This window comes from Papaver somniferum, chromosome 7 (assembly GCF_003573695.1).
Source record: "Papaver somniferum cultivar HN1 chromosome 7, ASM357369v1, whole genome shotgun sequence".
NCBI classification, from domain to species: Eukaryota; Viridiplantae; Streptophyta; class Magnoliopsida; order Ranunculales; family Papaveraceae; genus Papaver; species Papaver somniferum.
In genome coordinates this window covers 229246451-229318539 of record NC_039364.1, presented here as the reverse complement: position 1 = coordinate 229318539, position 72089 = coordinate 229246451, and the positions used below count along the sequence as shown (strand labels likewise).

The window sequence follows — 72089 nt, the reverse complement described above, 5'->3', positions numbered from 1 at the left end:
AAACTTCACATTGTTGTTGATGTTGTTATTTAGTATTACAGTTGCAATCGCAGAGTCTTCTTGCCTCTTGGAATGGTTCATTTAGAAATTTATGTGCAGTTGCAAACAACTTCTGAAACTGAAAGAAATTTGTGCTTATTTTCAATAAATCATTTCTTTTATCAGAAAAAAATAAAAATTCTAAGTTTACTTGTAAACTACACCATGCCTACGACAACTCCCGCGTTGGGAAATCTGAAAAATCCCAGAATTTAGAAGTATAAGTAGAAACCACAAAGCTAAGAAATGAATCATTCATGAATGTGGGCAATCTGAAACATTCCATTATGGTTTGAAGAAACTCACGTTTAATGACCTCTGCCAATAAGATTATTATGGAAGCTAATAGTAGTATTTGGATATTTGGGACAACATATCTAAGCCCGTGCAAAGCACGGGCACAACAACTAGTAGTTATGGGTTCCATATATAGAGAATCTTAATTATGGGTTTTGGAAACAGAAAAATAAACAAATGGGATGCATATATTTACGTATGTTGGAACTCATGGTCAGTATTTGGGTCAGATATTGACAGTATACTAGATTATAAAGAATAAGTAATGCACGAAAATCAATTTATAAGACTTGATGAGATCAATTTCTCCCATTTTTGGAGAATACCGTTTCTACTTGGAGATGTTTGTTTTGAAAGTCGGTCCAGTAAATTTGTAAGAAACTTCACATTGTTGTTGATGTTGTTATTTAGTATTACAGTTGCAATCGCAGAGTCTTCTTGCCTCTTGGAATGGTTCATTTAGAAATTTATGTGCAGTTGCAAACAACTTCTGAAACTGAAAGAAATTTGTGCTTATCTTCAATAAATCATTTCTTTTATCAGAAAAAAAAATAAAAATTTAAGTTTACTTGTAAACTACACCATGCCTACGACAACTCCCGCGTTGGGAAATCTGAAAAATCCCAGAATTTAGAAGTATAAGTAGAAACCACAAAGCTAAGAAATGAATCATCATGAATGTGGGCAATCTGAAACATTCCATTATGGTTTGAAGAAACTTAGACCCGTTTAATGACCTGCCAATAAGATTATTATGGAAGCTAATAGTAGTATTTGGATATTTGGGACAACATATCTAATCCCGTGCAAAGCACCGGCGCAACAACTAGTAGTTATGGGTTCCATATATAGAGAATCTTAATTATGGGTTTTGGAAACAGAAAAATAAACAAATGGGCTGCATATATTTACGTATGTTGGAACTCATGGTCAGTATTTGGGTCATATTGAACAGTATACTAGATTATAAAGAATAAGTAATGCACGAAAATCAATTTATAAGACTTGATGAGATCAATTTTCCATTTTTGGAGAATACCGTTTCTACTTGGAGATGTTTGTTTTGAAAGTCGGTCCAGTAAATTTGTAAGAAACTTCACTTGTTGTTGATGTTGTTATTTAGTATTACAGTTGCAATCGCAGAGTCTTCTTGCCTCTTGGAATGGTTCATTTAGAAATTTATATGTGCAGTTGAAACAACTTCTGAAACTGAAAGAAATTTGTGCTTATTTCAATAAATCATTTCTTTTATCAGAAAAAAAAATAAAAATTCTAAGTTTACTTGTAAACTACACCATGCCTACGACAACTCCCGCGTTGGGAAATCTGAAAAATCCCAGAATTTAAGTATAAGTAGAAACCACAAAGCTAAGAAATGAATCATTCATGAATGTGGGCAATCTGAAACATTCCATTATGGTTTGAAGAAACTTAGACCCGTTTAATGACCTCTGCCAATAAGATTATGGAAGCTAATAGTAGTATTTGGATATTGGGACAACATCTCTAATCCCGTGCAAAGCACGGGCGCAACAACTAGTAGTTATGGGTTCCATATATAGAGAATCTTAATTATGGGTTTTGGAAACAGAAAAATAAACAAATGGGCTGCATATATTTACATATGTTGGAACTCATGGTCAGTATTTGGGTCAGATATTGAACAGTATTATGATTATAAAGAATAAGTAATGCACGAAATCAATTTATAAGAGATGAGATCAATTTCTCCATTTTTGGAGAATACCGTTCTACTTGGAGATGTTTGTTTTGAAAGTCGGTCCAGTAAATTTGTAAGAAACTTCACATTGTTGTTGATGTTGTTATTTAGTATTACAGTTGCAATCGCAGAGTCTTCTTGCCTCTTGGAATGGTTCATTTAGAAATTTATGCAGTTGCAAACAACTTCTGAAACTGAAAGAAATTTGTGCTTATTTCAATAAATCATTTCTTTTATCAGAAAAAAAAATAAAAATTCTAAGTTTACTTGTAAACTACACCATGCCTACGACAACTCCCGCGTTGGGAAATCTGAAAAATCCCAGAATTTAGAAGTATAAGTAGAAACCACAAAGCTAAGAAATGAATCATTCATGAATGTGGGCAATCTGAAACATTCCATTATGGTTTGAAGAAACTTAGACCCGTTTAATGACCTCTGCCAATAAGATTATTATGGAAGCTAATAGTAGTATTTGGATATTGGGACAACATATCTAAGCCCGTGCAAAGCACGGGCGCAACAACTAGTAGTTATGGGTTCCATATATAGAGAATCTTAATTATGGGTTTTGGAAACAGAAAAATAAACAAATGGGCTGCATATATTTACGTATGTTGGAACTCATGGTCAGTATTTGGGTCAGATATTGAACAGTATACTAGATTATAAAGAATAAGTAATGCACGAAAATCAATTTATAAGACTTGATGAGATCAATTTCTCCATTTTTGGAGAATACCGTTTCTACTTGGAGATGTTTGTTTTGAAAGTCGGTCCAGTAAATTTGTAAGAAACTTCACATTGTTGTTGATGTTGTTATTTAGTATTACAGTTGCAATCGCAGAGTCTTCTTGCCTCTTGGAATGGTTCATTTAGAAATTTATGTGCAGTTGCAAACAACTTCTGAAACTGAAAGAAATTTGTGCTTATTTCAATAAATCATTTCTTTTATCAGAAAAAAAAAATAAAAATTCTAAGTTTACTTGTAAACTACACCATGCCTACGACAACTCCCGCGTTGGGAAATCTGAAAAATCCCAGAATTTAGAAGTATAAGTAGAAACCACAAAGCTAAGAAATGAATCATTCATGAATGTGGGCAATCTGAAACATTCCATTATGGTTTGAAGAAACTTAGACCCGTTTAATGACCTCTGCCAATAAGATTATTATGGAAGCTAATAGTAGTATTTGGATTATGGGACAACATATCTAATCCCGTGCAAAGCACTGGCGCAACAACTAGTAGTTATGGGTTCCATATATAGAGAATCTTAATTATGGGTTTTGGAAACAGAAAAATAAACAAATGGGATGCATATATTTACGTATGTTGGAACTCATGGTCAGTATTTGGGTCAGATATTGAACAGTATACTAGATTATAAAGAATAAGTAATGCACGAAAATCAATTTATAAGACTTGATGAGATCAATTTTTCCATTTTTGGAGAATACCGTTTCTACTTGGAGATGTTTGTTTTGAAAGTCGGTCCAGTAAATTTGTAAGAAACTTCACATTGTTGTTGATGTTGTTATTTAGTATTACAGTTGCAATCGCAGAGTCTTCTTGCCTCTTGGAATGGTTCATTTAGAAATTTATGTGCAGTTGCAAACAACTTCTGAAACTGAAAGAAATTTGTGCTTATTTTCAATAAATCATTTCTTTTATCAGAAAAAAAAATAAAAATTCTAAGTTTACTTGTAAACTACACCATGCCTACGACAACTCCCGCGTTGGGAAATCTGAAAAATCCCAGAATTTAGAAGTATAAGTAGAAACCACAAAGCTAAGAAATGAATCATCATGAATGTGGGCAATCTGAAACATTCCATTATGGTTTGAAGAAACTTAGACCCGTTTAATGACCTCTGCCAATAAGATTATTATGGAAGCTAATAGTAGTATTTGGATATTTGGGACAACATATCTAAGCCCGTGCAAAGCACGGGCGCAACAACTAGTAGTTATGGGTTCCATATATAGAGAATCTTAATTATGGGTTTTGGAAACAGAAAAATAAACAAATGGGCTGCATATATTTACTATGTTGGAACTCATGGTCAGTATTTGGGTCAGATATTGAACAGTATACTAGATTATAAAGAATAAGTAATGCACGAAAATCAATTTATAAGACTTGATGAGATCAATTTCCCATTTTTGGAGAATACCGTTTCTACTTGGAGATGTTTGTTTTGAAAGTCGGTCCAGTAAATTTGTAAGAAACTTCACATTGTTGTTGATGTTGTTATTTAGTATTACAGTTGCAATCGCAGAGTCTTCTTGCCTCTTGGAATGGTTCATTTAGAAATTTATGTGCAGTTGCAAACAACTTCTGAAACTGAAAGAAATTTGTGCTTATCTTCAATAAATCATTTCTTTTATAAAAAAAAAAAAATAAAAATTCTAAGTTTACTTGTAAACTACACCATGCCTACGACAACTCCCGCGTTGGGAAATCTGAAAATCCCAGAATTTAGAAGTATAAGTAGAAACCACAAAGCTAAGAAATGAATCATTCATGAATGTGGGCAATCTGAAACATTCCATTATGGTTTGAAGAAACTTAGACCCGTTTAATGACCTCTGCCAATAAGATTATTATGGAAGCTAATAGTAGTATTTGGATATTTGGGACAACATATCTAATCCCGTGCAAAGCACTGGCGCAACAACTAGTAGTTATGGGTTCCATATATAGAGAATCTTAATTATGGGTTTTGGAAACAGAAAAATAAACAAATGGGATGCATATATTTACGTATGTTGGAACTCATGGTCAGTATTTGGGTCAGATATTGAACAGTATACTAGATTATAAAGAATAAGTAATGCACGAAATCAATTTATAAGACTTGATGAGATCAATTTCTTCCATTTTTGGAGAATACCGTTTCTACTTGGAGATGTTTGTTTTGAAAGTCGGTCCAGTAAATTTGTAAGAAACTTCACATTGTTGTTGATGTTGTTATTTAGTATTACAGTTGCAATCGCAGAGTCTTCTTGCCTCTTGGAATGGTTCATTTAGAAATTTATGTGCAGTTGCAAACAACTTCTGAAACTGAAAGAAATTTGTGCTTATCTTCAATAAATCATTTCTTTTATCAGAAAAAAAAAATAAAAATTCTAAGTTTACTTGTAAACTACACCATGCCTACGACAACTCCCGCGTTGGGAAATCTGAAAAATCCCAGAATTTAGAAGTATAAGTAGAAACCACAAAGCAAAGAAATGAATCATTCATGAATGTGGGCAATCTGAAACATTCCATTATGGTTTGAAGAAACTTAGACCCGTTTAATGACCTCTGCCAATAAGATTATTATGGAAGCTAATAGTAGTATTTGGATAATTGGGACAACATATCTAATCCCGTGCAAAGCACTGGCGCAACAACTAGTAGTTATGGGTTCCATATATAGAGAATCTTAATTATGGGTTTTGGAAACAGAAAAATAAACAAATGGGCTGCATATATTTACGTATGTTGGAACTCATGGTCAGTATTTGGGTCAGATATTGAACAGTATACTAGATTATAAAGAATAAGTAATGCACGAAAATCAATTTATAAGACTTGATGAGATCAATTTCTTCCATTTTTGGAGAATACCGTTTCTACTTGGAGATGTTTGTTTTGAAAGTCGGTCCAGTAAATTTGTAAGAAACTTCACATTGTTGTTGATGTTGTTATTTAGTATTACAGTTGCAATCGCAGAGTCTTCTTGCCTCTTGGAATGGTTCATTTAGAAATTTATGTGCAGTTGCAAACAACTTCTGAAACTGAAAGAAATTTGTGCTTATCTTCAATAAATCATTTCTTTTATCAGAAAAAAAAATAAAAATTCTAAGTTTACTTGTAAACTACACCATGCCTACGACAACTCCCGCGTTGGGAAATCTGAAAAATCCCAGAATTTAGAAGTATAAGTAGAAACCACAAAGCTAATAAATGAATCATTCATGAATGTGGGCAATCTGAAACATTCCATTATGGTTTGAAGAAACTTAGACCCGTTTAATGACCTCTGCCAATAAGATTATTATGGAAGCTAATAGTAGTATTTGGATATTTGGGACAACATATCTAAGCCCGTGCAAAGCACGGGCGCAACAACTAGTAGTTATGGGTTCCATATATAGAGAATCTTAATTATGGGTTTTGGAAACAGAAAAATAAACAAATGGGCTGCATATATTTACGTATGTTGGAACTCATGGTCAGTATTTGGGTCAGATATTGAACAGTATACTAGATTATAAAGAATAAGTAATGCACGAAAATCAATTTATAAGACTTGATGAGATCAATTTCTTCCATTTTTGGAGAATACCGTTTCTACTTGGAGATGTTTGTTTTGAAAGTCGGTCCAGTAAATTTGTAAGAAACTTCACATTGTTGTTGATGTTGTTATTTAGTATTACAGTTGCAATCGCAGAGTCTTCTTGCCTCTTGGAATGGTTCATTTAGAAATTTATGTGCAGTTGCAAACAACTTCTGAAACTGAAAGAAATTTGTGCTTATTTTCAATAAATCATTTCTTTTATCAGAAAAAAAAAATAAAAATTCTAAGTTTACTTGTAAACTACACCATGCCTACGACAACTCCCGCGTTGGGAAATCTGAAAAATCCCAGAATTTAGAAGTATAAGTAGAAACCACAAAGCTAAGAAATGAATCATCCATGAATGTGGGCAATCTGAAACATTCCATTATGGTTTGAAGAAACTCAGACCCGTTTAATGACCTCTGCCAATAAGATTATTATGGAAGCTAATAGTAGTATTTGGATATTTGGGACAACATATCTAAGCCCGTGCAAAGCACGGGCGCAACAACTAGTAGTTATGGGTTCCATATATAGAGAATCTTAATTATGGGTTTTGGAAACAGAAAAATAAACAAATGGGCTGCATATATTTACGTATGTTGGAACTCATGGTCAGTATTTGGGTCAGATATTGAACAGTATACTAGATTATAAAGAATAAGTAATGCACGAAAATCAATTTATAAGACTTGATGAGATCAATTTCTCCCATTTTTGGAGAATACCGTTTGTACTTGGAGATGTTTGTTTTGAAAGTCGGTCCAGTAAATTTGTAAGAAACTTCACATTGTTGTTGATGTTGTTATTTAGTATTACAGTTGCAATCGCAGAGTCTTCTTGCCTCTTGGAATGGTTCATTTAGAAATTTATATACAGTTGAAAACAACTTCTGAAACTGAAAGAAATTTGTGCTTATTTTCAATAAATCATTTCTTTTATCAGAAAAAAAAATAAAAATTCTAAGTTTACTTGTAAACTACACCATGCCTACGACAACTCCCGCGTTGGGAAATCTGAAAAATCCCAGAATTTATAAGTATAAGTAGAAACCACAAAGCTAAGAAATGAATCATTCATGAATGTGGGCAATCTGAAACATTCCATTATGGTTTGAAGAAACTTAGACCCGTTTAATGACCTCTGCCAATAAGATTATTATGGAAGCTAATAGTAGTATTTGGATAATTGGGACAACATCTCTAATCCCGTGCAAAGCACTGGCGCAACAACTAGTAGTTATGGGTTCCATATATAGAGAATCTTAATTATGAGCTTTGGAAACAGAAAAATAAACAAATGGGCTGCATATATTTACATATGTTGGAACTCATGGTCAGTATTTGGGTCAGATATTGAACAGTATACTAGATTATAAAGAATAAGTAATGCACGAATATCAATTTATAAGACTTGATGAGATCAATTTCTTCCATTTTTGGAGAATACCGTTTCTACTTGGAGATGTTTGTTTTGAAAGTCGGTCCAGTAAATTTGTAAGAAACTTCACATTGTTGTTGATGTTGTTATTTAGTATTACAGTTGCAATCGCAGAGTCTTCTTGCCTCTTGGAATGGTTCATTTAGAAATTTATATGCAGTTGCAAACAACTTCTGAAACTGAAAGAAATTTGTGCTTATTTTCAATAAATGATTTCTTTTATCAGAAAAAAAAAATAAAAATTCTAAGTTTACTTGTAAACTACACCATGCCTACGACAACTCCCGCGTTGGGAAATCTGAAAAATCCCAGAATTTAGAAGTATAAGTAGAAACCACAAAGCTAAGAAATGAATCATTCATGAATGTGGGCAATCTGAAACATTCCATTATGGTTTGAAGAAACTTAGACCCGTTAAATGACCTCTGCCAATAAGATTATTATGGAAGCTAATAGTAGTATTTGGATATTTGGGACAACATATCTAAGCCCGTGCAAAGCACGGGCGCAACAACTAGTAGTTATGGGTTCCATATATAGAGAATCTTAATTATGGGTTTTGGAAACAGAAAAATAAACAAATGGGATGCATATATTTACATATGTTGGAACTCATGGTCAGTATTTGGGTCAGATATTGAACAGTATACTAGATTATAAAGAATAAGTAATGCACGAAAATCAATTTATAAGACTTGATGAGATCAATTTCTCCCATTTTTGGAGAATACCGTTTCTACTTGGAGATGTTTGTTTTGAAAGTCGGTCCAGTAAATTTGTAAGAAACTTCACATTGTTGTTGATGTTGTTATTTAGTATTACAGTTGCAATCGCAGAGTCTTCTTGCCTCTTGGAATGGTTCATTTAGAAATTTATGTGCAGTTGCAAACAACTTCTGAAACTGAAAGAAATTTGTGCTTATCTTCAATAAATCATTTCTTTTATCAGAAAAAAAAAATAAAAATTCTAAGTTTACTTGTAAACTACACCATGCCTACGACAACTCCCGCGTTGGGAAATCTGAAAAATCCCAGAATTTAGAAGTATAAGTAGAAACCACAAAGCTAAGAAATGAATCATTCATGAATGTGGGCAATCTGAAACATTCTATTATGGTTTGAAGAAACTTAGACCCGTTTAATGACCTCTGCCAATAAGATTATTATGGAAGCTAATAGTAGTATTTGGATAATTGGGACAACATATCTAATCCCGTGCAAAGCACTGGCGCAACAACTAGTAGTTATGGGTTCCATATATAGAGAATCTTAATTATGGGTTTTGGAAACAGAAAAATAAACAAATGGGCTGCATATATTTACGTATGTTGGAACTCATGGTCAGTATTTGGGTCAGATATTGAACAGTATACTAGATTATAAAGAATAAGTAATGCACGAAAATCAATTTATAAGACTTGATGAGATCAATTTCTTCCATTTTTGGAGAATACCGTTTCTACTTGGAGATGTTTGTTTTGAAAGTCGGTCCAGTAAATTTGTAAGAAACTTCACATTGTTGTTGATGTTGTTATTTAGTATTACAGTTGCAATCGCAGAGTCTTCTTGCCTCTTGGAATGGTTCATTTAGAAATTTATGTGCAGTTGCAAACAACTTCTGAAACTGAAAGAAATTTGTGCTTATTTTCAATAAATCATTTCTTTTATCAGAAAAAAAAAAATAAAAATTCTAAGTTTACTTGTAAACTACACCATGCCTACGACAACTCCCGCGTTGGGAAATCTGAAAAATCCCAGAATTTAGAAGTATAAGTAGAAACCACAAAGCTAAGAAATGAATCATCCATGAATGTGGGCAATCTGAAACATTCCATTATGGTTTGAAGAAACTCAGACCCGTTTAATGACCTCTGCCAATAAGATTATTATGGAAGATAATAGTAGTATTTGGATATTTGGGACAACATATCTAAGCCCGTGCAAAGCACGGGCGCAACAACTAGTAGTTATGGGTTCCATATATAGAGAATCTTAATTATGGGTTTTGGAAACAGAAAAATAAACAAATGGGCTGCATATATTTACGTATGTTGGAACTCATGGTCAGTATTTGGGTCAGATATTGAACAGTATACTAGATTATAAAGAATAAGTAATGCACGAAAATCAATTTATAAGACTTGATGAGATCAATTTCTCCCATTTTTGGAGAATACCGTTTGTACTTGGAGATGTTTGTTTTGAAAGTCGGTCCAGTAAATTTGTAAGAAACTTCACATTGTTGTTGATGTTGTTATTTAGTATTACAGTTGCAATCGCAGAGTCTTCTTGCCTCTTGGAATGGTTCATTTAGAAATTTATGTGCAGTTGCAAACAACTTCTGAAACTGAAAGAAATTTGTGCTTATTTTCAATAAATCATTTCTTTTATCAGAAAAAAAAAATAAAAATTCTAAGTTTACTTGTAAACTACACCATGCCTACGACAACTCCCGCGTTGGGAAATCTGAAAAATCCCAGAATTTAGAAGTATAAGTAGAAACCACAAAGCTAAGAAATGAATCATCCATGAATGTGGGCAATCTGAAACATTCCATTATGGTTTGAAGAAACTCAGACCCGTTTAATGACCTCTGCCAATAAGATTATTATGGAAGCTAATAGTAGTATTTGGATATTTGGGACAACATATCTAAGCCCGTGCAAAGCACGGGCGCAACAACTAGTAGTTATGGGTTCCATATATAGAGAATCTTAATTATGGGTTTTGGAAACAGAAAAATAAACAAATGGGCTGCATATATTTACGTATGTTGGAACTCATGGTCAGTATTTGGGTCAGATATTGAACAGTATACTAGATTATAAAGAATAAGTAATGCACGAAAATCAATTTATAAGACTTGATGAGATCAATTTCTCCCATTTTTGGAGAATACCGTTTGTACTTGGAGATGTTTGTTTTGAAAGTCGGTCCAGTAAATTTGTAAGAAACTTCACATTGTTGTTGATGTTGTTATTTAGTATTACAGTTGCAATCGCAGAGTCTTCTTGCCTCTTGGAATGGTTCATTTAGAAATTTATGTGCAGTTGCAAACAACTTCTGAAACTGAAAGAAATTTGTGCTTATCTTCAATAAATCATTTCTTTTATCAGAAAAAAAAATAAAAATTCTAAGTTTACTTGTAAACTACACCATGCCTACGACAACTCCCGCGTTGGGAAATCTGAAAAATCCCAGAATTTAGAAGTATAAGTAGAAACCACAAAGCTAATAAATGAATCATTCATGAATGTGGGCAATCTGAAACATTCCATTATGGTTTGAAGAAACTTAGACCCGTTTAATGACCTCTGCCAATAAGATTATTATGGAAGCTAATAATAGTATTTGGATATTTGGGACAACATATCTAATCCCGTGCAAAGCACTGGCGCAACAACTAGTAGTTATGGGTTCCATATATAAAGAATCTTAATTATGGGTTTTGGAAACAGAAAAATAAACAAATGGGATGCATATATTTACGTATGTTGGAACTCATGGTCAGTATTTGGGTCAGATATTGAACAGTATACTAGATTATAAAGAATAAGTAATGCACGAATATCAATTTATAAGACTTGATGAGATCAATTTCTTCCATTTTTGGAGAATACCGTTTCTACTTGGAGATGTTTGTTTTGAAAGTCGGTCCAGTAAATTTGTAAGAAACTTCACATTGTTGTTGATGTTGTTATTTAGTATTACAGTTGCAATCGCAGAGTCTTCTTGCCTCTTGGAATGGTTCATTTAGAAATTTATATGCAGTTGCAAACAACTTCTGAAACTGAAAGAAATTTGTGCTTATTTTCAATAAATGATTTCTTTTATCAGAAAAAAAAAATAAAAATTCTAAGTTTACTTGTAAACTACACCATGCCTACGACAACTCCCGCGTTGGGAAATCTGAAAAATCCCAGAATTTAGAAGTATAAGTAGAAACCACAAAGCTAAGAAATGAATCATTCATGAATGTGGGCAATCTGAAACATTCCATTATGGTTTGAAGAAACTTAGACCCGTTAAATGACCTCTGCCAATAAGATTATTATGGAAGCTAATAGTAGTATTTGGATATTTGGGACAACATATCTAAGCCCGTGCAAAGCACGGGCGCAACAACTAGTAGTTATGGGTTCCATATATAGAGAATCTTAATTATGGGTTTTGGAAACAGAAAAATAAACAAATGGGATGCATATATTTACATATGTTGGAACTCATGGTCAGTATTTGGGTCAGATATTGAACAGTATACTAGATTATAAAGAATAAGTAATGCACGAAAATCAATTTATAAGACTTGATGAGATCAATTTCTCCCATTTTTGGAGAATACCGTTTCTACTTGGAGATGTTTGTTTTGAAAGTCGGTCCAGTAAATTTGTAAGAAACTTCACATTGTTGTTGATGTTGTTATTTAGTATTACAGTTGCAATCGCAGAGTCTTCTTGCCTCTTGGAATGGTTCATTTAGAAATTTATGTGCAGTTGCAAACAACTTCTGAAACTGAAAGAAATTTGTGCTTATCTTCAATAAATCATTTCTTTTATCAGAAAAAAAAAATAAAAATTCTAAGTTTACTTGTAAACTACACCATGCCTACGACAACTCCCGCGTTGGGAAATCTGAAAAATCCCAGAATTTAGAAGTATAAGTAGAAACCACAAAGCTAAGAAATGAATCATTCATGAATGTGGGCAATCTGAAACATTCCATTATGGTTTGAAGAAACTTAGACCCGTTTAATGACCTCTGCCAATAAGATTATTATGGAAGCTAATAGTAGTATTTGGATAATTGGGACAACATATCTAATCCCGTGCAAAGCACTGGCGCAACAACTAGTAGTTATGGGTTCCATATATAGAGAATCTTAATTATGGGTTTTGGAAACAGAAAAATAAACAAATGGGCTGCATATATTTACGTATGTTGGAACTCATGGTCAGTATTTGGGTCAGATATTGAACAGTATACTAGATTATAAAGAATAAGTAATGCACGAAAATCAATTTATAAGACTTGATGAGATCAATTTCTTCCATTTTTGGAGAATACCGTTTCTACTTGGAGATGTTTGTTTTGAAAGTCGGTCCAGTAAATTTGTAAGAAACTTCACATTGTTGTTGATGTTGTTATTTAGTATTACAGTTGCAATCGCAGAGTCTTCTTGCCTCTTGGAATGGTTCATTTAGAAATTTATGTGCAGTTGCAAACAACTTCTGAAACTGAAAGAAATTTGTGCTTATTTTCAATAAATCATTTCTTTTATCAGAAAAAAAAAATAAAAATTCTAAGTTTACTTGTAAACTACACCATGCCTACGACAACTCCCGCGTTGGGAAATCTGAAAAATCCCAGAATTTAGAAGTATAAGTAGAAACCACAAAGCTAAGAAATGAATCATCCATGAATGTGGGCAATCTGAAACATTCCATTATGGTTTGAAGAAACTTAGACCCGTTTAATGACCTCTGCCAATAAGATTATTATGGAAGCTAATAATAGTATTTGGATATTTGGGACAACATATCTAATCCCGTGCAAAGCACTGGCGCAACAACTAGTAGTTATGGGTTCCATATATAGAGAATCTTAATTATGGGTTTTGGAAACAGAAAAATAAACAAATGGGATGCATATATTTACGTATGTTGGAACTCATGGTCAGTATTTGGGTCAGATATTGAACAGTATACTAGATTATAAAGAATAAGTAATGCACGAAAATCAATTTATAAGACTTGATGAGATCAATTTCTCCCATTTTTGGAGAATACCGTTTCTACATGGAGATGTTTGTTTTGAAAGTCGGTCCAGTAAATTTCTAAGAAACTTCACATTGTTGTTGATGTTGTTATTTAGTATTACAGTTGCAATCGCAGAGTCTTCTTGCCTCTTGGAATGGTTCATTTAGAAATTTATGTGCAGTTGCAAACAACTTCTGAAACTGAAAGAAATTTGTGCTTATCTTCAATAAATCATTTCTTTTATCAGAAAAAAAAATAAAAATTTTAAGTTTACTTGTAAACTACACCATGCCTACGACAACTCCCGCGTTGGGAAATCTGAAAAATCCCAGAATTTAGAAGTATAAGTAGAAACCACAAAGCTAAGAAATGAATCATTCATGAATGTGGGCAATCTGAAACATTCCATTATGGTTTGAAGAAACTTAGACCCGTTTAATGACCTCTGCCAATAAGATTATTATGGAAGCTAATAGTAGTATTTGGATATTTGGGACAACATATCTAATCCCGTGCAAAGCACTGGCGCAACAACTAGTAGTTATGGGTTCCATATATAGAGAATCTTAATTATGGGCTTTGGAAACAGAAAAATAAACAAATGGGCTGCATATATTTACGTATGTTGGAACTCATGGTCAGTATTTGGGTCAGATATTGAACAGTATACTAGATTATAAAGAATAAGTAATGCACGAAAATCAATTTATAAGACTTGATGAGATCAATTTCTTCCATTTTTGGAGAATACCGTTTCTACTTGGAGATGTTTGTTTTGAAAGTCGGTCCAGTAAATTTGTAAGAAACTTCACATTGTTGTTGATGTTGTTATTTAGTATTACAGTTGCAATCGCAGAGTCTTCTTGCCTCTTGGAATGGTTCATTTAGAAATTTATATACAGTTGAAAACAACTTCTGAAACTGAAAGAAATTTGTGCTTATTTTCAATAAATCATTTCTTTTATCAGAAAAAAAAATAAAAATTCTAAGTTTACTTGTAAACTACACCATGCCTACGACAACTCCCGCGTTGGGAAATCTGAAAAATCCCAGAATTTATAAGTATAAGTAGAAACCACAAAGCTAAGAAATGAATCATTCATGAATGTGGGCAATCTGAAACATTCCATTATGGTTTGAAGAAACTTAGACCCGTTTAATGACCTCTGCCAATAAGATTATTATGGAAGCTAATAGTAGTATTTGGATAATTGGGACAACATCTCTAATCCCGTGCAAAGCACTGGCGCAACAACTAGTAGTTATGGGTTCCATATATAGAGAATCTTAATTATGAGCTTTGGAAACAGAAAAATAAACAAATGGGCTGCATATATTTACATATGTTGGAACTCATGGTCAGTATTTGGGTCAGATATTGAACAGTATACTAGATTATAAAGAATAAGTAATGCACGAATATCAATTTATAAGACTTGATGAGATCAATTTCTTCCATTTTTGGAGAATACCGTTCCTACTTGGAGATGTTTGTTTTGAAAGTCGGTCCAGTAAATTTGTAAGAAACTTCACATTGTTGTTGATGTTGTTATTTAGTATTACAGTTGCAATCGCAGAGTCTTCTTGCCTCTTGGAATGGTTCATTTAGAAATTTATATGCAGTTGCAAACAACTTCTGAAACTGAAAGAAATTTGTGCTTATTTTCAATAAATGATTTCTTTTATCAGAAAAAAAAAATAAAAATTCTAAGTTTACTTGTAAACTACACCATGCCTACGACAACTCCCGCGTTGGGAAATCTGAAAAATCCCAGAATTTAGAAGTATAAGTAGAAACCACAAAGCTAAGAAATGAATCATTCATGAATGTGGGCAATCTGAAACATTCCATTATGGTTTGAAGAAACTTAGACCCGTTAAATGACCTCTGCCAATAAGATTATTATGGAAGCTAATAGTAGTATTTGGATATTTGGGACAACATATCTAAGCCCGTGCAAAGCACGGGCGCAACAACTAGTAGTTATGGGTTCCATATATAGAGAATCTTAATTATGGGTTTTGGAAACAGAAAAATAAACAAATGGGATGCATATATTTACATATGTTGGAACTCATGGTCAGTATTTGGGTCAGATATTGAACAGTATACTAGATTATAAAGAATAAGTAATGCACGAAAATCAATTTATAAGACTTGATGAGATCAATTTCTCCCATTTTTGGAGAATACCGTTTCTACTTGGAGATGTTTGTTTTGAAAGTCGGTCCAGTAAATTTGTAAGAAACTTCACATTGTTGTTGATGTTGTTATTTAGTATTACAGTTGCAATCGCAGAGTCTTCTTGCCTCTTGGAATGGTTCATTTAGAAATTTATGTGCAGTTGCAAACAACTTCTGAAACTGAAAGAAATTTGTGCTTATCTTCAATAAATCATTTCTTTTATCAGAAAAAAAAAATAAAAATTCTAAGTTTACTTGTAAACTACACCATGCCTACGACAACTCCCGCGTTGGGAAATCTGAAAAATCCCAGAATTTAGAAGTATAAGTAGAAACCACAAAGCTAAGAAATGAATCATCCATGAATGTGGGCAATCTGAAACATTCCATTATGGTTTGAAGAAACTTAGACCCGTTTAATGACCTCTGCCAATAAGATTATTATGGAAGCTAATAGTAGTATTTGGATATTGGGACAACATATCTAATCCCGTGCAAAGCACTGGCGCAACAACTAGTAGTTATGGGTTCCATATATAGAGAATCTTAATTATGGGTTTTGGAAACAGAAAAATAAACAAATGGGCTGCATATATTTACGTATGTTGGAACTCATGGTCAGTATTTGGGTCAGATATTGAACAGTATACTAGATTATAAAGAATAAGTAATGCACGAAAATCAATTTATAAGACTTGATGAGATCAATTTCTTCCATTTTTGGAGAATACCGTTTCTACTTGGAGATGTTTGTTTTGAAAGTCGGTCCAGTAAATTTGTAAGAAACTTCACATTGTTGTTGATGTTGTTATTTAGTATTACAGTTGCAATCGCAGAGTCTTCTTGCCTCTTGGAATGGTTCATTTAGAAATTTATGTGCAGTTGCAAACAACTTCTGAAACTGAAAGAAATTTGTGCTTATTTCAATAAATCATTTCTTTTATCAGAAAAAAAAAATAAAAATTCTAAGTTTACTTGTAAACTACACCATGCCTACGACAACTCCCGCGTTGGGAAATCTGAAAAATCCCAGAATTTAGAAGTATAAGTAGAAACCACAAAGCTAAGAAATGAATCATCATGAATGTGGGCAATCTGAAACATTCCATTATGGTTTGAAGAAACTTAGACCCGTTTAATGACCTCTGCCAATAAGATTATTATGGAAGCTAATATAGTATTTGGATATTTGGGACAACATATCTAATCCCGTGCAAAGCACTGGCGCAACAACTAGTAGTTATGGGTTCCATATATAGAGAATCTTAATTATGGGTTTTGGAAACAGAAAAATAAACAAATGGGATGCATATATTTACGTATGTTGGAACTCATGGTCAGTATTTGGGTCAGATATTGAACAGTATACTAGATTATAAAGAATAAGTAATGCACGAAATCAATTTATAAGACTTGATGAGATCAATTTCTCCCATTTTTGGAGAATACCGTTTCTACTTGGAGATGTTTGTTTTGAAAGTCGGTCCAGTAAATTTGTAAGAAACTTCACATTGTTGTTGATGTTGTTATTTAGTATTACAGTTGCAATCGCAGAGTCTTCTTGCCTCTTGGAATGGTTCATTTAGAAATTTATGTGCAGTTGCAAACAACTTCTGAAACTGAAAGAAATTTGTGCTTTTTCAATAAATCATTTCTTTTATCAAAAAAAAAATAAAAATTCTAAGTTTACTTGTAAACTACACCATGCCTACGACAACTCCCGCGTTGGGAAATCTGAAAAATCCCAGAATTTAGAAGTATAAGTAGAAACCACAAAGCTAAGAAATGAATCATTCATGAATGTGGGCAATCTGAAACATTCCATTATGGTTTGAAGAAACTTAGACCCGTTTAATGACCTCTGCCAATAAGATTATTATGGAAGCTAATAGTAGTATTTGGATATTGGGACAACATATCTAATCCCGTGCAAAGCACTGGCGCAACAACTAGTAGTTATGGGTTCCATATATAGAGAATCTTAATTATGGGTTTTGGAAACAGAAAAATAAACAAATGGGCTGCATATATTTACGTATGTTGGAACTCATGGTCAGTATTTGGGTCAGATATTGAACAGTATACTAGATTATAAAGAATAAGTAATGCACGAAAATCAATTTATAAGACTTGATGAGATCAATTTCTTCCATTTTTGGAGAATACCGTTTCTACTTGGAGATGTTGTTTTGAAAGTCGGTCCAGTAAATTTGTAAGAAACTTCACATTGTTGTTGATGTTGTTATTTAGTATTACAGTTGCAATCGCAGAGTCTTCTTGCCTCTTGGAATGGTTCATTTAGAAATTTATGTGCAGTTGCAAACAACTTCTGAAACTGAAAGAAATTTGTGCTTATTTTCAATAAATCATTTCTTTTATCAGAAAAAAAAAATAAAAATTCTAAGTTTACTTGTAAACTACACCATGCCTACGACAACTCCCGCGTTGGGAATCTGAAAAAATCCCAGAATTTAGAAGTATAAGTAGAAACCACAAAGCTAAGAAATGAATCATCCATGAATGTGGGCAATCTGAAACATTCCATTATGGTTTGAAGAAACTCAGACCCGTTTAATGACCTCTGCCAATAAGATTATTATGGAAGCTAATAGTAGTATTTGGATATTTGGGACAACATATCTAAGCCCGTGCAAAGCACGGGCGCAACAACTAGTAGTTATGGGTTCCATATATAGAGAATCTTAATTATGGGTTTTGGAAACAGAAAAATAAACAAATGGGCTGCATATATTTACGTATGTTGGAACTCATGGTCAGTATTTGGGTCAGATATTGAACAGTATACTAGATTATAAAGAATAAGTAATGCACGAAAATCAATTTATAAGACTTGATGAGATCAATTTCTCCCATTTTTGGAGAATACCGTTGTACTTGGAGATGTTTGTTTTGAAAGTCGGTCCAGTAAATTTGTAAGAAACTTCACATTGTTGTTGATGTTGTTATTTAGTATTACAGTTGCAATCGCAGAGTCTTCTTGCCTCTTGGAATGGTTCATTTAGAAATTTATGTGCAGTTGCAAACAACTTCTGAAACTGAAAGAAATTTGTGCTTATTTTCAATAAATCATTTCTTTTATCAGAAAAAAAAAAAAAATTCTAAGTTTACTTGTAAACTACACCATGCCTACGACAACTCCCGCGTTGGGAAATCTGAAAAATCCCAGAATTTAGAAGTATAAGTAGAAACCACAAAGCTAAGAAATGAATCATCCATGAATGTGGGCAATCTGAAACATTCCATTATGGTTTGAAGAAACTCAGACCCGTTTAATGACCTCTGCCAATAAGATTATTATGGAAGCTAATAGTAGTATTTGGATATTGGGACAACATATCTAAGCCCGTGCAAAGCACGGCGCAACAACTAGTAGTTATGGGTTCCATATATAGAGAATCTTAATTATGGGTTTTGGAAACAGAAAAATAAACAAATGGGCTGCATATATTTACGTATGTTGGAACTCATGGTCAGTATTTGGGTCAGATATTGAACAGTATACTAGATTATAAAGAATAAGTAATGCACGAAAATCAATTTATAAGACTTGATGAGATCAATTTCTCCCATTTTTGGAGAATACCGTTTGTACTTGGAGATGTTTGTTTTGAAAGTCGGTCCAGTAAATTTGTAAGAAACTTCACATTGTTGTTGATGTTGTTATTTAGTATTACAGTTGCAATCGCAGAGTCTTCTTGCCTCTTGGAATGGTTCATTTAGAAATTTATGTGCAGTTGCAAACAACTTCTGAAACTGAAAGAAATTTGTGCTTATCTTCAATAAATCATTTCTTTTATCAGAAAAAAAATAAAAATTCTAAGTTTACTTGTAAACTACACCATGCCTACGACAACTCCCGCGTTGGGAAATCTGAAAAATCCCAGAATTTAGAAGTATAAGTAGAAACCACAAAGCTAATAAATGAATCATTCATGAATGTGGGCAATCTGAAACATTCCATTATGGTTTGAAGAAACTTAGACCCGTTTAATGACCTCTGCCAATAAGATTATTATGGAAGCTAATAGTAGTATTTGGATATTTGGGACAACATATCTAAGCCCGTGCAAAGCACGGGCGCAACAACTAGTAGTTATGGGTTCCATATATAGAGAATCTTAATTATGGGTTTTGGAAACAGAAAAATAAACAAATGGGCTGCATATATTTACGTATGTTGGAACTCATGGTCAGTATTTGGGTCAGATATTGAACAGTATACTAGATTATAAAGAATAAGTAATGCACGAAAATCAATTTATAAGACTTGATGAGATCAATTTCTTCCATTTTTGGAGAATACCGTTTCTACTTGGAGATGTTTGTTTTGAAAGTCGGTCCAGTAAATTTGTAAGAAACTTCACATTGTTGTTGATGTTGTTATTTAGTATTACAGTTGCAATCGCAGAGTCTTCTTGCCTCTTGGAATGGTTCATTTAGAAATTTATGTCCAGTTGCAAACAACTTCTGAAACTGAAAGAAATTTGTGCTTATTTTCAATAAATCATTTCTTTTATCAGAAAAAAAAATAAAAATTCTAAGTTTACTTGTAAACTACACCATGCCTACGACAACTCCCGCGTTGGGAAATCTGAAAAATCCCAGAATTTAGAAGTATAAGTAGAAACCACAAAGCTAAGAAATGAATCATCCATGAATGTGGGCAATCTGAAACATTCCATTATGGTTTGAAGAAACTCAGACCCGTTTAATGACCTCTGCCAATAAGATTATTATGGAAGCTAATAGTAGTATTTGGATATTTGGGACAACATATCTAAGCCCGTGCAAAGCACGGGCGCAATAACTAGTAGTTATGGGTTCCATATATAGAGAATCTTAATTATGGGTTTTGGAAACAGAAAAATAAACAAATGGGCTGCATATATTTACGTATGTTGGAACTCATGGTCAGTATTTGGGTCAGATATTGAACAGTATACTAGATTATAAAGAATAAGTAATGCACGAAAATCAATTTATAAGACTTGATGAGATCAATTTCTTCCATTTTTGGAGAATACCGTTTCTACTTGGAGATGTTTGTTTTGAAAGTCGGTCCAGTAAATTTGTAAGAAACTTCACATTGTTGTTGATGTTGTTATTTAGTATTACAGTTGCAATCGCAGAGTCTTCTTGCCTCTTGGAATGGTTCATTTAGAAATTTATGTGCAGTTGCAAACAACTTCTGAAACTGAAAGAAATTTGTGCTTATCTTCAATAAATCATTTCTTTTATCAGAAAAAAAATAAAAATTCTAAGTTTACTTGTAAACTACACCATGCCTACGACAACTCCCGCGTTGGGAAATCTGAAAAATCCCAGAATTTAGAAGTATCAGTAGAAACCACAAAGCTAAGAAATGAATCATTCATGAATGTGGGCAATCTGAAACGTTCCATTATGGTTTGAAGAAACTCAGACCCGTTTAATGACCTCTGCCAATAAGATTATTATGGAAGCTAATAGTAGTATTTGGATATTTGGGACAACATATCTAAGCCCGTGCAAAGCACGGGCGCAACAAATAGTAGTTATGGGTTCCATATATAGAGAATCTTAATTATGGGTTTTGGAAACAGAAAAATAAACAAATGGGCTGCATGTATTTACGTATGTTGGAACTCATGGTCAGTATTTGGGTCAGATATTGAACAGTATACTATATTATAAAGAATAAGTAATGCACGAAAATCAATTTATAAGACTTGATGAGATCAATTTCTTCCATTTTTGGAGAATACCGTTTCTACTTGGAGATCTTTGTTTTGAAAGTCGGTCCAGTAAATTTGTAAGAAACTTCACATTGTTGTTGATGTTGTTATTTAGTATTACAGTTGCAATCGCAGAGTCTTCTTGCCTCTTGGAATGGTTCATTTAGAAATTTATGTGCATTTGCAAACAACTTCTGAAATTGAAAGAAATTTTTGCTTATCTTCAATAAATCATTTCTTTTATCAGAAAAAAAATAAAAATTCTAAGTTTACTTGTAAACTACACCATGCCTACGACAACTCCCGCATTGGGAAATCTGAAAAATCCCAGAATTTAGAAGTATAAATAGAAACCACAAAGCTAAGAAATGAATCATTCATGAATGTGGGCAATCCGAAACATTCCATTATGATTTAAGCTTTAATTTGAGTTTCCAGTTTCTAGCTTTATAGACTACGCATCTGTTGTACCAAATGATCAAGAAATGAATCCAGTTATTGTTTAATTTGGCTCACTAGTGAATTCAAATTCATTAACACGCAAAAACCAAGTTTCATTTAAGAACACACAAACCAAGTTTCAATCAAAATTTGTAAGAACTCATTATCAACAGATTACATTATTTCGAGAAATTCATCAGCGCACTAGCATTCCTTGCTTTCTTGTTGGTCTTCAGAAGTAAGAAGAGATGAGAACCATTTTTTCCAAGGTGCATTCTGTTGTTGTTCAATCCATGACATGAATGCACTGTCTAACAAGCAAAACATGTTTACATAAAGAAGTTGATATATTACCGGAACGAACCGAAAATTCACAAACTGGAGGATTGGTCCAAATGCAACTCCTACAGCCAATGCGGGTATAAGATCCCTCTTAACATCTTCTTCAACTTGAGCTACACTCTTGCCAGTAGAAAATCCTATGTAAGTGAAGAATGTGACCCCATATAGTGGTCCGAAAATCAAACCATCAAGTGCCAGTTTCCCGGCAACAAATCGTAACGATGTTGGTTGGTATTTTAGTCGTGATCTCATCAGTCTATCTAGACCTTCATACCAGAAATGGCCAATTGGACCAACAAATCCGAAGCCAAACCCGCTAGTGATAGCTGCTCTTTTCCAATTCATCTTGAATTTTTCATCATCATCGTCATCCTGTTACAAAGGAAAAGTGGACAAAAATGAATACCCAGTTTTCATTTGAAGTCAATAGATACCAAATCCTAAATTGAACAACAGATCAGTGAAATACTTACATGGGTTACATTTGGTTTTATCCTTCTAGAGTGAGTTATGGTCTGCGCAGCAGTATCTCCAAGTCCCCATAGAATACCAGAACTCATGATTTGGGTCTTAACTGGATGAACAGCCAAACATGTCTGATACCATTTCCAGACCTTCAACATGACGAAATATTAAGAAAATCAATTGATGAGTTCGTTCAAAGATAGCTTGAGGACTGAGGATTTTAATGGAGTGATGATGATTGAGTTGGTCCAATGGGAAAGGGTTACTTAGCATTGATATAAAAATTGAACATCCGAGAGCTTTTGCCGACAGCAAACGTGATACACGTGAAAAAGACCAACAGCGTGTTTACTTTGTGCACTGACCAAAAAAGAAGTGTTGATGAACTGGGAATCGTTGTTGTAGTAATTCTTGAATTTCTTATTGACCCGTGATGATTCCATACAAATTGCTTTTGGCCGGTTGTCAGTACCACAGTCGTGAAATCGATTGGTGATAATTTCTACGATTTGAGTTCGAAATTCATTAACACCAAATTTTTCACCAATCAAAAAATTATATTAACTAATTCATGCTAGAGAGGACCGTGTGAAAACTGAAAACACCATCAGAGCAAGAGTTGACGCATTTTTCGACTTCATCTCCACCTGCATGTATATGGTCACCAATTTAGTTAGACCGGGAAATTCAAAAAAATAAAAAAAATTGTACATCATCATATAGAGAAGTAAAAAGCATAGAAAAGTAGAGAGATAAATATTGACGCAGTTTTGAGATTGCAGTAGTAACTTAATCGATCTTGACTACGATCATTTGAATGTGTGATGCACCATGTTACACATTGCATAGGACATAATGCTCCATGTACAATACATATATACAGCGGAGTAGTACATACGTCCATACACCTGGTCCAACACGTCTTAAATTCCTTGAATATGGATCCTGAAGTTTGCCGCAAATACATCCCCAACATCAACAATATCATCAACATCGCAAAAATATTTGATGACTTCTCATGTTTCCCAGTAATAGTATTTCTCATATTTTAGTATTCCCCTTTAACTCTAACTTCAAAGAACAACACAAATTCAACGATATATACGGGGTAATTTGCGTTACCTCCCCTGGCGAAGATCATATTTTGAGTTACCTCCCCTACAGAACAAATATTAGTAAAATCTCCTCTCGTCACTTTTTCCATCCAAACCCGGTTAGCTGAGTCAGCTGCTTCGTACAGGTGGACAAAAACAAACACGTGGTACTCAGCTTCCGAAAATACCCTCATCTTCAATAACACCATTTTTCAGGTCATTTTTCTTCTTCCCTGTAACAATTCTAACATACATCGAAGGTTTATCCAGTCCATCACAACAGCAATACATCAGATAACAACAATTCAGCCAAATTGAATAACAGCAACAACAGAGAATAACAAATCAGCCCATAAGGGAGATTTAGACAGAGTTTCCTCTATTTCAGGCCATTTCCAGGCCAAATTCAGGCATATTTTCAACTCCATACGTACATAAATCCTCCATCCTAACATACATCTATTAATCTTCTGTATTCAACTTGTTGTAGACTCAATTCAGTGACCTTAATCTCCACCAGAAACCCATCTTGCCTGAATTTCATCATCAAGCTCAAATTTGCAACCACCATCAGCTCCACTACAAGCCCTAACTGATTTCTATGCATTCAATTTCTTATCGATTCAGACTCGAACCCATCAATTCTTCACGGTTGAACTCAAATACACCTCATACCATGAAAATCATCAGCAACAATATCTTCAATTGTAGTTCCAGATCGAAACCCTAATTTGATTTACCTATTCAATCACCACCATCACAACTCAGAAAACTTGATTCAAAGTGAACCCATGTCTTGATTCACTCTCTGCAGCGTCCCTATGTCAATTTCATATCTGAATCTGTCAATTGCCTTTGATTATCACCAAAGCAATAACCATTCTTCAATTCCTTCCATATGCACTCTTATTGAAACCTACATCAAACCCAATCTTCTAATCCACTGTATTTCCTCTCATCAGTACCAGATTCATCATCGAACTTCAACAGAAAGAACGAGATTTGTTTCTTTCTTCGTCTGTTCAGGTAACGCAAATAATTTTTAGGGAAAAGAAAAAACATGTGTTACAATGAAATTTGGATTTTGATTTCTTCCTCTAATTATTCAGATTCATCATCGCCCATCGATGGATGCTACTGATGGTTAGGTTGATGGTTTGGGGAAGAAAACGATACAGTACTAAAAAATTTTTTTCTGTTCACAAAGAAGAGGACGGAGATATAGAAGACGAGGGTATTTTTAGTAGATAAAGGCCACGTGTTTGTTTTTGTCCACCTGTACGAAGCAGCTGACTCAGCTAACCGGGTTTGGATGGAAAAAGTGACGAGATGAGGTTTTACTAATATTTGTTATGTAGGGGAGGTAACTCAAATTATGATCTTCGCCAGGGGAGGTAACGCAAATTACCCCAATATTTAAAGAGAAAAAACTGATAGTTTCATCTTTAAAATTAATGCCAAGGCTACTCTCTCCTCCTTATTTATTCTTTTTATTTTTTTTGTAAATTTCATTAGATGGTCGTTTATGACACTAGTCAAATACTCCCGACATAGTCCATCCTAAAACCAGTGTTTTAAAATCCGTATCAGACCGGCCGATTAAAGCGGTGAGCCAGTAGAAAAAAAGGGTTGGATCACCCTTGACCCATTAATCTGCTGTAAATCCAGTGAACCGAGTGATCTGTTCGGTCCAATCGGTAAACCAAATGATCCAGTTGGGTTTTTTGGCCGGTCCGCCCAGTAGGTTAAAAAAAACTAAAACATTTTAAAATTTTCCTTTGTCTCTGGAACAGATCTAAGTGCCATTGATGTATTTCATTCATTTACAATATCACTCAAAGAGAAGAAATCTTCACAAGGAACTATAGAGAAGTTAAACGAAAATCACAAAAAAATGCACAAAACTCATGATGCTTTAAAAATCTAGGTTACAGACTAATAAAAGAGAAAAAATATCTCCCAAGTTCCAACAAAAACGATTCTCCCTTCTTCTGATTTTTATCTTTGTTATTTTGCAACAATAGATCTTTGATTTCATTTATTAACGATGATTGATTTCGTTTAAAGAAGATTGAGATGGCAATGGGTGTGATAGAGGCGTAGAATTCGAGAGAGAGATGAAGTGGGTTAGGAAGGAGACCGTGTTGTAAAGGCTGGAGAAAGAAAATGTAAATCGTTAACATATGAGTGGCAAATGTGAAATTAGAATGATCTCACATACGAATTATTTCCTAACTAGCCTAAATATTTATGACCCAGTAAACCCCGGTTAGACCACTGGTTAAACCAGTTGATCCTGACCCAGTGATAAGTGTATAATTCATATGATTTTAATTTGTGTCATTCCATACTTATTTTAGGTGTTATTCTTGCATATTTTCGTATTATTATTCTTGTTTCTCTTATTTGTCTCTATTAGGTGAATCATCCAAAAAGGAGCTACCAAGTGCTTAAAAGAGTTAAGAAGAGAAGCATTCCAAGTATCCAAGTGCCCGAGTCCAAGAGAAGTGGAAGAAGTGCGACGAAAAGGAGCAAAATGCTCAAAATAAAGAGAAGGGACAAATGCCAAGATTAACTCATCCAAATTAAGGGTTTCTCATCACCATCTTTAAGAAAATCCAATTATAAAAACAATGCAAAAATAATGAGGTCATTCCGAGTTCGGACGAAGAAGTTACGGCCAAAACGAGTTTTTATCAAATACCGAAGATAGGAAAAGTTTGCAAACAGATTTTCAGTATGCAAACGGGTATGCATACTATATTTCCCTTGATTTAACTGAAATTTAAGTATACGAACGGGTATGCATACTCTTGAAGGCCAAAAGTCCTGAACTTTGTTTAGGGTCGGGTTCCTTAACCGACTAGGATACTTGGTGGCCAAGCATTGTAAACCTATATCAATAGGTATTAGGCCTTCCAAAGAAGATCATCAATCGATCTCATATCACAAGCTAGGGTTTATTCAACACCAAAAACCTAGAGTTTACCCTTTTAGGGGGGAAACCACCATTATTCATCTTCTTTGTAATATGAGTAGCAAAATCTTTTGTTGATTAAGGATGAATTCAATGTTCTAAGCATGATATATCAATCCCTTGAAGATCTGTCTCCAAGATAAGTGTGAGGGAAACTTCAATAAAGTGATGGTTTCAATATTTATATCTTTTGCTAATGTTTTTGTGAAGATATTATTTGAATTGCATATTGTTATTTGGAAGGATGACCAAATTTTCAGATTACTGGTGTACGGGCGATAACAATAACGTCGCGCTGACGATGTTAAGCCAAGCGCTACATGGAGGCAACCCATAGGTTTTCTATCTATATCCCTTTTATTTTTAGTTTTCTTAGTTTTTCATATCATATCTTGCATTACCATCTTAATTTACAAAGTCATATATCTATAATGAAAAGTTTGACGAACAATATTCTCGTCAGAAATTTATGATTGCGCAGTTGTTACGAAAACAGCTCTTGAGACTTCATACAGAGTCTGATTTGAGTGGTTGACCCAAACTTTTAAAGAGGAAAGACTTAACTTTCCTTTCCAAAAATAAAATCTGAATTCGGAGTCTGTTAGCGATTGGCCTGGAAATTTGAGTTTCGGTATTTTCCAGGTTGCATGTCTGTCAGTCCGAAGGCCATAACTTTTAGAAAGTTTATATTAACACAGTGCAATTTTGACACGTTATAGAAAATACGTAGACAAAAAAACTTTCATTTAGAATGTTTTTCCTAGTTCCCTATCCATTTGTACAGTTTTCGAGTTTTTCCAGGTTGTTACGTCAAAAATCAGAATTTTCGGTTTTGAACATTGAGGACAATGTTGAGTTTAAGTGTGGGGGAGTAGTTAAGCATGTTTGGCTAGTATATTATATTTTAGTATTCAATTTCTTAAGCCACTTTTAGTGTGCATATAAAAAAAAATTATACTCTTTGATTTCTTGCATTCTTGAGACTTCATCTTTTGGAGTTAATTATGAGCTATTTAGGATGACACACTAACCCTTTTTTAGGTTGAAACAGTTCTTACAGCTATAGATTTAGTTCAGCTATTTCGTTCTACAATCCTTATATATACGTTCATAATTGAATGCGAAAGTCAGTTGCTAGCAATAGCATGGTAGTCGTTTGAAAGATTCATCCTCGCAATTAATCATTACTGAATCACTTTCTTTTTATTTTTGCAGTTATATGTTTTTCTAAAGTAATTTGGTTGGATCCTGATACTTCCATGGATGTTGTAGCAAGGTAATCATTGGTTAAGTATATAAAGGCCCCATAGACAATTGTCTTACACTCATAAAGAGTGAGCCGGAAAAAAAAAAGAGAAAAAAAAAAAAAAAACATATATTTTTTTTTTGAAGCATAAAAGAAACATATATATAAGGCTCCTCTTCATTTATCGACATTAATAATTCTATGATAGGTCCAGCATTGCGGACTACTCATGTAGTTGATGAAAAAAACCTATCATCATTATATAGCAAGTCAAAAATACTATTGATGAGGTTCTCGACACTTTGATAACAGTATGTGTGAAACGTTTCCCCTGTCTCCGTCGCCTAAACAAGCGTGGAATGCATGATCCAAGGCATCTATCACATACTTGCTGAAAGAAAACATGCGCTTAAAGTATCTAATCATGTGGCCGAGTTAAATGGGTGTTTCTCTCAACTATTGCGCTATAAATAAAAATCCTTTGACGATATTCGTACAAGTATTGTGGGTAACATCTTTCGCTTTAGTAAACATTTGCACACTTCACTTTTCTATTTTCATTCTCTTATCTATTCATGTGATTTCAGTATGCAAGTGTTGTGGCAAACGTTGCAACAAGTACGATGACTATGTTAGTAGAGTTTTGCAATCAGGTTGAATGTCGCAAGTAAGTAATTGCTTATGTGTGATGATTGGAATGCATGTGGGATGTTTGCAGCTAAAGAACTTATGCAAGCTAATTATTTAGCTACTAATTTGTGCCTATCCTTAGTGGTTCTTCCAACGCGAGAAATTGGAGTGGGTTTTGTGCGTATACCTCTTGTAAACCCTCACGAGACTATAACTCGTCCACTAGGGACACCTAGGGGTTTAAAGGCTTGTTGCATTGGCTAAGTTTAACTGTATTCCTCAACGAAAGGGAGTTGTTGTATTTTAGTATTAGTTTGATTTAGTTTGCTCGAGGACTATAAAAATCTAAGTGTGGGGGAATATGATAAGTGCATAATTGATTTTAATGTCCATTCCATACTTATTTTAGTTATTATTCTTGCATATTTTCGTATTATTACTCTTGTTTTCTCTTATTTGTCTCTATTAGATGAATCATCCAAAAATAAGCCACCAAATGCTTAAAATAGCTAAGAAGAGAAGTATTCCAAGTATCCAAGTGCCCAAGTCCAAGAGAAGTGGAAGAAGTGCGACAAAAAGGAGCAAAACGCTCAAAATCAAGAGACGGGCCAAATACCGAGATTAACTCATTCAAATTAAGGATTTCCCATCATCATACTGAAGAGAATTCAATTACAAAAAGAATGCAAAAAGAATAAGGTCATTCCGAGTTCGGACGATAAGTTACGGCCAAAACGAGTTTTTATCGAATACCGAAGACAGGAAAAGTATGCGAACGAATTTTCAGTATGCAAACGGGTATGCATACTATATTTCCTTGTATTTAACTGAAATTTAAGTATGCGGACGGGTATGCATACTCTTGAAGGCCAAAAGTCCCGAACTTTTTTTAGGGTCTTTAATTACTACTTTTTAATTTCAGGTTCCTCAACCGACTTGGATACTTGGAGGCCAAGCATTGTAAACCTATATAAATAGGTATTAGGTCTTCCAAAGAATATCATCAATCGATATCATATCACAAGATAGGGTTTATTCAACACCGATAACCTAGGGTTTACCCATTTAGGGAGAAACCACCAATATTCATCTTCTTTGTAATATGAGTAGCTAAATTCTATGTTGATTAAGGATAAATTCAATATTCTAAGCGTGAAGCTTTATTAGTAATATAAATCTATTTGAAGTTTTAATCATCATCGTTTGTTTTCATTATATCTAGGGTTTATGATTGATTCTTAGATTGGTTTGGGTGCACAACCAGATTAGTTTATTGATCAGTCTATTGCTAGTAAAGAGTTGAGAGATCCATAATTGTCGTGCATCTCCTACACAAGTAGAAAACATGAGACCTTACAGAGGGATTTTGTAAAGCAATCTTGTGTGGAACTACACCAGTAAGTGAACCGAGCATACTGAGTTTAACTGCTGGAATCAAACCTACATTCACAAACCTTAAAGCGTTCGATCGAGTTACACCTTGTAAGCGTACCTCAAGGATGCTCAGTTGGATAGAATCTGGTGACTAAGCGTACCTGTTATCCGGTGATACAAGGAGTTTTGGGATAGCTAAGCGTACCTGTTATCCTACTGTTGGTGATGAATGGTTCTTACGAACGATAGATAAGTATTATAATCCTGTTAACGTTTGGTAACAACGAATGATTCCTTAATAATCCCTTTCTTCTTAATGTCTTTTTATTTATCTTAAAACCAAACCCCCCTTTGTCTTTGAGTTTGTTTTGTTGATTAAAATAACATATCAATTACACATCTCTCTGTGGGAACGATCTCATACTACCGCTATATTACTAGTTAATTAGTGGGAAATATGTTTATTAACTTGTTGAGCCTACGCATCCCATACACTCAGTAGCTTTGCCGGTTTGTCGTCCAGTCCGGGTCTCATAACATTGCCTAAAAATAACAATCAGCTGTGTAAAATAAGTTCAGTTTTCGGACTTAAAACCAAAAAGGTAAACAACACTTAATCCATTTGGCTTCTTTTTCTTTTTCGAATAGCTGCATAACTTAATCCCAATTAGGATTTTTGCACTAACCATCGATTAATACACTGCAACTGATATTAAAGTCCTAATATTCATCATTGATTGTGTTCTCAAATGTAGTCTTTTGTTTCTCCTATTGTATGAATCTTTTTATTTGGATGACAAGATAATAGAGTCATGAAGCAGTAATGTAAACAACCGTTATCATACTTTATTTTTATAATGGCTAAAATGCACTCAATTTATTTATGTTAATTAATGACTTTAATTAGCTAAACTAATTAAGTGTTACTGACTAGATTAATTTTGTAATTAGTATTGAAAATCAAATAAAGAAATTTTTGTTTATCGATTCCCAACTGTAATTTGTTATTTACGGCTAGGATTGGGAGTTCATCAGTTCCAACCGTAGGTAGCTCCTAAAGATGAAACTTGGAATTGTATTTCAAACGATCTAACATATTGAAGGAAGTAAAAGCAAGGAAAGATGGTGGGTTTTTCGGTTCTTGCCGTATGGTGGGTTTATCGTCTGGATATAAAAACATGAGGGAGAGGGAAAATTAGAAATGGACGAAGAAATGAAAGGAAGATAAAAAAATTTAAGTTTTCTTTTCTTTTGTTTTTGATTAGTTATAGATTTAGATTGATTTAATCGAAGGGGCATCTTTGGTTTTTGCTATGTATTACATCTTGTTACCCCATTTACGACATTTGAATCATATGCAACACTCGAATCTAAAATAATACATCGCCAATAATATGGTTCTATAGTATTCTCCATGCTTTACTCTGAACTGTTTCTCCAGCCAACTTGTCAAACACGGACAGTCAATGAGATTACAATTTGGTATTTTAACCTTCTTCTTTTTTTCTAATAAGAGGTTGAGCCTCAAACTTTAACATTCATAACAATCCGATTTGAAATCGGGCGAGTTACATGACTGATCTAGGCATTTTCATCAGAAGTAACAAGTTCCACCAGACAACATACATTTTCAGACCTCCTATCAATATAGATACATATCATAATTTCTAACCATTTCATGTCGATTCCTAAGTAACATGACAAGTTTAAATGGCCTGGTTTGGAATAAGATTAAATCATCCAAACCTCTCAACAATCTACATACTGCAGATATGCTAGGATCCACAGATCCAACCATTTCTTAGGGTTTTTTCATAATCATGGTAATATATATCACTCTAGTATAATGGAATCCATAGATTCCACCAATAGTCATGGTTTTCATTAAAGGTAAGTTTATACAAGAAACACATATAACCAAAATCGGTTCTCTTGAGGCTGAATCGTTATGATACTTCTTCTGAATCGGTCTTGTGTATCCATTTGTTGTTGGTGTCTTCTATGTCGCTAGTGTCTTTGATATCTTTGTTGTTGTTGTTGCTGGTATTGGAGTTCCATTGATGTTATTGAAGATGATAAAAACAAAAACCCAGCTGAAAATCCCTAAATCAGAAAGTCCCCAAAATCACAACCAAAATAGAAAGACAATACTAGTATCTAGATTAGGCTTGATCAAAGAAAATAGCAACTTCTAATAAGGTTTGATCTAAAATCAAACAGATCCAAACCCTAACAAAAATCTTGGTACTTAAAACAATGAAAATAAAAGAAAGGATTGAAAAGCAGATTGAAGATTGAGACGATTGAGAAGAAACGGTCATACTCAGATCTGATCCTAAGGAGCAAATATGAAAAAGAGGAGATCAGCCGGTGGTAGTTTCTTTGATGGCTAGGTTTTCTTATGAGAGAGTTTTTTCTCTGGATAATTAATTCAACACAAAAACTAATAATTGTGAGTAACTTGGGATTCTAACCTTCATAGAAAGGTATTGAAAGTGTGAAGCACAGCGCGAATCGTTTTTCATTTTTAGGAAGCGATGCGTTTGTCGAAGCGTGAAGCGTCGCTTCATGGTTGATGTTTGAAGCGAATATTTTTTTATAAATAAATTAGTCGTAACTAGTAATTATAAATTTATTAGGAAGATCATATCCATATAAATTTTATATAAGTCTAATTTTTATAAAAAAAACAAAGCATGTTTACACCAGTTTAACCTACTCCAGACGAGTGGGAGGTGGGGTGTTCAATTCCCCCTTAAAACATTCATATTTTTCTTTTGAAAGCTTTAAAAATTAGGCGAAATTTTTAAAGCTTCACATAACCGTTTCGGAGCGAAATGCTGAAATTTGAAGCGAAGCGTACGCTCCGAAGCGTGAAGCGTATGCTTCATAAAAGATGCGCTTCACATGACCGCTTTGGAGCGAAATGCTGAAATTTGAAGCGAAGCGTACGCTTTTAAAAACCATGCTTCAGAGCAACAAAGAGAAGACAAAACAACCAAAATATCGATCACTTTGATACATAGAGCATAACTCCAACTGACATAACGCAGTGCAGAGTACGTTATTGCACTCACTTAAAACAATGTCGAATTTTGAGCAAAACTTGGCGTCCCCCCACCTAAAATAATCAAGAAATCCAGACAAGACAATGACTAGGGATGAACAAAACAACTATACCCGTGGATTTCACTTTGTCTAATCGAAACTTACCGGGTGGACACCTAGTCTGACTTTTGGTGGATTAGACGTGGGTGAATTTCTAAACCAGAATACTTTTGGTGGATTAGACGTGGGTGAATTTCTAAACCAGACTATTTTGACGGTTGAGCGCGGATATCACCTATCCATTGGACACCCTTTCTGAAAAGGTACACAGAGGATTTGATCAAGAATCAGCTATAGAGGTTACGTATGGAAATAAGTTAAATTAGGGTATTTTATTAATGATAAAGGAATGATCTATAGAATTTTTTTCAAAAATTAGGTTACTTTGATCGTTGAACAGCGGAAAAAAAATATTGAGTTTTTAACGCTTGGTTATGTGTGTTGGAGTTAGTTACATTAGAGTATACTTATTGTGAATGTGATTGCCAAGATTTACAAGAACGTCACTTCGTGTGAAAAACCTCAATCAATGAGTAAAGTTAAAAATCCAGTAGTGAAACAGTTCATTAAGAAACGTTTAGGGAAGCAAAGAAATAGACCTACTGCTTCGGAGTTACTTAAAGATCTTTTTTTTTTTTTATAGAATCAACCAGTGACGATGATAATGAAAACAACAACGATATACAACTGTGAACACTTTAAATCCCTAAAGATATGAACCGATAATAAAGTTATCAGAAGAATATTGTTGTTTGCTCTAATTTTAGCAGTGATTTACTTTGTAAATACAAAACGTTGGTTTAATTCAATGATGTAGATGTACACAATTTGATCAGGGGTGGTAAGGTCATGATGAGCGCTCATCTATTGTCTTACTGATGGCTTAATGATACTTCCCCATCGGTATTTTTTTTACATCAACATATAATTCAAAACTATTCTTGGCTTTGAAATATGCCTATCCATCGGTATCCACTAAGTCTATCTGCTTAGTCACGAATATCACACCCACCGAATAATGGGATTGAATGTGGGTGTAATTCTAACACCCGTCGCCTAGATTAATAAAACGCGAATAATACCAAATCAGCAATCACCCATCCGTTGATCAGCCCTATCGGCAACGACAAGCTATCAAATTCTATGGTCTGTTTCAGACCTGGAAATATATAGGAGCCCAAGGCCACCGGGTATTCCCTACCTACTTATGAAACATTACCACATCCGATAACCGCTTAATTTTAAAAAATGTAAATTTTTTAATATTTCCTTCTTTTTTTTTTGATGGAAAGAGGGACTTTAGAAAACTCCTAAATTTATTTATTTGATTACCTCATTCAAATTGAGGTTTGGATTGTTACATAAAAAAAGTGGTATACAGACATACCCTCTTGTTTCATCATTATACACTGCAGAAGTGCATATTGATACAAACAATTTACAATGTGAATATTTTGATCTACATGAAACCCAATAACATGGAGAAGACTAATCAGAATAATAGTATATTGATTGATCTTCAACCATTTAGAGATTTCTTCCTCTTTAAGATAAAATACTTTGCAGAAGAAGTAGTTTATGCTAATCTTCGCAATTACGATCCGTTCCAATAGACATTGATTTTCTTTGTACGAATATTGATCATCGTTACGTCGGAATTCATCGTCTTCAAAGATATGCTTCAATCTCTCATCGGATTTCAACATAAAATATTTCCTATTTTGTTTTTATTTTACTTTGATATACTGTAAATGGGAACATTAGGCGCAAACCCAAAAAAATAATATTCTCATTGTCAGGTTCACAATTAATTTTAGGTACCGTGACATCCATAATTATTTCCGTGACACTCATAATTATATGGAATTATTAAAAATGTCATTATGCATCAGCATGACGGGTTACGCATGAGGGGTATAGTTGGCAACGCAACTTCGATATAACATATCTAAAAATCCGCGCCTTGGAATTTTACAAATTTTATATCGTTGGAAATCTTTTTAAGAGAGCTACGTAACGAATACAAACAAGAATATCATTTTTTTGTTTTTCACGAAAAAATCGAAGGTGATCATCATTTTAGGCAAAATTTCGAAAACTGACTACAAAACTATTATGCAACCACCAAAAAAGATGCATAACACATTCTGCAGGCGCAAAACGAATTATGCAACCATTTTCTCGACTGCATAACAAATTATGCATCTGCATAACAAAGTTATGCATTTATAACAAGTTATGTAGCCATTGTTTTGGTTGATTTTAGTGCGTACATAAAAATTGATGCATAAAGCATTATGCAGCCATATTTACGGATGCATAACAATCTTGATGCAAAAAAGATTGTGCAGCAATTTTCTGGATGCATAATGCATTATGCAGCCATATTTTCGGATGCATAACAGGTTATGCATCCATTTTCACGACTGCATAACATGTTATGCATATATTATTATTGGTGCATGACAAGTTATGCAGTCTTTGTTTTTGTTGGTTTCGATAGTGACAAAAAAAGTTGCTGCATAACATGCTATGCAACCGTTTTCTGGACTGCATAACAAGTTTTGTATATGCATAATAGGTTATGCATACATTTGCACGACTACATAACAAATTATTTAACCATTATGACCAACACCAATACATCCGTAGATTCTCAACCAATAACACCAACTCCTAAAACTCATCTTATCCAATTATCATTATCCTCCATCCCTAGCTTCCCTATCATAAGAAAAAGAAGAAATTCTAGAAAAGAAGTTGTGGAGGTGTTGTCTCTTTTTCTTATCGTCACTCGGACATCCAAAACAAACACCTTTCTTTTCCTTTTTATTTTGTACTCTAATTCCACTTTCATTCTTAGCTTCTAAAATACTTTCTGACCCATCGAACATATCCCCACAGCGTACATGGCAAAGCTGGTGTAGTTGAAGTTAGCAAGAGTTGTGTGGTTCAGGCATTTCTGCGAACAGCTGCAATGCGTCTGGAAAACTGATGAACGTTATGTATCGGCTGTACATTGGAGGTTGCACAAACTCCTTCCCTGCAAAATGATGTTCAAACACATTCAATTACACACATTTATAACTCCTAATCATTTCACAACACAATATTGTTGTGAAAATTTTGAGTCTAGCCAAGAAGAAACTAATAAATTGTTCTTTAACTTGACTATTAATTGATTGGTTTCTAATTCTATGCAAGCATAGATGACAAACACCTGTAGACATATATAAAGCACAACACTAAATGCATTTCGAAAGTAAGCCAATACATACTTTTTTTTCCTCATGAGCAATTTTTCTCTTTCTCTGTTTACTTTCTTCTTTCATTTTTCAATGGCGGCTGGAGAATCTTTTAGTGTTTGTTTTCTTTTGAAGAAGCTCATTCTCAAAAAAAAATTCCGTTTGTTCCTAAATCATCATGGACATAAGCTCAATTTCATTCTCAAAATTCACTCTTCTTATCTCTTTACTCATTCTCTTCTCTATCCCATCAAATGCTCAGCTGATTTACGTTGATAACAAACAAAATGATTGTTACAACAACGACACATTACATTCACAAATGGGTTTGAATGCAACAATCCAAACAAATCTACTTGCACTTCATACCTTGTGTTCCGATCGCAACCTCCATACGATTTTACAACAACAATCGGCTACTTACTGGGTTCACAACCATCACAAATCGCTAGAATCAACCTAATCCACCTTCTTCAGACACACATTTTCTTGACGAATCACTGGGACTAAGAGAAACAGACACAACAGCTTGTTCACGAACTTAAATGATGATTGGAATCAAGTAAATCAATCAAATACTCATATCTCCTTTATCAACCAAAATCGAAGATTTTTCATCTTCGTTTAAAATCTGTAACAACGAATCTAAAGCTTTCTTCTTAAATTCAATCCCACCGATCCGAAGTTTTGTAAAAAGATCTTTGGTAAGAAATCCCAATTCTTCTTTAGTTGAACCTGGATCGGTGTTCTCCTAGACCATGAAGAAAGACAATTTTATAAAACTATGGGTTTGGGAGAAATTTTCTCATAGAAATTGTGATTTAGATTTATGATGTTTTTAAAGAGAAACAGATGAAGAATTTGTATCCGAAAAGTATCGAAGTTCTTCTCGCCTTTCTTTCTCGGAGATCAAGAGTTTGTAGATCTGGAAATATTTCAGGAAATATCGAAGCTTAACTAATTTTACAATTTCAGAAAATATGGGTTTTAGAATAATTTATTCCGTGAAAACGGGTGTGAGTGTGAACTTTTCTAGGCGTGGGTTTCACAATGTCCAAAATCTGGAAAATGGGTGTGGCTATAGTTTTCACATTGTAAATCGCAAGTAGAGTTAGTTAACCAAACTAGACATGGGCTCGGGCTCAAAAAATTCAAAATGGGCTTTGACATGATTGGAAGAGAATCAAGCGATGATTACATCCTGCACAGGAGTCACAGGACCAAACGTAATCACACCACTGTACCGGCTGCTCAAAGGTCAAGGTTCCTGCAGTTAGAGTTAAACAAGCATACAACACAAACTCGTGATAAACTGATCAATTTATTTGCAACATCTGAATCATTTTGCAAGGAATAGTATCATTTATTTTGCTAGCTTTTTAAATCCAATCACATCATGGTTTCCGAAGTTACATAAAACAGCTATATCTAAATTAAAATTGCTTGGCGCATTCATCAGAGCAAGAGTTCACGCATTGTTCGACTTCCTCTCCACCTGCATGTATATGATCACAGATTAGACTCGAAACTAGACTCGAAACTAAAGTAATATACACACCATAGAGAGAAAGGAAAAAAAAACACCGAAAATTAGAGAAAGATAGAGAGTGCAAATACACATACGAGGTTCCTGCGGAGTGCTAATATTGACGCAGTTTTGAGATGCACATCCGAGTTTGCAGTAATAACTCAATCGAACTCCACTATGATCATCTGAAGAATTGATATCGTCGAGACAACGTTTCGCACATTTCACAGGACATATTGCTCCAGCTACAACACCTGGATACATCGCACTACAAACGCTCATACACTCATTCCAACACCTCTTAAAGTCCGTATAGTGCGTTGCTGAAGTTTGCCCCATACAGATCCCCAACAGCAACAATATCATCAACATCGCAACCATATCTGATGACTTCTCATGTTTCCCAGTGTTTCCCATATTTTAGATAATTCCTAAAAAAACATTGCACTACTCCACGGTATCTAAAGTTAATTTGTCCATTTATTTCTGAGACCTATAGTTATTTATAGTAGGGTCCTAGGCCCATATAGTTATTTATAGTAGGGTCCAATCGTATCCGCAGGTCCAAAATTAATTAAAACATGGAAATGTCTATAATACCCATTACTAACAAACGTGTGTGTCTACACTGTTGGATTAACTTCAACATAGAAGTCACTAACAAGCTGGTTAGGACAAGATTAAGAAATTGATTTAATCCGAAGGGAATTAGAAGTCATCTAGTTCTAAGAAAAGGAAAGACATGTAATAAGGTAATAGGACTAGGAAAAGGAATTCATAGTTCTATGTATATATGATCACCAAAGTTGTGGTTGATCATATGAGCAAGATTAGAGATTGTGTTTAGTTTTGAGAGATTTTCTAAACATCAATAAAGAGAGTTGTCTTTATATAAGCTAAGTTTCATCTTGCAGTTGCCATTAATTGGTATCAGAGCTTGTCTACACCGAGCCATGGGAGACGAGAGCACCATCATACGTACAAGATTTTTCACAAGCACAGTTGAAGCTTAAGGGGGAGAATGTTGGATTAACTTCAACATAGAAATCACTAACAAGCTGGTTAGGACAAGATTAGGAAATTGATGTAATCCTAAGGGAATTAGAAGTCATCTAGTTCTAAGAAAAGGAAAGACATGTAATAAGGTAATAGGATTAGGAAAAGGAATTCATAGTTATATATATATATATGATCACCAAAGTTGTGGTTGATCATATGAGCAAGATTAGAGCTTGTGTTTAGTTTTGAGAGATTTTCTAAACATCAATAAAGAGAGTTGTCTTTATATAAGCTAAGTTTCATCTTGCAGTTGCCATTATACACTGCTTACAAATTTGAGTACATATCTGGTACACTGCTTACAAATCTGAGTACATATCTGCTACACTACGTACAAATCTAAGTATGTATCTGCCTCACTGCTTACATATAGAGTATGTATCCGTTGGACATATTGAACCTGTAAATGTGACCACCATATAACAATATTAAAACACAGCAACAAAACTAGCATCCATTTCAGTATTTCGCATACGTACTCATGGATCAAACCAAAATAAAGTGGCAAAACTATGAATAAAACAGAATTAAAAGAAGTTTTTATCAGTACAACATATACGTACCGCGGATTCATAAACTAAAAACTCAATTGCATGTCAAGAAGTGATGAATCCATGAATATAACCGAATCAAAGCACATACTTCAGTATTTCACATACGAACTCATGGATCAAACCAAAAAAAGTGGCAAAACTCTGAATAAAACAGAATTAGAAGAAGTTTCAACCAGTACAACATATATGTACTCCTGGATCAAACCAAAAAAATAAGAGAAAACCTATAGATTCATAGTAAACAAAAAAAGAAAACAATTCGTCAGATATGTATTGATGGTTAATACACAAAAGAAAATTGAAAATTAAACCAAAAACCATAAAAATATCACATCTACTAATGAAATAAACATAAAACATGATTTTTTATTTAGACCTGAACTTGTTTCATTAAAATCCACCAATATATCATATACGTACCGATGATTAATACACAAAAGCAACTCAAAAGCATATAAAAAAAACAAAATGGAACTAAAATCAGCTGCATGTGAAAACCAAGTAATGAATCTATAAAAAACTGAATCGAAACACTGTTTTTTCCAGTATTCCATATATATACTTCTAGATCGAAGAAGAAGAATATCCAAAACTACAAAAATAACAAAATTAAAGCATAATTTTTCAGTACACCATATATGTACTGCTGATTCATAATCTAAAATTTAGCTGCATGTGAAAAACAAGTAGCGAATCTATGAAAAAATAGAATCGAAACACTTTAATTTGAGTATTCCGTATATGTACTTCTGGATCAAACAAGAAAAATCTCCAAAACTATAAAAAAAAAAAAAAATTAGAGCAGTATATTTCAGTACACCAAATATGTAATGTTGATTCATAGTCTAAAAATCAGCAGCACGTGAAAAACTAGAGAACATCATGAAATCGAACTACCAAAACTGGAAAAAGAAAGTGAAAACATCATGAAATCAATCAGATCTTCATGATTCAGTTGAGAATTAATCAAAAACAAAGAAGAACTGGAGAAAAGATTACATAACATACCTGTAAAACCACGAAACATCTTCACAAACCCTAGGTCTAAACTTCATAAGCGGCTGCAGCAGAGAAGAGGAGAGCGAGCGAGAGAGAGAAAACGGATCTGAGAAGAAAATTGAGAAAATTTGGCTTTTATTTCTGTTATATTTATAGTGAAGGCCATTTTGGGAATTACTAAAATGCACGTAATAGGTTACACACGTGTGTAGAACCTGGGCTTAAAAAATTTGGTTCATTTTTATGTTTTGTTTTAATTATGGGCCTCCGGTTACTGGACTTTAATGGGTGGACCTGCCACTAGCTAAGAACACTGTAATTGTACCTATTGGTAATTCCTACTTTCATTAAATGGGGTCATAATAGCTAGTATCCCCCAGATCGCAAATCAATTTCTTCCCGTGCCTAGAAGTTAAAGCTAGGTTACCCCTGCGTGGGTGTTGTTATCGGCTGCCCCTAATAAAACTCTAGCTAGTTTCTAAAATCACGCTCCTTCCTTTTCCAAGTTATAACCCCTTTCAAGTTTGCTGAAGTTCGGAAACACCAACGCGCTTTCTTAAAATTGCCAAACTTAGAACATTGTTGAGCCTTAAATATAAGCAATTGAATAAGATTACAGGCATCTGAGTACCTAGAGCACCATGAATTCCAAGCTCTTGCAAACAGAGAAAGATATGCGTTCTTTCTCACCATTGTGGAATCCATATAGAGATACTCCTTCGACTGATATGATAAATCTTCTGACGCAGCGAGTGGAAGATGCGAAACAGGCTGCGTTAAAAATTTTAGGTAAATCACCGTATGGAAGTAAAAGAATGAGACTAACTGAAGAGACAGAGAGATTTAAAGAGGATAACGTCAAGAGACCGAGAACTGATTTTGAAGAAGGGATAGAAGCCAGCAGTACTACTGAGGAACTGAAATTACAAGTTCAGGCATATAGAGATAAGATAGAAGAATTGAGTAAGAAGTTGGAAGAGAAGGAAGGAGAAACGGAAAGTCTTCAAGATCTTAATCATACTCTCATTGTGAAAGAACGCAAAAGCAACGATGAGTTGCAGGAAGCTCGCAAAGAACTGATCAACCAATTGAAGGGAACAGGTAATAGTCATGCTAGCGTCCGCTATAAAAGAATGGGGGAACTTGATTCTAAGCCTTTCCAGGAAGCATGCAAGAAGAAATATAGCGGCCGTGAAGAAAGAGATGTGAAAGCCTTGGAGCTCTGCAGCTTATGGGAAGGTCACATTAAAGACTCGAATTGGTTTCCATTCGTAAATGTCGAGATTGGGAATAATAACTATAAGGAGATAATTGATGACAAGGATGACAAGCTGAATAAACTGCGGAACGACTTGGGTGATGACGTATTTAAAGCTGTAACAACTGCCTTAACAGAGATGAACGAATATAATGCAAGTGGGAGGTACATAGTCGCAGAACTGTGGAACTTCAAAGAGGAAAGAAGGGCAACATTAAAAGAGGGAATTCAAAGATTAAGCAAATATAAGCGAATGAAGAAGTGAGCTAAAATATTTGAAGAGTTTGTCAGTTTCAAAGTCCCTTTTCTTTCCACGAGTAGTTTGAACCCGATTGATATTTATATTTATTTCATAGCGTACTTGATTGTATAATGCATTAGCAATGTTGTTATAATAAATAATATGTATAATACATTTGCATAAGATTGTCCAAGTATCATCCCTCCTTACATTGTTGCAGAACTAAGGCTCATCATGCGTAATAGAGTTGGCGAATATTCATTGGATACATGTCCATAGAATCACCATCGAGAAACCTTTTTGCAATAACGACGTTAGTAGCTTCAGTCGGATGAGCCTCATCCCAGAATACATACTTGGATCGGTTCCTACATACTATTGATGTTGGACTGCATGGTAACAAACCTTGAAGCAGCGGGCCAGGAAGTATTTGGCAACATGATGTTGTATAGTTCTCAAAACCTAGTGCAAAATTACAGAAACATTACTTCCATCATCTTTTCCTATGAACTAAACTCGAATTAACGTTATTAATATACGTACCGTAAGATTGATAGTTGTCAACAAGATGAGAAAAGATGTTGTAGACATCTGCATAAACAAATTTGGATGCAACAAGATTTGAATTCAACTCCATGACAAGGCTTTTCAATTTCGTGTTGAACAATATTGTTGCATTGTTCATGGATTCCTTGCAAGAACCACTTGTTGTAACTTGGTGATTTGTAGCTCTTTCAAATGGAATGCAACCAACTGGTCCAACATTCGCAACAACAATCTTTCTTGCATCCATTCCATACAATCTCTACACACATTGACATCCATTACTTGTTACTACGTAAATAAATTAGATCAGTTTGCGAAAAAATAAATGAAGGACAGAAATTCATCTTACGGTTAATTGAAGTCTGAGTCTCGATATCATTGAATCAACAAACACTTCTGGAGTAACCTTTCGCAGAGGTATTAAGGGAATCGGAGTGAAGTAGTTGGCAATGAAATCATTAGAACCAATTACAACAAAGAAAAGAGCTTCCCCAAGTAATGTTTTGGATGAAGCGTTGACAGTTGAGATAATGTATTTCCTTGTATTCGCGAAGTTATCGATTTGTGCATCCAAGTTGATTCGACCACCCTATATCTCAAAATTAAGACAACGTACATCAATGAGACCAACAGTTTATTCATTTTTTTTTATCGATCAATGAGAGCAGTAACTGAAGCTTAAATACGTACGAAGATAGCTCCCGTCTCATTAAGAATTCCAGAACCACCAGATGCATAATTGACTCCACGAAGGACGACATCTCCAACTGTTGTAGGAGCCAAGTAAGGAGGAATATAAGCACTCAAACCCAACTCTTCCCCTGCTCGATCAGTCCATGAACGTAAATCAAATAGTGCTCAAACAAAAATCCGAAATTTCACAAAACATTCTTAATTAGTTACACATATTCATGAGAACTCGAGCAAAATAAACTCAAACGGAGCTTAGCTAATATAAAGAATCTAACTTCTAAACAGACGTTGAAATAATAATACTAATTACCTACCTACGATATCGACTACGGTTCTTCCGTTGGAAAAACGTCCAGTACATTTAGCGCCACCAGGAAAATCAATCCCATTGGGAGCGTAATTTGCTTTGGCAATAGTTGCAATGTGGTTGTTGTTACCAGCATCAACCAAAGAATCTCCAAAAATAAAAGTAGCTGGAAATGTCTCCAAGGCGAAACAAGACCTTCGCCATAATGAGGCAAAAATTGCAATATGAAGTAGAACATGGAAATATGTACATAAACCCATTATTCAATTCAATAACTGGGAACAGTTCTCTCTTTTTTGGTTTATAACAAAGACTACGAGCTTGGGTATTTATAGAAAATTATTACGATTCATTGCTCACATTATGGTGCTTATTATTGGGATGATATATTATTTTATACGGCATCATGGCAAGAGTTATTAAGGGTTTTTTCCTTGCTAACAAACCTTTACGTCATTTTGGCTGCATATTCAAAACAACCCAAACGACTTTCAATTTATTTATATTTCCGCTTCCCCATGGTCATGGAGAAGAAAGAGTGCAGAGATGAAACTTGGATCACTCACAATCCCGTTTTTATGATTGTTTTTCCAATAAGAGTAGGTTTTACGCATATATATGCATGCACGGAGTTAGCACTTTTGAAGCACAAACAAATACTAACATTTAGATTGCCCCGACTAAGAAACGGCTCAAACACTTATAATATGCCGTGGTGCGCATAAACGACAGAGAGCTGAAGAGGGAAAATAGAGTATTATGGCGAAGATGAAAATGAAAAGCAGCTAATTTGAAGGTAAATGTATAACTAGTTAACTACTTTGAAGTTACGTACTCTGACGATTACCTTAATAATCCAGAAAACCCTCAAAAACAACTCACATAAAATCGAACTATCTAAAATGATAGGAACGGACGGAAGATTTGAACCACCAACCTTTCAAGACAAGAAGAATTTTTTGATAGGAAAAAAAGAGGGTTACAAAGGTTCGTACCACCAAAAGAGATAATTTTACAGTATGGTTTTTGTTGAACGAAAGCTCATGCGTGGTAGAGTTGGCGAAGATTCATTGGATACATATCTTTAGAATCGCCGTCGAGCAACTTCTTTGCGAAAATGACATTAACAGCATCAGTTGGATGAGCCTCATCCCAAAAAACATACTTGGATCGGTTACTACATACTTCTGATATCGGATTGCATGGTAACAAACCTCGGAACTGGCCTGGAAGTGTTTTGCAACATGAAGTTGTGTAGTTCTCAAAACCTAGAAAAATAGAGATCAGGCATATCCCTATAAATTGACTTCTAAATTAATGTACTAAATATATGTAACATACGCACCATAAGATTGATAGTTATCGAGAAAATGAGAAAACATGTTGTAGACATCTGCATATACAAACTTCGACTGAACAAGATTTGAGTTCAACTCCATGATTAGGCTCTTCAATTTCTTGTTGAATAACAGTGCTGCATTATTCATGGAATCCCTGCAAGAACCACCGTTTAAAGCTCTTTCAAATGGAATGCAACCAACTGGCCCAACATTCGCAACAACAATCTTTCTTGCATCCATTTCATACAATCTCTACATATATGGAATCATCAGATGTTAGCTGCTACCATTCAATAATTCAAAGATACGTTTATAGGGCAAAAATAGCCAAGAAATGGACAATTCATCTTACAGTTAGTTGAGACCTGAATCTTGAGACCATTAAATCAACAAACATTTCCGGGGAAATCGTCATCCTAGGTATGGAGGGAACCGGAGAGAAGTAGTTGACAATGAAATCATTAGAACCCATTAGAATAAAGAAAACAGCTTTCCCGAGTAAGTTTTTCGAAGAAGCCATTGATGAATCATTCATATTGACAGTTGAGATTATGTAGTCCCTTGTACTCGCGAAGTTATCGAGTTGTACATCCATGGTTATTGGACCCTATAAGTATTTTTAAATTTTGGTTAGTGTGCATCAAACAAAGCACTACTTGAAGCTTAGTTACATACGTATATCTGAAATCATTAGAACCCATTAGAATAAAGAAACAGCTTTCCCGAGTAAGTTTTTCGAAGAAGCCATTGATGAATCATTCATATTGACAGTTGAGATTATGTAGTCCCTTGTACTCGCAAAGTTATCGAGTTGTGCATCCATGGTTATTGGACCGTATAAGTATTTTTAAATTTTGGTTAGTGTGCATCAAACAAAGCACTACTTGAAGCTTAGTTACATACGTATATCGCGCCAGTGTCATTAAGAATTCCGGCACCCCCAGATGCATAATTGACTCCACGAAGAACAACATCTCCAACTGTTGTTGGAGCCAAGTAAGGAGGAATATAATCTTTCAGACCCATCTCTTCTCCTGCTCGATTAGCAATAAGCATAAATAAGATTTCTATTGTTTAAATCAAAATCCAAAAATTAATGAATATACTGGAAATGCTAGTAGTCAATTACCTATAATGTCGACTATCGTCCTTCCATTATAAAAGCGGCCAGTAGATCCAACCCCGCCAGGAAAATCAATCCCATAAGGCCTGAAATTAGCTTTTGCAATAGTTCTAATGTAGTTATTGTTACCAGCATCAACCAAAGAATCCCCAAAAACAAAAGTAGCTGGAACTGTTTCCAGTTCCAGTGCAAGACAAGACGTTAGCAACAATGATGCAAAACTGGCAACATGAAGTAGAACATGGAAATTTGTATATGCAGCCATTGTTTTTTAACGATGGCTGCTGCAATGTAGTCATCGTCTATACATAATAAAATTTATAGAGAGGATTTTGTACAATATTGGGAAAAAAATATACTGCAATTACTAGCTATTATCTTTCTGAAAATAAACTAGAGGAGATTTTCTAGGACTTGTTTGTCTTCAGCGGCTAAAAGAGTTGTGTGCCATGGGCCGCGCACAAACAATAGAAAGACAAAAGCAAAAATGAATGAGTATATTGGCAAACAAAAAGTGTCTCATAAATAAATATTCACTCCGTCCTAAAATTTTAGTCCGCTTTGACTAAGTCAATATATTAAGGAGACCGAAGGAATGTATAAAATTACCCCTATTAAATGTTACGTTATTACTAAAATTAAAAATAAATATATGAAGCATGTAAGAAAAATACGTGTTTGGAAAGAGTGTTATTTTTAGAAATGTTATAAAAGAAGATAAAAATAAAAAATTTGTATGCATTGATTATAAGACGAATTGTTAAAAAAAATTCCCTCCAATTGATTTTAGTTTCACTTCGTGACACTTGAGAGAACAAAACTACTAGCGAGTTTAGAGGGAAAACAAAAAAAATCATATGAGAGGGAAAACAGATTGAAAAGTGAATATCTAGTTTATTTCCTTTTCGTATATAAGCTTACCATGAAATTTTAGATTTGTCATAACAAAATTTGATCCTCTCTCTTATGTATATATATCCCTGTTAACCATCCCTAATCCATCAAAACCTTCTACGCCTACAAATGTCTTTATTTATCTTTCTCCCAGCAGGCAACGAAATTGCAGGTATACATTTTTATCTCTGTTTTAATCTCTCTATTGATTGTCTTTGATGATATCGTCTTAATGATTTTCCTGGTTAGTGTGGAGTATAAATGTATATTGTACATTGACCAACATCATTACCGCCATACCGATAGTGTTATTGAGTACTCCATAAATGTTTGTTTATTTGCCTGACCCAGACTTTGGTTTCGAACTGTGACAATTGCCAATGGTAGTAAATCAACCTTACCCGAACTTAAGCTACAAGATGCTTAGATTGTCAAGGCCAAATAAATGTTCCAGGCCAAAAATCAACCTTACCTACTTCCATTCTGTGTGTTGGATATTATCGTGCTATTCTATCCAATGGAGTAGTATGTGGTTTAGAAAATTATGTTTACTGATACACCCACTTTTTTTTTTTGTTGTTGTTGTACACAGATCAGGAAAACATAATCTATCAAGAAAAAAAGTTAAACAATCAGACAACGCGCCATGCCACGATATTCAAATGCATTGAAGCCGGTGTTAACCAATGAAAATAAAAACGCAAGGCTTCGTTTTTCCCTATCAATGCTCGAAAGTTATCGTGTCCCTAGAACTCCTTTCAAAAGTATGTACAATTATGTGCATATTGATGAAAGATGGTTCTATATACCAAAGGAGTCACACAGTATTCCACCGCCAAGGTAATGTTTTTATCTGTAGTTTCCCGTCCAAGGATCGATGAGGGGTTTTCTGGAAAAATTGGAATTTTTCCTTTCATTTTTGAAGAGCCGAAAAAATGCAAGACTAAAGCAATTTTACATGTAACCAAAGATGTCATCCGGTCATGCATGATAAATAAGGTTTTGCCAGCAATCCGAAGCGAATGGCCGCATAGTTGCTGCAAGGAGCCAATATTTTTTCTACAAGACAACGCGAGGCCACACATCGACCCAAATGACCAAGATTTTCTTGAAGCTGCTTCCAAAGATGGATTCGATATTCGATTGTGTTTCCAACCACCAAACAGTCCAGATTTTCATACTTAGAAAATTTTATTGATAGAACATAGAGTCGTAAGATACTCTTAATCAAAGAATTTAGGCATATATATCTTCAGCATATGACCAATAACTAATTGGTGCTCATTATCTTTGGGTGGTGAGTTCGTTTCGGCCACCGGTATCTTCTTTTTGGCTGCATCCCTCCTAGCTTGCAAAATTGACTCAGCTATAGAAGTTAGGTAAGCTAGCCTTTCATAGTCCATGGTGTTTGAAGAAAAAAGAGATGAAAAAATACCGATCAAGAGAAAAAGAGATGCAAAGGTTGTAGAGATGAACAGATGGTTATGGAGTATTTTAAAGAGGAAATAAAATATCTTCCAAATTTTGGTTTCTTAAATTTTCATCTCGCACCGAATAATTGGAGGCAAAATTGATTCTTGTTTCCCGCCTGAAACAGTAGTTATAGAATAACCTTCCCGCTCACAACATTACAGTAAAGTTACCGAATCAAAATCAAAACGAGTAAAATTTTGGAACTGAAGTTTTGGAGGGAACTCTAAAATTTTGGAATTGAAATTCACTTCAAAATTGCATTCATAGATTATTTCCTCTTTTGTGTATATGCTCACCATGGAAACTTAAAATTTTCTTTTGAATTCCTTTGATCTCTCCATTGTTTATATACATGTGTCGGTCACCACAAATCAGTCAAACCCTTCCTACCTACAAATCTCTCTCAATCTCCTTATAATCTTCATACCTTCAATATCAGATTCAGCTAAGGACTGGATAATGGAATCCTTAAAGAAGAAAAATCTTTCCAACACTCAATGACAAGCCATTTATGAGACGCTTCTCAAACAAAGTGCCAATGGAAAAATCAAGCACGGTTCAGGAGTTGAGATTGCTGCTAAGTTTTCTGTAAGCACAAGAACTATCGGTAGAATCTGGCAACAAGCAAAATCTGGAAGGAAAATTTCTTGTTTGGTCCTAGGCCCATATAGTTATTTATAGTAGGGTCCAACCGGATTTTTTTTTATCCGGAGGTCCAAAATTAATTAAAACATGGAAATGTCCATAATACCCATTACTACCAAACGTGTGTGTCTACACTGCTTACAAATTTGAGTACATATCTGGTGCACTGCTTACAAATCTGAGTACATATCTGCTACACTACGTACAAATCTAAGTATGTATTTGCCTCACTGCTTACATATAGAGTATGTATCCGTTGGACATATTGAACCTGTAAATGTGACCAGAATATAACAATATTAAAACACAACAACAAAACTAGCATTTATTTCAGTATTTCGCATATGTACTCATGGATCAAACCAAAATAAAGTGGCAAAACTATGAATAAAACAGAATTAAAAGAAGTTTTTATCAGTACAACATATACGTACCGCGGATTCATAAACTAAAAACCCAATTACATGTCAAGAAGTGATGAATCCATGAATATAACCGAATCAAAGCACATACTTCAGTATTTCACATACGAACTCATGGATCAAACCAAAAAAAGTGGCAAAACTCTGAATAAAACAGAATCAGAAGAAGTTTCAACCAGTACAACATATATGTACTCCTGGATCAAACCAAAAAAATAAGAGAAAACCTATAGATTCATAGTAAACAAAAAAAGAAAACAGTACGTATATGTTACCCGAGGACTATGGCATCACTCAATCTGTTGGCCCCGCTAAACTACATTTTTCACAAACGGAAAAAGGATATTAAGATCACATCTTCTTAGGTAAGGAAAGATGGTCCAGATGTAATTTAATGGTTGATCACATTGGTGGGTGTAACTGATCTCGAACCAGTCTTTTTCCAGAAATAGACGAGATTACAAATATTCAAAACTGTAAATGCATGATTCTGTTACAAATTACAAATTTAAATTAAGACAGACAAACTAGATTTACCTTTTGCGGAGTATTATTCTTTCCAAAAGCCATATCCTGTAGTATGCGGGCAGTCACCTGAATTATCAACAAGGCCACTATCACCTATAACAACTAAAAAATTTAGGTAAATACTAAATATCATTCAGATGAGAATACATTGGTGACAACTTGGAGTCCGAGATACATCAACTGGAAAACGATGATGGAGCAAATTGCAAGTTAATTTCTAAACACGAATTTTATCAAAAGGCTGTATGAACAGAGACAAATTGACTCTTAACAAGTTCCATAAGTGAAGAACTGCAAATGCACAAAGGTGTCGTGTATTTCTTAAATAGTTTATCCAGAATAACAAGGATTACCTTGCCACCATCAACCCCTCCTTCATAGCAGGGTTTCAAACTAATTGCACGCTGAAGGTAAGGTGCCCAGCGTCCTGTGAGCAAATCCCTCCTAATCATTTCAACGCCGTTTTGGTAATACTATTTTGAAAAAGAAAAAAGAAAAAAAAAGATCAGGTCAACCACACAAACTCACATATCCCAACTATTATAGTGATAAATGGGTAAAGAGCTAAAGTATCAGCTAGTGACTTGTATACCTCAAGCATATTTCTAACGAACGGTTCTTCATTAGAGAAGTCTCTCCGTACAAATACGAAAGGCAACTTGTATGACAGAGCCTCACTTACTGTTCCATACCCAATCTTTCCTGAAACAGAATATAACTAAGTATCTGATTTTATTATCAGACTAACAGAAACGAAAAACTTAAATTTTCAACGAAACTTAATCCAATACCGATCATATAGTCACATGCTTCCATCACATCTGGTGTGTGTACATCTCTTTTGATCTTTATAAAATTTGGAGGAAGTTCTTGATTTTCAGATGCACCACATACCTGATTTAAAATAGATTATTGTTCTGCTATAATTCAAGTCCGGAAAAATATTTGCCTGCCTAAAACAGATCAAGGGGATAGTTCTGCAAACAAAAGTACCAGACAGAGCCAACCAGGCGGTAAATACTCTTCCTTTATCGTCCAAAAAACAGAATCAGAAGAAGTTTCAACCAGTACAACATATATGTACTCCTGGATCAAACTAAAAAAAATAAGAGAAAACCTATATATTCATAGTAAACAAAAAAAGAAAACAGTACGTCAGATATGTATTGATGGTTAATACACAAAAGAAAACTGAAAATCAAACCAAAAACCATAAAAATATCAGATCTACTAATGAAATAAACATAAAACATGATTTTTTATTTGGATCTGAACTTGTTTCATTAAAATCCACCAATATATCATATACGTACCGATGATTAATACACAAAAGCAACTCAAAAGCTTATAAAAAAACTAAATGGAACTAAAATCAGCTGCATGTGAAAACCAAGTAATGAATCTATAAAAAACTGAATCGAAACACTTTTTTTTCCAGTATTCCATATATATACTTCTAGATCGAAGAAGAAGAATATCCAAAACTACAAAAATAACAAAATTAAAGCATAATTTTTTAGTACACCATATATGTACTGCTGATTCATGATCTAAAATTTAGCTGCATGTGAAAAACAAGTAGCGAATCTACGAAAAAATAGACTCGAAACACTTTAATTTGAGTATTCCGTATATGTACTTCTGGATCAAACAAGAAAAATCTCCAAAACTATAAAAAAAAAAAAAAATTAGAGCAGTATATTTCAGTACACCAAATATGTACTGTTGATTCATAGTCTAAAAATCAGCAGCACGTGAAAAACTAGAGAACATGAAATCGAACTACCAAAACTGGAAAAAGAAAGTGAAAACATCATGAAATCAATCAGATCTTCATGATTCAGTTGAGAATTAATCAAAAACAAAGAAGAACTGGAGAAAAGATTACATAACATACCTGTAAAACCACGAAACATCTTCACAAACCCTAGGTCTAAACTTCATAAGCGGCTGCAGCAGAGAAGAGGAGAGCGAGCGAGAGAGAGAAAACGGATCTGAGAAGAAAATTGAGAAAATGTGGCTTTTATTTCTGTTATATTTATAGTGAAGGCCATTTTGGGAATTATTAAAATGCACGTAATAGGTTACACACGTGTGTAGGACCTGGGCTTAAAAAATTTGGTCCATTTTTATGTTTTCTTTTAATTATGGACCTCCGGTTACTGGGCTTTAATGAGTGGACCTTCCACTAACTAAGAACATTATAATAGTACCTATTGGTAATTCCTACAATCTGGAATGACCAATGGCTCTTTGGTTGATGTATCTCATAGCCTAACTGGACGAGCTGGCCGTAAACGAATTGAAATTGATCCAACCGTGATATCTTCAATACCTTTACGACTGCGCACAAACATTCGAGTAATGGCAAGTGCGGCGAATATTTCTAAGTCAACGATTCATAAAAGAATCAAAGAAGGTTCCATACGACCACACTCAAACGCCTTGAAGCCAGTGTTAACCGATGACAATAAAAAGGCAAGGCTTCTATTTTCTCTATCAATGCTCGAAGATTATTGTTTTGGTAATAAACCTATTTTCAAAAGCATGTATAATTATGTTTATATTGACGAAAAGTGGTTCTATATGACTAAGGAGTCGCTAAAGTATTATCTTCTCCCAGAAGAAGATGAACCTTTGCGCAGTTGTAAGAGTAAACGTTTTATTACAAAGGTCATGTTTTTAGCAGTGGTTGCTCGTCATAGGTATGATTTTGCTAACAATGAAGAATTTTCTGGAAAGATAGGAATTTTTCCTTTCACTTTCCAAGAGCCTGCACAACGCAATAGTAAGAATCGTACTGCTGGTACTATGGACACAAAAGCAATTTTTTCTGTTACCTAAGATGTCATTCGTTCGTGTCTGATCAACAAGGTTTTTCCAGCAATCCGAAGCAAATGGCCACGCAGTAGCAACATGGAGCCTATATTTATTCAACAGGACAATGCCAGACCACACATAAACCCAAACGATCAAGAGTTTCTTGAAGCTGCTTCCAAAGATGGATTCGATATCCGCTTGTCTTTCCAACCACCAAACAGTCCAGATTTTAATGTTTTAGATCTTGGTTATTTGCGGGCAATTCAATCACTACAATATCGGTATGTGCCCAGCACAATTGATGAATTAGTTCAAGCTGTGCAAGAGTCTTTTGAAAATTTATCTTCTGAAAACCTTAATTACGTTTTCCTGACGTTTCAAGGTTGCATGATAGAAAGTATGAAATAGTTGGGAGGAAATAATTATAAGGTGCCGCATATGGCGAAAGACAGATTGGCGAGAAATGGTAATCTACCCATTCAACTTGAGTGTGATGTCGCATTAATAGATAGTGTTCGAAACTACCTCAATCACCTCAATCAGTAAACTCGGTCTGCAGTAGTAGGTAATTAGTGTTTAGTTTTCTTTTGTCATGCTTTAATTTTCGTTTGGTTCCTAGGGTACTTTGATCACGTTTCAGCTTTTGTTTGGTTCATTAGCAGTTAGTCTATCTATGCTTGTGCATGAACTGATTGTTTCAATAAAGTTTCTTATCTAGTACTCCCTGCTTGTAACTCAATGCTTGTATCTTTTCTTAATTTCTTGTTTGATTTTATTGCTAGAAGCAACTATGAAAGTCGCAGTCATTACAACTACGGCTAATACCCTATGAGTATTTTATTTTGTGTACTGTACTTTACTTGGTGCACTGAAGCAGAACGATTATGTATGCCATGGGTCCAATGCAGATTTGTTCACATGGAATGTCTGAGTAATCTGTAGTTATCTCTTAACCCAAATTCAGCTGCATTTACTAAGAATCCATCACAGTTCAACAACAATTTGATAGTACTAAATTTTGTAGTACTACTAGAGAATCAAACTCTTGTCATTACCAGGAGTGCAAATTTTGGAGGTGACAAGGAAGAAAATCTGAGCATGCCAAATGCTTCTACAGCCAACAGTGACATCCGTGTCGGTTCTCTGTACATGCTCCAGTTTGCACCACTTGGAGACTATTCCATTCTGATGGAATAATCTAACGCTTTTTCTTCGAATCAATTTTATTTTATTTTTGAACGGAACGGGCATGCGTATGCCTAGTCTTAAATTTACATCCAAAAATAGTTTTTGGTTAAAAATAGAACGAAGATAAATAGGATTGATATTAAACAGGTTTGTTTCCTATTATAAAGATTTCATTTAAGATTTTCTTAAACTGGTTATTTTAAAAATAATTTTGTAATTATAAAAATTAAGGGTATATTTGAGAGTTTGACTAAAAAATATGACTATAAACAGAAGCTGGATAGAATTTTAGGACAGACGGAAATAAAATAGAGAACAGAAATTTTAGGACAGAAACTAAAATATAGTCATTTTCGCAACTCTATTAGTCACGAGCTTTATTCTGTTCATCAATTATCACGAGCTTATGCCATTATCTCAAAACATATACTTGCATGCATGAGCATAACGACCAACATCACAAAGCTAGATTCAGACATTCAACGATGCATAATTATCTTGTAAATCTCAGGAGCTTCCTAGTGAATGTACAGAATTGACCAGGTTAGAGCATCCACAGTGGGCGATCAAACCCATTTATTTGGTCGAGGAACGAGACACAGTGGTACGGACTAAAGACTAAAATCTGGACCAAAACCCAAATTTCAGACTATATTTGGTCTGGGACCAAGACCAAAACCAAATTTGGTCGAGCGGAGATTAAAAGTTCGTCGGGAGTGGGGCGTAAGTATAAAATGCGCCTGACGAAAATTTTTGAATTAAAAAAAGAAAAAAAAATGAGGCGGACATTATATGTCCGCTCTTTGAATTTTTTTTTTTTTATTAAAATAGAGAAAATGGGGCGGACATACTAGAGTCCGCCCCTTGAAAAGTTGTTTTCAAAATTTTTTTAAAAAAAATGAGGCGGACATACTTAGTTCGTCCCATGAAAAAAAAATTTATAAAAAAAAGAGGGACGAACATATAGTGTTCGCCTGATGAAAGTTATGTGGGACGGATATTTGAGTTACGCTCGATCAAATTTTAGTCGGGTACCGTTGCTTGTTGCCACGGACTAAACCTAAAATTTGATCTTTTTTTTGGTATTTGGTCTTTGGTTTTGATCGCACCATTGCAGTTGCCCTTAGAGCAACCACAGTCATGAAACGGGCCAAATACCAAAAGCCAGACTAAAAGCCAAAAAAATTTGGTATTCTGTGTGTTCAAGCACAATGGGAGTAGACCAAAATTTGGTGAAGCGTAACTTATACCCACGCTTGATGCGGGGCGGAACTTATATCCACGTTTCTTGATGAAGCGTGTTTATAATATGCGTCTGAATGAAACGGAGGTATAATGCGTGCTTGATTGAGACGTAGGTATAATTTACGCCGGACAAGGGACGGAGATGGAAAGTGCGTTTGGTGGGACGGAGATAGAAATTGCGTCTGGATGGGACGGAGATATAAAGTGCGTCTGGGTGGGACGGAGATACAAAATGCACCTGGTGAGATGTGTTTAATTAGTGGGTTTGATTAGTAATTGCTAAAATGTTATTAGATATAATCATGTAATGCCCCACAGTTCATTGACTAAAGTGTTTAGAACAATTTGTTAAAGTGTTTAGAACAAATTGCTAAAGTGTTTAGAACAGACGCACATTAAAACAGCGTCCCAACTAGGCGCACATTAAAACAGCGCCCCAACCAGGCGCACATTAAAACAGCGCCCCATTGGGACGCATAATACAATTACGCTCGGTCTGGGGCGTATGTATTACATCCGTTTGGTCCGGCGGTGTTTATAAATACGCCTCATTCATACGCTCTTTATACATCCGTCCCAATATCATGCGTTCTTTATACATACGCCCGGTGTGAAGCGCTCACTATACTCCCGTCTGGATTCATACGCTCATAATAACCCCGTCCCACTATAACTGATTTTAGTCTGGGTCGGCGACCAGATTTGGTCCCAAACCCTAATTATCTCGACTAAATATAGTTTTAGTCCGTTCCATTACGGCTGGTTTTGAGACCAAATTTGGGTATAGTCCCCAAATTTGGTCGTGACTGTGGATGCTCTTAGAACTGGTATCTGTGTATTTGAGTCACCGAGTGAATGAGTGGTCACGATCGATTTAAAACGAATCCGCATGCATGGGTGGGTGACGCAAGTCAGTCATGCACCATCTCTCTCTCCACGGGGCCAGGTTCTCCTGTAACAATTTAATAATTCCACCACTATAAACAAAACTTTTCACTCTCCACTGTCTTTGTTTTCTTTAATCTCATTCAGCTTCATCAGAGCTGAAATCTTATCTCTCACTTGAAAAATCTCATGAAACCCTAAAAACTCAATCAAACACCATGGCAACAACATCGCAAATCCATTACTTTCATAGACTCCAAGAGTCGTCGATATTTACAACCAGAAAAACTCCATCATATTCACTGAAATCTAACAGATCCTCCTCCATCATCATCTGCAACTCCTCCACAAACAACCGACACATCTCAGGAGGTCGAAAGCTACGCGCAGCCGTAATCGGTGGTGGTCCAGCTGGTTCGTCAGCAGCAGAAGCTCTATCTAGAGGCGGAATCGAAACATACCTCATCGAAAGAAGTCCGTCCGGTGCTAAACCATGCGGCGGCGCAATTCCATTATGTATGCTTGATGAATTCTCAATCCCTCTTGATTTAATCGATCGTAGAGTCACTCAAAATCATATCTCCATCAAATCTCACTGTTGATTTCGGTAAAACCTTAAAACCTCATGAATACATCGCCATGATTCGCAGAGAAGTTCTTGATTCGTTCCTTCGTTCTCGTGCTGAATCGGTTGGTACTAATATCATCAATGCTCTTTTTACACATCTCGAGTTGCCTGGTTCGCCTAATTCTCCATACACCGTGCATTACAATAGCAATGGATCTAAGGAATCCATTTCCGTTGATGTTGTCATCGGAGCCGATGGTGCTAACAGTAGGGTTGCGAAATCCATTGATGCTGGGAATTACAGTTACGCCATTGCTTTTCAAGAGCGAATTCGTCTACCAGACGAGAAAATGAAATATTACGAGAATCTCGCTGAGATGTACGTCGGTGACGATATCTCCCCCGATTTTTACGGATGGGTTTTTCCGAAATGTGATCACGTGGCAGTGGGAACTGGGACGGTGTGTTCGAAGCAGGATATTAAGGTGTATCAGAATGGTGTTAGGGAGAGGGTGAAAGAGAAGATCTACGGTGGGAAAGTTATTAAAGTGGAGGCACATCCGATTCCGGAACATCCAAGACCTCGCCGGGTTAGAGGACGAGTTGCTCTGGTTGGTGACTCGGCTGGTTATGTTACAAAATGCTCAGGTGAAGGTATATATTTTGCAGCGAAGTCGGGGAGAATGTGTGGAGAAGGAATTGTAAGGGCATCGATGAATGGGGTTAGAACGATTGATGAGAAAGATTTGAGAAAGGAGCATCTGAAAAAATGGGATTCCCAGTATATCAACACATTCAGGTTTTTGGATATATTACAGAAGGTGTTTTATGGTAACAATGCTGCTAGGGAGTGTTTAGTGGAGATTTGTGGTTGTGATTATGTACAACGTATGACATTTGGGAGCTATTTGTATAAGAAGTTAGCTAGAGGGAATCCATGGGAAGATGTTAAAATGGTGGTCAATACAGTTGGTAGTTTGATTAGGTCTAACATTATCAAACAAGAGATGGAAAGGCTTGAAGTGTAATAGATCAGATTGTACTTAAAGTTCAGTAGATTTTATTTGTTGTCATCTGTGTTGTTGTATTGCTGTGTGCATTTTGGGTGATTAATAATCCAAGTGGTTGTATCTGTTAAAAAAGAACATATTCACGCAGTTGAAAGAAGCACTATCAAGTAGTTCCCCTGAACTAAGCTGCTAAGCTGGAAAACATTCCTAGGAAAATAAAATTGTGCAGGTTAATCTCCAACAGTTGGGTTCAATAGTTCTCTATACTTTTATACTTTTACTCAGAAGATCAAATTAATCAACAATGAGAATTCAAATGAATGGATCAACTCTTTGTTTTTTCGTCATAATCATAACAAATTAACAATACAAACTCCACTTCTGTGACTGCAGCAAAAAAGAGGAACCCAACACTGAAAGGAAACCAATCGTACTACCGAGAGTTTACAAAGTCCTGATAAAATGACAACATGAGATGGACTAATACAACGGATACAAACAGCAAAATGGCATAGAAATTACAAAGAAACAAAAAACATATACAGTGAACATGATCATGGGGAGCATAACTCAAACTCTACAACGACAGTTTCAGTATAACTTATATATATATATATGTAGTTTTTCTTTCCCCATGAATCCCCTATCTGACTGACTCTCTTGTATTAACTTCAATCCCCACACTAATTTTACACAGCCGTCTTAAATTTCAAACCTCACCTTGGCCAAATCCGAGTATCCAAAATATTTCCCTTCACTATTCGGCTGGACTAATGTCACCCTGATCTTAAAACCAGAAACAATCCAAACCGATAGCCACCAGATCAATACGGATATGACTTTCAAATGGAATCAGAAAGCTATTCCCTTAAAAATTATCCAAATGGGTTTCCTCCATGAGAAGTAAAGGATGTCTGAGCGGGAGGTTGAGAGTATCTACTATCCAACTGCTGATCCATATTTGATGCACCAAAAAAGGATCCCTCGCCACCAAAACCTCCAATTCCTTGATGCCTGTGGTTTTACTCAGAAGAACGTGGAATAGAATTAAGCAATTATACTGGAAACATCATTTAAATTTGCACATCGTTTCATTTTTCAATCAGCCTTGTGTTTTCTATCGTCTTAAAAAGAGTTCGATTAACGTTATCTGGTTGTGCATCGCTTGAATATTTATATCAATTTGAGATGGGATTTCATGGCGCAATGTAAACTTAGAAATCGGATTTTTCAGGCAGTGTAGTTGTTCACAATAATATCATGTGAATTGCTCGGCATCAAAATGCAGGTAAGATTTAAGATGCTCCATTCAGAACAATTTATGAGACTGGTAGTTGCATGATTCTTAAATTTTAAGTTAGGGAAAGTAAAGAGCGAAGAAAGATCACACTCCAACAAGGGCAGGAAAAAATTACCCGGCTGCATGAGCGTTACTGGGAGGTAACTGTTGACCCATGAATGCACCTGAAATTAAAGACCACACTTATTAAGCTTTATGAGTACATAAAAGGAAATATAGGAGGAAAGGGAAAAAGAGCAGATGCTTACCTTGGGGGACTCCCCCTGCATAGGGTGACGGTGTTTGCATCGCTGATGCATAAGGTTGCGCTTGCTGAGGCATCCATGAACCAACACTAGAAGCACGTGGCAAGCCAGGAGAAGCTGCTACATTAGGCAACGCTCCTTGCAAAGATGCCATGTTCGGAAACTACATCATAAAGACATTACAGAGGGTTACACAAACTAATCTTGAGGTGCAAATTCTTTAGTGAGAAGAAATTAACAATCTGCGATGAAGAGAGGGTAGCTGCAATGATATTAACAAAATAACTGAAAAGATGCGGTTCAAATGAGCTTGCACCCCGGTCATAAACTCTACTGTCACTTTTTTGCCAGTTCAGGTTTCTTATTCAATTAGCAAGCTGATGGAGTAAATTGCAAAACTATTAGATACTTGTATACGAATGGAAATGAGTCTTTGATCGGATCAAGACAGTTGGGCCGACATCTACCCTCCAGAAAACTCCTCAGCATCAAAAGATAAAGAGAGTAACTGAAGCAAAATAAATCAACTTGGATAGGAAGGTACCGATGCAGCATGAACAATAGTTGGCTGTTCATGGTTGATATCAAATGGGTTTGACGCTCTTGCAGTTTGAGGATATGCTGGCATTTGCTGTAACCCTGCTGCAGGATACTGCATTCCAAAGCCCATGCCCTGAGATGGACCAGCATGCCAACCCGTATTTTGTACAGGATACGATGAATAAGTAGAAGCAAAAAGGTCCTGTGAGAAAAAAGAATACTTTAGCTAGATAAACACAAAATGCGCAAAGATAACAGAATAAAATGGGTGGACAGGGCTACCTCCGGAAGTGCTTCTCTTCCACTACGTTTTGCTTCCAAAGAGTTGGGCTGGGATGCAATTCCACTGCTTACTTCTTGAGTCGGTATGGAAGATGGTTGACCTGAGGTAGGCAATGGTCCTTGTGAAACTTGTGACACTGAATTCCACATCTATATCAAGTCCAAAGCAAGATAACATGTCATAACCTAGTATAAAAGCTAAAATCTAAAACGATATGGCACGCAATAAGCTAAGTTCTATTACCTGATTGTCTGGAGTCCCGCCAACAGAAGGAGTGAAGTGCTGCTGCATGTTGTTTGGCCACTGACCTCCAGGTGCAACTGCTGAAGCACCACTACTACTACCGGTGGATAACATAAATGCGTTGTCTACTGGTGAAGCTGTTGGGGCACTACCAGTAGTTGGAAAAGCAGACACGTTGCTTAGAGGTGCTGTTGCAGGGAATGACAATCCTGACAGAACAGAATCTAGATTATTCACATTTGATGGAGATGGACCAGGAGCCAGGACCGAAGTTTGTCCAGCAAAATCAAACGAGGCCCAGTTACCAGCATCTGTGGATGGATTTGTTGCAGGTGGTGTAATAGATTGAGCGGAAGGTGTTATTGTTGGTTGTGATGAAGGGGCAGTAGAAGGTTCAGGATCAGCATCAAAATCAATCAAGCTTCCTAAATTGGCATCAATCGATCCCAGGCTACTGGAAGAAGCAGTCCTCTGCAATCAAAACCCTTTCAAGGATAAGTACTTCAAACTTCAAAAGCTTCGGTAAAGAACGAAAGAAAGCACAAAAAGTACAGACGATTCAGATGCAACAAGTAATCAACTGTTATAAATTCGGTGCAAGGACAGCTGCTCATTCAAGGAACATGATATGACTAACATCAGCAACTCAAATCAGCAAAGATATCATATAACAATTTTACTTGGGAATCGAGGTCTTCATAGGGAAAAAGCTTGGATTATAAATTAAAAGAATATACACCTGCGTATGTGGAGGAACATCAGCCACCTTGCTACCATTTGCTTTAGGGGGTTCAGCTATACGAAGTGGTAGAGGAACATCAGCTACCTTGCTACCATTTGCTTTAGGGGGTTCACCTATACGAAGTGGTGGAGCATCCTCCCCCAAAATGTCTCTAACAGGACGCACCACAGGAGGACTGGAGATACCAAAGTCCGTCTGATTGTTTGGAGATCTTCCTTCCGATTTTGATTCCCCGTCAGAAGATCTGCGGTCTTCAGATTTCCTACCATTTCCAAATCTATCCTCTCGACGCCAATCATCTACCACCTCAACACGGCCAGGACTTCTCTTGTTATCACCATACCGAGTATCTTGACCATATCCAGGACTTCTTCTTTCCTCATAACCATATCTGGAATTTCTGTCATCATTTTGTCCAGCATGACCAGATCTTTCACCATGGTGATCATATGAGTTCTCAGAGGGAGGACTCCTTGAACCACTCCTATATGTATCAACCCTCCTGTTTTCGTAAGAATCCTCCTTATCACCCTGGAAGACAAACAAAAGCAACTACCTTCACGAAACTGACAAGGTGCAAACATATTGTGTAGAGATAAATTTCCGACTGCATATACTTGTATGCCTCAATTTCCACCTAAAAAAGTTAACATACCGATTTTGCCCTTGGAGGCTTGTCAATACTCCTCTCACCAGTGTATCTTTTATCTACGTAAACATGCTTGATGAAGTCCCTAACTTTTAAAGGATTACTGAAAGAAACCATCCGAATTAGATTAGTTTCCATTTTGATGACATTCAACAAAAACATGGCATAAAGTAAAGTAAGACTGTGACCTGCTATCCGGCAGGGGCTGACGCGCTGAGTCCCATTCTTTCAAATAAATTTCTTTGGCGCGCTGCAAAGATGAATTTCGTTAAAAAAATGAGAAATTGAAGTGTTAATTGAAAACGTGAAAAACCAATGGCGACAAAAACATAACACTACACATATAACGCATTACTACCTCATTTCCTCCTGCTTGTAGTGCACTAACTTCTTGTGAAGAAAATTTAGCCATGGACACTGATTTGACACGATGAGTGAACTCCCGACTGAACAAAATAAAAGTTACCGCAATAAGTATATACTGAAGCCACCAGGAGTTACATATAGAACCCTACACCATGATATGAACAACCAAAAGAAAATCGCTACCAGGAGAGACGAACGATTAGAGTGAGCTACTAAGAACACTTACTGTAAGCCGCTACAGTTTGTGCATATAAAGGTCCAGAAATTGGTGCAAACATACTGTGGTCCCTGGTTGAGCAAAAAAGATATTTATCAGCACCAATTATATGAACATTTTTCCTCATCCTCAGAGGAACGTTAATGTAAAATTTTGACTAAAAGATGAGAACAATCAAGAAGTTTCATAGAATGTCATCCCGCTTTATAAAAGTACAGTATACTAGTTATTGGAACCTTCTATACATATTATACATATCTCGTTACTGTATTTGAAAACTACTTTCGCAACTTAATACGAAATAGAATTATATTTTTGCTGCATTTCCCGAGTTACCAACAGATGGCAAGTCATCAAGAAACTGGCATAACAAAACCTAATGTAGCAAACTAGATTAACAGCATAGACTATCCAAGTGCAGAAGGATGCAGTCAGTCCAACCAAGTAATCAACAACTTGTGCGCCCAATCAAAATGATATCACTAACAATCTCAATTTCATAAAGTTCATCTTTTCTCAGCATCAATATGTATAACTTAACACTGCGCCACTAAAGTATGAATTTCCTACTACCCATATTTGATTCACTGACGCAAGGTCACTCAGTCCTGTATGCCCATACAAGTATTCTCATTTCACAATAGGGATCGTTCTAACATGTTCAGCATATGGTTCAATTGTTTACTCCCACAAATGTGCCCAACACTCCTCAATACCCTATCCATTACTTACTTCTCGTTTACCATGACCTACTTCCACAAACGATACAACACATAATAATTACAAAAAAACCCAAAAATGTGAGACCACGACGTAATTCAGCAGAGAGATTCAGAAATGCTTACCAAACTATTACAATTAATACACCTTCGATTCGGTGTAAGTTTCAACAGACCTCGAATTATCCTCTCATTTTTCTCTTCCTCTTTCATTCGATTCGCCATTTTCTCACCTCAAACTCTCACAACTACATCACATCAGATCAACAGTAAGATCACCCACAAATTCAACACCAATTCCCAAAAATTGTAATCCATAATCACAAGATCCAGTTACATTAAACTAATCAAAACCATAAAGTAAGATTCAAAAATATCAAAATAATTACGAAAAGACAACTGACCTGACCTGACCTGGACCTGGACCTGGAAGTGAAGACAATTCAACTGAAAAACAACGAACCCTAATTGATAGGGGGAAGAAATCTAGCAGAACAAAAATTAAAGATTTGTGTCTAATGGGATCAAATCAGCAGAGATTTCAGGCCTTTTTTTAGGGTTTGGTAACGAAAGAAGATCTTTTACAACTAAAATCTCCGCTTTTTCTGAAATGAAAAAAGAGAAAAAAGACGAGTAAAGAAGAAAGAATAATGAATTTTTCTTGTTATGGATAAAACCGTCAAAATAATACTGAAAATTGGTCGGTTTTGCCTGGCATGAACCGGATTTGCTTTGCTGGTCCGAATACAGAATTAATTTATAATTTACAATGACCAAAATAGAGTTGTGGTTATGCTACCCCTAGTGGGGGGACCCTTGGTCACTAAATGTGGTTCCTTCATTGCTCTAACATTACATAATTGGCCCATTAATTGGAATTCTAGTGGAACCCAAACTCTACTCGGGCAGTCATACGGGCACAGCTATGTATAGTCAACTAGTCAAGTAGCTTGATAATTTTTCTTCCCATCTTTAGGGGCGACATGAGCGAGTTAGGGGCGATATAATAAGACAAAATAGGTTGAAAATATTTATATGTCCCTTCATAATCGGTAGTTTAGTTCTTTTTTTATCTACCGATTGTGACTATGTTCTTCTCGTCTTTGAGAAATCCAAAATTCCATTGGTTTTGAAAAATTTGAACTTGGGGCTACTACCACAATCGGTAGATAATAAATATCATGAAACTACCGATTGTGTAAATGGAGAAATTCAAAATTCCATTGATTTTTAAAAATTTTGAATTTGGGACAACTGTCACAATCGGTATATAAATGAACATCACCAGACTACCGATTGTACAATCGGTAGATAATAAACATCACGAAACTGCCGATTGTGCAAATAGAGAAATTCAAAATTCCATTGGTTTTTGAAAAAATTTGAATTTGGGGCTACTACCATAATCGTAGAAAATTAACATCATGAAATTACCATTTTAAGTACCAATTATAATTTTCGTAACACAAACCAACATACATCAATATAAACTACCGATTGTAGTATTGTCTACCGATTATGAAGGGCATTTTAGACATTTCAAAAAATTGAGATACGGGGTGGCTTTATTTTAGTTTTAGGTGAACCTATTTTGTCTTATTAGTCGCTCCTAATTCTTTCCAGGTCGCCCCTAAAGATGCCAGGTAATTTTTGCCTTTCTTCGACCTCTGTTTTATTTTGAACGCATAATTGGGGATATATAAAATAATTGGAGGATATATGAAAAAGACAAAAACGGAATTTAAATAGTAAATCAAAATCATCTTCTTTCCATATATTTTAACTAATTCCCAGTTTACCCTTCACTAATCATGTTTAGTGGTTAATTATTATTATCTAAGTTGATAGATTAGTTTGATAATGATTAGTATAAATCGTAATCACTTTACTTGGGTGAGAGTAGAAGGAAATTTTTTGAGGTAATAGGAATGTGGTTAATTATTATTATCTAAGTTAATAGATTGGTTTGATAATTGATTAGTATAAATCATAATCGTTTTACTTGGATGAGAGTAGAAGGAAATTTTTTGAGGTAATAGGAATTTGGTTAAAATGAGTATTCCCAACGTACAAAATGCCGACAAAATTAATACCGACACATGTTACAAAAAGTACAGAAAATGGGTACTCCCAACTTACAGTGTCGGCATTGTAAGTTATTTAACGAGCACGCCGACACCATTTTTCGGCATGGTCTACATCACTTTCGGCATGGTATTCATCATTTCCGGCATGGTTTTCATCACTAATACAATGTCGGTGGTGTAAAAACACAATTCACTTCCAGCATGGTCTTCATTCGATGTAAAAAAAATCATCTTCGAAGTGAGGAGCCGGCAGAAAAGGAAAGAGAATTTGAAAGGGAGTGAAGAATGTTTAGGTTTGATTAAGATTTTATTTGTTTTGAAGGGTATTTTAGTGTTTTCACCCATCAAAAACACCCCTTAGCAGAAACTATTGGTTGGGGATATTAATTTATATCCTCGATCACTTTTAATATCCCCCAATTGCGCGTTCTTTATTTTCACGAAATTGATTTATTCATTTTTTCATAAAAGAGGCGAACCTCAACTAATACATTCATAATGCCGATTTTGGAAGTTGGAAACCTTACATAAGTTTTTCAAGTTCATCATACATTCTTTCAATCTAATGTATCTTCCCAAGTTCTTGACTAACAATTCGAATCCTACAAACATAAAGACTATTTCAGAACATGTTTTCTCTCCCTCTTTCAAAAGAAAGAGACAGAACCAAACATCATCGGAAGGCCAAAGTGATTTTGAAGAAAAATTAACATGTATCACTGCACATAGCAGTGACCGAATCAAATCCAACCCAGTGTTTGAAAGAACATGTAAATAACATGAACTTAGGTTTTCAAAATAAAATTGCCTAATGCAATTTAGGTAACAGTGTCTCAAGTAACAGTAGCAGTAACATTGTCTCTGGTAACGGTAGTAGTAGTGTCTCAAGTAGCATTGGTTATCTGACTCGGTCTTTAAAGGTCTGAATCGGAACGAATCATTCTGAATCGGCATGGAAGATTTGTTGATAGTTGCAGAAATATAAGAACTTGATAATAATGTTGATCTAGTTGTTGATGTATTTGTTTCGCGACAAAGGGTTGTTGCTGTCTCTGTTTAAGAAGACAGTAAAGTTGAAACTCGTCGGAGCTTCTTTACCTCCTAAAAATTCTCTTGGGCAAACTCTTAAGTAGTAGCCGGCGGTGTCGAAACAACTCGTCGGAGCTTAACTTCCTGCCATAAAATTTCTTCATCAAGGATGGGGTAACAAACCACTCGAAGTGGAGAATCACCAGACTTGCAACACACATCAAACAGCTCAATCACAACAACCCAGAAAGTCAAAGCAAGAGAAAGTATTACAAGATCTAAATATGAAACATTCAAATCATGCATTAAAACCTTAAAACTAGAAAAAATTACAGAGATAACTAAAAATAGTACAAATAGAGATTCTGCTAAAGGACAATCACGTCCAGATTCATAGAAAATTGCAGATCTACGATGATAAGGTGAAGATGAATTTGATGTTAAAACTGTTGATGTTGTTTCATTTGATCATGGATTAGGACTGAAGATGCTGATGATATGTATTGGTTTCTTGTTTGAGAAAGAACGCAACACATACCTGCACAATCAATCACCAATCCAAGATGAAACAACCTAAACAGAGAAGAAAATAAGATCCAAACGGTGATTAAATCTAATAACTACAGTAGATGATTAAAACTAAGAGAAAGGTGTTTTAATGGTGATTGATATGCTCAGATCAACTCCAAAGGAGCCAATCTGAGCAGGGAGGCACTCAAGCAGATGGGGTTTTTGTTTTTGTTCCTTTCATAGAGAGGGAAAAAGAAAATTGTGTCTGGTTGAAATGAAATTATTAGAACCATATACATTGGGAGATACTGCTCATGACTCTATCCATTATCTCTATGCCTGAGCTCTTTTCCATTTAATCTATTTCTTTACCATTGAGAGCTTTTTTGTCTTTCAGCGGTTTGTTTTGACCGGAGTTTAGCCAGAAATCCTATGAAGCTTTTCGTTCAACAATGAATTGTGATGGACATCACACCAGCAACCACTCTCAACTAGTCTATAAAATCACTTAGAAGTTTGTTACGGTCACAAAGATCACTAGAACTGACACAATTCCAATCACAAAGGAAAAATCCATCACCGAAAAATCCCAATTCATTTTACCCTTTCAAAATTAAATCCAGAAAGTCAACTACAACACAAATCAAATCATGTCGAATTACCCTAGCCATATAAGCATTATAGATACCTATTTTAAAATCACCAATTTCAGAGAAGATAACAACTTCTTCACCAAAATAACAACTACCATGATAGAAATACTTCACTACCAAACTCATTCTCAAAACCAGAAAAACACACAAAATCAAAACCATTACCACCTCAATCATGAGTCATCCATAAATCCCTCCTCACCATTGAGGATTCTACAAACTCCCCTAATAGATTTAAGTTGTTTTATTATAAACAAATCATCCCAATGGATTCTCCCCCAAGATAACAACAAAATATTCCCCATGTCATATTTATTCTTTATGGGTATATTTATTTTATTTTTTCACGCGTAAACCCTTTCCTAAGTTATCCAGACTATGTTATTTATTATTCATGTCACTGGGTTTGTTTCAAAGATAATATATTCTCTTTATCCTTTCGTGAATTTCCCTGTTGGATAAAGGAATCCCGTAAGTCTTTTTATGGTGGGTTTGGATGTAGGATTTTAATGTTGGATTTATAGGTCCAGGGATTTGGTTACGTTACGTTTGTGTTTGTGGGTGAAAACTGTTTCAGCTGTTTTTGGTAATTTGGGGTGTGTTGATGAGAAACGAATCTAAACCCTAAACAAATGCACTGCACGGGAGTGCTTTTGATTTGAGAGATCCATCTATACAATTCTAGCCTAAACCAAGAAATCGCCATTCCATACTTGCTTCGGTCACAAAGTGAAGGATATGGGGTTGATCTTAGGGAGGGACGCAAAGAAGGTGTTGAGATTGTGAAGGTGTTGGCTGTTTATGACTTGTATCTGAACGTCGAACTCGCTTGCACAATGTAAGCTATCAGTTCTGGGTGTTTTATGGATACTGTGACAACACTTGGTTTTTCTGTGTCTGTCTCGTTTAGAAATAGGTGAAGGACCTATCTATACAAGTCATTGAGCGCAAACCCTCATCTCGTAGGAAGTGGAGGAAGTTGAGTGATGGAGTAGTGGGGTCGTGTAGGTGATTACATGATCACGTCTTGGCCCACTTCCCTCATCACCTTAACCGTCCATGCCTCCTGACACGTTCTTGTAAATGGGCGTATTGCACGCCGCACGCTGTAAACCGCCAGACTAATACCCCAGTAAGTATCCCCCAGTTTGTGACATGCTTGATGTCTCGAATGAGCGGATCGTGGGACCCACAGGAAATAGCATACGGTGCTAAGTTAAATAACTAAGTTATTTAAGAAATTGATATTCATGAAATATCGTGTATGCTTGATGCATGTAATGCATTGAAAACAATCAATATGTATGAAGCATCGATGTTTTAAAGCTTAATGGAGTAAGTCGCGGATTAAGCGTCTTAAAATAGCAGCATGTTCAAACATCTTCAAGGGAACGTTCGAAGGCCGCATGGGCGGGCCATCCCTTGGTCGATCACTCCCTATGGTAGAGTGTCGTATGGTGATCACCAAGGTGCCTCATTGGTTGTTTAACTCTTAGCTTAGGTTGTCTGACAAAGCTGGCAAAGTTGGACGGACGAGCTGATCTACGACATATATTTGCGACCGTTGATGGATTTTTAGGGTTTTAAAGAGGTGCGCAAACATCACTCTTTAGCTTGACCGAATCAAGCATGGACAACGTTTTTGGTGGGACCGACCGGGCATGCGTGTAGACGGCCTGCCGGTGTGCATGTCCTTACCACTTTGTCTCATGAAGGTGCGATCTAGGCCACTCAAGTCGACTGGCAAAGATGAGTGGTCGTGATAGATTTGTGATAGAAACCCTTTGCCGCAAAGGATTTGGGAACCGCGTGATATGCCTCCTTTGGGCGTGCGTTCCGAGGCGCTCGGCCATGGTTGGACTAGGCCGATTGGTCACACGCATAGGTGGTCCCGCGGTGATCGTGTTGATACTCTTAGTACGTCTTAAGTCTATATCTACACCCTCCTTTTAGGCTGGCGAAGATGGATGGACGCGATCGAACTGCGGCAGTTATGCAGCGCCGCAAACCCTAATTAAGGTTTTAAAACGGTCGCGTACGCGTGACTTTGGCTAAGCGGTTTGGAAGGCTATGCTCCTCCTTTGGGGAGACCGACCGTGTGGGGCCCACGTTGGGCCGACGGTGAACACATGTGTACCTGTCAGATGGTCCTAGGAGCGATCTAAGCCATCCAAATATGCTGTCTAAGTTGGATGGTTGAGATCAATTTAAGACGCTAGTGTGATGACCCTCGAAAAGCCTCACGCCCATCGTGTTTTGGGCAAACATTCATGGATCTATGGCCATGTCGTGAGCAAGACGATCAGGTAGGGACAGAGTGGGCCCGCCAATGTGTGCATTGGCGCTTCAATGATCATTCGCGGGATGATCTAAGCCGTCCAACCAGGCTGGTGAAGTGGGACGGTCGTGATGATTTTAAGACTGCCTTGAACAGTCTAAGCTCATCGAGCTTCTTCCAAAGCAGCGCAACCACCCTATTTTAGGGCTGGCGTTTGACGTGCTGGAAGGAGTTCGTGTGATGTTCGACCGGCTAGGGCATAAACGGGACCGCCAGTGGTCATCACGATGATCGCCTACTGTTGCCAGGGTTTGGCTAGGCTTGTTAACTTGTGTGGTTGTGATCGTTTCCGAGACTGATATGGACAGTCCAGATTTTCCTTAAGGAAATTAAATGCGTTCGATCGAGCTGAAAGTGCATCGACTCGAAATTCTCTTTGTCAAAGAGTAGCCTGTACGGGTATTTTGTGCATGTCTCAAAATTGGCACTTGGAGATTCATGTTACTCTGCTGAGAGTAAACACTCAGTCGTCATGTCATGCTAATAATGAGAGATTTTAAAGTAACAGCACAGGAAACACTAGGCTAACCATGCATTAATTAATAATGCTAAAACTCACAAAATATTTGGGATTGTTGTTACATGCACCATTCTTGGTGAATTTTGTGTATTCATCGAATTGCTTTGAATAAATAAGGTGAAGAGGTACTCCTCACTTGTTAAACGGATGTACCCTTTGCAGGATGTCAGCATATTAAATACTGGTTTTATAATTTTAGCCCTGAACTAAAATCCACCATCAACAGTTTGGTTACCCAAATCCTTGGAATCGCTTTTCTCACGGGAATCATTTTTCTAGCAAATCCTCTTTATGGAGTCCGATCCCTCCCCCCTAAGATTTGTTGGGAAACTTATCAAAGGATTTATAGACTCACTTTTTTTTTTAATTTTAAATCTTATATATACAATTTTAAGATTATGAGGGTAATGCCAAACAATAGACGTACTTTAAAACAAGATACTTTTATGAATCCTATGAATTTTAAATGAGTTACCAAACACACGAGGGAATCCCAGAATTTGTAATCCCATGGGATTATAAATCCTCGAAATCAAGAATTATGCAAACAAACCCACCATTATTTTTTCGTAACCAACTATGAGAAGATAACCGAGTTTGCAATGAGTTTCTTCGATTCCCAAATAGGTAGCGTCCCTGTTTTATAGCAACAAACAATTACCAATTCAAATCCAGTTAAAACTCCTACAAAATCTCCACCAACTCTTGCCAAAATTCACATAGGTTTAACTTCCATTTTCCCGCCAAAAACATTCTTCAAAAGAGAAGGAAGAGGGGTTCCCCGTAGCAATTTGGTGGGTGCCCATAGCAGTGGGGTGCAAATAAGCAAAACTTGAGTGCCTTTATCAATTTATGGGGTGCCTATATCGCATTTGGGTGCCCTTATCATTTCTTCGGATGCCTTTAACAACTGATTTTTTCCAAAATGTTTATTGCCCAAAAACACCTACAAGCACATAAACTAACACAATAAATACCAAATCGAGCACTAACAATTATAGAGGATTGCGAAAAATCAGACACAAAAATGTGTCTATCAAGATACTGAAGAAATTGAGTAACGAAGGAGTGTTTACTTGGTCTCAACTGTATGAAGTTGCGGTAGTCAATTTGTAAAGAGGCTTAATTCTGAGAGGATATATTATAAACTGGATTAGGTTTCGGGGTTTTCTGCAATGCAGTTTTTCTCGTCAACAAAACCTTATGTATCTATGCGATTTAATTTACTTCTGCATTATATGTTTTTATCTTTATTATCAAAGTAAATACGCATCTACGTCAATCCACTTGGTAACGGTCTCATAGTAAATTCGAAATAGAACCAAACTATGGGATCAAACCCTTTAAAGTACCTGCACAAAAAACTTGAATCCTCTTGTGATCAATCACGCACAGAACGGAGTCTGTTAACAATGAATGATCACAAGATGTCTTTAGATCTAGAAACAGTTCTAAAGATTCTGTCGATACTTTGATCTAGTTTGAGTGACCCCTATGTCAGAAGAGAATGCTCTCAAGAATAACCAAATTAGGTGCAATCAAAGTTTCAACAAACGTTAGTCAATCAAATCAATAATCGAAAGCTAAAATAACAATGCAATTATCTAGTTTCCCACCAACTGTACTCGTAGAGCTTCTTGATCCCACATATGTATTTAAATGAGCGGTCGTAAAATATTTCGCTTAGTTAGGGTACTTCCCTCTCCGGATAGACGGCTCCACCAGAAACAACACGAATGAAGTTTGCCTGGCTCTTAAGATAGTTTGGAAGAAATGCAAGCTCAACTATTTATAGACCAGGGTTGTTTGGATAATAAGGAAACTTCAAAACCGAAATTCTCAAGATATGCAATAAGTACCTAATTTCGGTTTTCCTCTTTCCAATTAATGTCTAA

The 72089-nt window shown here is 35.5% G+C and overlaps 5 protein-coding genes, 1 long non-coding RNA gene and 1 pseudogene across 8 annotated transcripts; 2 read left to right on the top strand and 5 right to left on the bottom strand.

Moving 5' to 3' along the window:
- Positions 1 to 21980: 21980 nt before the first annotated feature.
- LOC113293454 (protein Mpv17-like) lies at positions 21981 to 23000 on the bottom strand. Its single transcript, XM_026542084.1, has 2 exons — positions 22762 to 23000; positions 21981 to 22660 (listed from the first exon to the last, which is right to left on the bottom strand). The coding sequence occupies exons 1-2, from the start codon at positions 22909 to 22911 to the stop codon at positions 22151 to 22153; spliced, it is 660 nt and encodes a 219-aa protein (XP_026397869.1). The 5' UTR covers positions 22912 to 23000; the 3' UTR covers positions 21981 to 22150.
- Positions 23001 to 41208: 18208 nt separating this feature from the next.
- LOC113296082 (factor of DNA methylation 1-like) lies at positions 41209 to 42090 on the top strand. Its single transcript, XM_026544422.1, has one exon. It carries the CDS (start codon positions 41209 to 41211, stop codon positions 42088 to 42090), a length of 882 nt encoding a protein of 293 aa, XP_026400207.1.
- A 208-nt stretch (positions 42091 to 42298) lies between these two features.
- On the bottom strand, positions 42299 to 43872 carry LOC113296081 (GDSL esterase/lipase At4g16230-like). Its single transcript, XM_026544421.1, has 5 exons — positions 43620 to 43872; positions 43303 to 43433; positions 42962 to 43201; positions 42610 to 42871; positions 42299 to 42528 (listed from the first exon to the last, which is right to left on the bottom strand). The coding sequence occupies exons 1-5, from the start codon at positions 43870 to 43872 to the stop codon at positions 42299 to 42301; spliced, it is 1116 nt and encodes a 371-aa protein (XP_026400206.1).
- A 781-nt stretch (positions 43873 to 44653) lies between these two features.
- Positions 44654 to 46340, bottom strand: LOC113296080 (GDSL esterase/lipase At4g16230-like). The gene is made up of 5 exons (XM_026544420.1): positions 46082 to 46340; positions 45856 to 45986; positions 45305 to 45559; positions 44958 to 45204; positions 44654 to 44880 (listed from the first exon to the last, which is right to left on the bottom strand). The coding sequence occupies exons 1-5, from the start codon at positions 46338 to 46340 to the stop codon at positions 44654 to 44656; spliced, it is 1119 nt and encodes a 372-aa protein (XP_026400205.1).
- Positions 46341 to 49812: 3472 nt separating this feature from the next.
- LOC113293819 lies at positions 49813 to 50663 on the bottom strand. Its single transcript, XR_003332588.1, has 4 exons — positions 50630 to 50663; positions 50391 to 50510; positions 50047 to 50103; positions 49813 to 49825 (listed from the first exon to the last, which is right to left on the bottom strand). It is a non-coding gene; the product is annotated as an uncharacterized LOC113293819 (long non-coding RNA).
- A 5644-nt stretch (positions 50664 to 56307) lies between these two features.
- Positions 56308 to 57900, top strand: LOC113299770 (annotated as a pseudogene).
- Positions 57901 to 58141: 241 nt separating this feature from the next.
- LOC113299769 (probable ADP-ribosylation factor GTPase-activating protein AGD14) lies at positions 58142 to 63774 on the bottom strand. Of its 3 annotated transcripts, none has more exons than XM_026548854.1 (13): positions 63457 to 63774; positions 63184 to 63305; positions 62348 to 62409; positions 62114 to 62201; positions 61944 to 62005; positions 61762 to 61858; positions 61104 to 61637; positions 60365 to 60835; positions 60121 to 60270; positions 59843 to 60040; positions 59302 to 59461; positions 59169 to 59217; positions 58142 to 58767 (listed from the first exon to the last, which is right to left on the bottom strand). In XM_026548854.1, exons 2-13 carry the CDS (start codon positions 63280 to 63282, stop codon positions 58629 to 58631), a joined length of 2109 nt encoding a protein of 702 aa, XP_026404639.1. In that variant the 5' UTR covers positions 63283 to 63305; positions 63457 to 63774; the 3' UTR covers positions 58142 to 58628. The 3 variants fall into 3 exon arrangements, with proteins under 3 accessions (XP_026404639.1, XP_026404637.1, XP_026404638.1); XM_026548852.1 differs by having other exon boundaries at positions 63462 to 63774; XM_026548853.1 differs by having other exon boundaries at positions 63467 to 63774.
- Between the last annotated feature and the right edge of the window lie 8315 nt (positions 63775 to 72089).

Coding starts and splice junctions, on each gene's coding strand:
- LOC113293454 (XM_026542084.1), bottom strand. CDS start 22,911: ATGTTGAAGGTCTGGAAATGGTATCAGACATGTTTGGCTGTTCATCCA. Junction 22,661..22,761: donor TAAAACCAAATGTAACCCAT/GTAAGTATTTCA, acceptor CCTTTGTAACAG/GATGACGATGATGATGAAAA.
- LOC113296082 (XM_026544422.1), top strand. CDS start 41,209: ATGAATTCCAAGCTCTTGCAAACAGAGAAAGATATGCGTTCTTTCTCA.
- LOC113296081 (XM_026544421.1), bottom strand. CDS start 43,872: ATGGGTTTATGTACATATTTCCATGTTCTACTTCATATTGCAATTTTT. Junction 43,202..43,302: donor ATGAGACGGGAGCTATCTTC/GTACGTATTTAA, acceptor TTTGAGATATAG/GGTGGTCGAATCAACTTGGA. Junction 42,529..42,609: donor TGACAACTATCAATCTTACG/GTACGTATATTA, acceptor ATTTTGCACTAG/GTTTTGAGAACTATACAACA.
- LOC113296080 (XM_026544420.1), bottom strand. CDS start 46,340: ATGGCTGCATATACAAATTTCCATGTTCTACTTCATGTTGCCAGTTTT. Junction 45,987..46,081: donor GACGATAGTCGACATTATAG/GTAATTGACTAC, acceptor CTAATCGAGCAG/GAGAAGAGATGGGTCTGAAA. Junction 44,881..44,957: donor CGATAACTATCAATCTTATG/GTGCGTATGTTA, acceptor CTATTTTTCTAG/GTTTTGAGAACTACACAACT.
- LOC113299769 (XM_026548854.1), bottom strand. CDS start 63,282: ATGGCGAATCGAATGAAAGAGGAAGAGAAAAATGAGAGGATAATTCGA. Junction 60,271..60,364: donor GCGGGACTCCAGACAATCAG/GTAATAGAACTT, acceptor GACTTGATATAG/ATGTGGAATTCAGTGTCACA. Junction 58,768..59,168: donor AGTAACGCTCATGCAGCCGG/GTAATTTTTTCC, acceptor GTAAAACCACAG/GCATCAAGGAATTGGAGGTT.